This window comes from Crocuta crocuta, unplaced genomic scaffold (assembly GCF_008692635.1).
Source record: "Crocuta crocuta isolate KB4526 unplaced genomic scaffold, BGI_CrCroc_1.0 scaffold39, whole genome shotgun sequence".
NCBI classification, from domain to species: Eukaryota; Metazoa; Chordata; class Mammalia; order Carnivora; family Hyaenidae; genus Crocuta; species Crocuta crocuta.
This window is the reverse complement of record NW_027533334.1, coordinates 1,972,344-2,044,432: the sequence shown is the minus strand read 5'-3', so window position 1 is coordinate 2,044,432 and position 72,089 is coordinate 1,972,344. Positions and strand designations below refer to the sequence as shown.

Genomic DNA, 72,089 nt, shown 5'->3' with positions numbered 1-72,089 from the left:
CCATGACACTTATTTTGTTCATGAATCACAATTTGTATATAGGTCTGTGAAAGGTACCTCACCCCTGCTGTACTTTGCATTAGCTGGGACAACTGTGTTGAAGGCTGGGACTAGAGTCTCCTGAAGGCTCCTCACTCACATGTCTAGTCATTGATGTTGTCTGTTGGCTGCAACCTTAGCTGCAGCTGTTGTCCAGAACATTTACTCATGACCTCTCCTTGTTGTCTGGGCCTCCTCTTAATGTGACCACTGAGCCCCAGTGGTGAACTTCCCGAAAGAGATAGGCAGATGAAGGCAGTTACCTTTTATGACTTAGCCTTAGAAATCATACAGCATCATTTCTACATTCTATTCATTGAAACAGCTACAAAGAACCACCCCAAGAGGAAGAGAGACAGATTCCGAGTTTTAGTAGAAAAATGGTAAGATTCTGGAAGAGCTTGTGAGAAAGATCAAATGAAACTAGCCATATTCCTGTGGTCCTTTTCAGAATGTACATCTGCTACAATGATATACCTAAGAATGTTCGTGCAACTTGCTTATGTTTCTTTGTCCTTTTATTTTCTTCCAAAAGCTACTTATGACTCTGCACTACTACCTTTTGCATTATGGAGGTAATTTTCTCCAATAACTATGAAATCTATATTTACTGTTGTAAGATACAAGGAGAGACGCAAAGATGATAAAGACTGAATAGCTAGCTCACTTCAGAGAGTTTACTTCTGTCTGACCTCTTACATTAAAGAGCTTTTGAACAAGGAATCCCTTCTAATAATGATATTATTAGATCATATTTTGTCTCATAAAAAATAGCAGTTTTTGTGAATTTACTAACTGTATCTTTTCACTGGAATGTAAATACTCAAATCCAAGTGACTTATCCTGAAATTTCTTCTCAATTATTTTTTCTTGATTGTAACTGTTATCTATGGCATAGGAATTCATGCTTTTATTAAATCACTCTTCAAATTGAAATTCTTCTAAATAATAATCCACTTAATCTTTTTAGTTTCCTCATATATAAATATTTCTATTTTGCTCTTAAAAAATCATCCTTTCTATAAATACACCTCCCTTAGGAGACAACAGTTATCTGCATTTCTCCATATTATCTTGTTCATATTTAAGTTAACCATAAAATGTGTACAGTAAACAAAGCAGCTTTCCCTATTCACTCCATACTGAGAACTACAGAGGACTGAGTGATCAATTACCTTGACTCAAAAATAGTGACTGGTCCTCTATGGCAAGTGCCATAATCTATCTAAAGGGAATATAATATCCTAATAATAGCAGAAACAGCAAGTTGTTAAGTAGATATTGTGACAAAGCAGATTTTTAAAGATTTGGTTATTTTGATGGCATAGAATGAGGAGTTTTCAAGAACCATATACAGCTCTTTCTCTATGGCCCTTTATCCAGATTTTTGTCCCACCAGTTGTGCTGCTTTACTTATCCTGTTTACTTCCTGCTTACTTATCTATTTCCAAGTCTTCCTTGGAGGGTCACCGCAGAAGTCAAGGAGGATTGCTGAACACAGCTTCATCCTTAGCAGTCTATAATTGTATGTGCAATTTAGGACAGTAATTAGGGTTACTGCTAGCTCATTCAGCACCGTCAGTCTACCTATTCTGCAAGACACAGCCTTGCAGGGGTAAGGCATGGAGAGGTGCAGGCAGGCCATCTCTAAGCTCTCGCTGCCTTGTCTGTCCAGTCACCAGAAGTAGCCCTGCCTGTTCTGGCCACTCCTGCCTTTGTGCAGCACCGTGTGCTCTTAGAAGCTGTGGATTGTGCTAGATGGAGCCTTAGGCAGTAATGACAATAGCTTCTGTTCTGAAGAATATGAATATGCCTTTCTTTTTTAAACCCTGAATCCGCACAACTTGCAAACCATCAGCTGAAGGGAAACCCTAGTGTCTGAACTATAGTTTATTACAGGAGGGGAAAAAAACCCCTAACAGCAAGAGAGAGGATGAAACCAGAGTGCAGCCTTTGAGTGGCAGACCTTGATGAATTCTCATTCGTCAATCTGCCCTTTGGTGCACAATTTTAGATCAGCAAACCACGGCTCCATTAGTGTAAAACACGTGTTCAGGTTACTTGGCTAGTAAGTCAAAAACTGGGATTACAGTTCAATTTGGTGTGACATTAAAGCCGTTCTCTTAACCCCTAAATGGACTCCTTATTCCATTGTGATTCTTTACCATATACCTTCTTATACTTTGGTTATATTTTTCAGTCTTACTAAGTTTCAAAAATTGGTGGGTCAAATTATCAATTGATGTGTAGCTAGTTTTCTTAAGAGTTTGAACTCAGTAGAGTATGAAATGATTTGATGTAAAACTTTTTATTGAAGTATAGGTGACACACAATGTTACATTAGTTTCAGGTTTACAACGTAGGGGTTCAACCACTCTCTACACGATGCTATTCTCATCACAAGTGTGGCTACCATCTGCCACTATACAATGCTATCACAATACCACTGACCATGTTCCCTACGTTGTATGTTTTAGTTGTGAAAGATTTCATTCTTTTTAATCATCATTTTCAGCTGTACTCTGTGGAATTGTCTTGTCCTATGTCTCTAGTGAAAATTTGGGCAGATTTCATACATTTCTGGTCATTCATGGTTATTAAAATTGAGTCCAGTGCATTTTATACATTCTCCATCCATTTCAGAGTGTTCATGTGCCCCATGCTGATCACATAAGTCATTATCACATAGGATTCTCAAGGAATGGGGATTCTGTTTCATTCCTTCCAACCTATCACTTCTCTTTTGAGTCTAGCTCCTACACAGTTGGGGATGGCAAGGAAGGAGAGGGAGTGATGTGGGGTTCTCTTGTATCACTGGCCCTAAATTGTTTGTGTGGAAGTTTTCTTTGCCTTACTCTGGCACCTTCAGATCCTGCGTAGGGATGATGTGACATATAATTTTTTGAGGTCATGGTTAGCTTTTATCCAGCTCCTTTCTTCACTGAAATCTCCTTCAGAAAAAGGTAGGCATTTTCTCCTGATGGCCCCTTCCAGCATTTCCATCTGGTCTACCCATGTCATGGAGAATCAGTATCTCCTATTGGACTTTTCACCATACACCTCTCTACCTGGAGCAAAGACCTTCATCTGCTTTTCTACACTGCATTCCAGCTCCCCTGCCACTTGCTGCAGGACTGCATCAGTAAATCTACTTTTGGAGCCATCTAGATATGGGGCATATATTACTTTTTCAGGGATCTCTAGTGGAGATTGCTCAGCACCCCTCTAATGGAGTGAACAACCAAATATGCAAACACCCAGATAAGGACCAAGGCACAGTATCAACCTGTAGAATTCTCTACCTCAGATGGCTTCCATGAAGACATAGTGGACCATTGACAAAGAGAGGGGGTTGGGGGAGAAGGTTTCTCAGCTAACCTCTGCACTCCCCTGCCTCTGCACCCCCAGATTGTATGCCCAGGCAGTGGAGGCTAGGTATGGGGAATTGTGATATTTAGTGGGTTGATTCTTCCGCATCTTCTGTGAGCTGTGGAGAAAGGTTTTAGCTCCAGTTCAGTAGCTTAATGACTATTTTAAAAACACGTGTGATTTAACGTCTCTTCTATTCAGCTCTGGGGCTTAAACCACAATTCCATCAGAATAGAGAAAAGAAATCACATTTAACATTGTATGAAAACATAGAAACAGTACTTTAAAGTGGTTGCTATGCAAAGTGGGGACAATTGCTTTCCTCAATAAGTATTTTATATCTTAAAGAAATTTTTTTTAAAAAATGAGGAGTACTAACTAAAAATGCTTACATTTGCACATACCCTTTTAAGTATCTTTATGTTCATTTGTGAATCACAACAATGCATGATAGAGATAAAGTGTCATTATCACCATTTTTTATATGAGAACTTTGGGGCTTAGCATGTTAGATAATTTTTCTAAAGTCTCACTCTTAAGGGGTAGTGCTGAATTTCTAACTCTCATTGTACTGCTTTACCTCTACGCTACTGTTTTAAGGGGGTTTCCTAGAAGTAGAGTCTGAGAATGAGATTCATGTGCAAGTGGTTTATTAAATTTTGCTCTTGGGAGAAATCTGTACGGCAGTGAGGGTAGCAAAATAGACAGGAAATAAATTTTAAAAAGGAAGTGGCTCCAGGAGAAGTCACTCAGCTTGATCCCAAAGGGAGCACAAGAGCATAAGTTGCATCATAGAGTTTGCCCTTCCTTGATGCAAGGATCTGGGCTTTTGTGTCGCCTACTGCTTCGTTGTTGGGTGTGGGTTGCCCTATAGCAAGAGGGGGTTGGGGATGAGGGAATTCCCAGGCACCTCAGGGTGAAGGGGCTCCAGTTCCCCAAGGGTAGTCCTCCTGAGAGGTGTACAGCAAGTCCACAGCAGTAACACCCACAGGAGTTGAAGGAACAGCGTCTGAGCCAGTAAAATGGATGGATCCGGGGCACTAGCAGGGTTGGCTACAATAGTAAGTAGTCCACTGCCTTTAACCATGTTAGTGGTTAATGGAGACATAGCTTACTTCTAAATGTAAGACCAAAGTAAATGTCTTAGAACACAATTGTAAAGGTCAAAAGAAATAGAAGTGGTGTTATATTACTCTTTGTATGGATAGAGACATTTACTCTGGCTGTACCTGTTATTTTTCAGTGTAGATACACTGTTCGTTAAAATCTGTTATTTCCTCGAAGAACTTTTTGAAACACAAGTCAACTAGATTATAATGAGTATACTTGTTGGAGGAAAACACTCAATTTTATGCCTTTCTTTTATAACTTAGGCAAAGGGGACTGCAAGCAGAAGGCAAGTTATCATGACACTTTAATGAAAAAGTAGTTTGGGTTCAATAGGTGCCAAGGCAAAAGAATCATTTATTTTGCATCTTTTACATATATTGTGTTGCATACAACTTAAATATTATTGCCAGGTATTCTTACCTAAAGACTAAGAAAAATGATACTATGATCAACTTTCTTTAAGACCATTACCTCTGTTTACTTGAGGCATCTAAACAAGTCTTCTTACTTTCATTTGAATTCATGTAAATTATCATAATTTTGGTCACTCTAAACGATTTCATTTAAAGAACCATTGTAGTAAAATGATATCACAATCAGGCAGTCCCCACTTTTCAAAAGTTCCCATTATGCCACTTTGCTTTTAGGAAAGACTTACATTAGTACCTGTTTTCACTAACAGAAAGAAACTCAAAGACCTAAAAGGTAGAAGTGGTGCTCAGAATTTCTTTGTAGCAAGCGGTTATAGAGGCTGCGCGCTCCCTGAGCAGCGAGAGTGGCCTCGCCAAGCTACGCCCTCAGGAACCCCACTCAGAATCTCAGCAAAAGCAGCCATAGCTTTGAACTCTCTCTGTGAGCATCTGTGCTTTGTCTTGACTTATTGTGTGCAACTGTTAGCAAGATGTGTCCTAAGGTATCCCAAAAGCTTAAGAGAGTTTATTTTGGGGGTGCGGGAACCCTCAAAATTTTTCATGTAAATTAATGGTAATTACTTCATTGCTTTCTGTCATTTCAGGTTACAAAAGTTTTTTTTAGGAACAGTCTACTTTTGGATACAAGGGGAAACCTGTAATGGTAATTTTTACGTCTATTGATAGCAGGTCACATGCCTGGTGAGTCTACGCGCTATACTTGTCTAATTTAATTGAACGTCACAAGCTCTAGAGAATGGATACTATTATCATTCCCCTTCTAGAGAAGAAAAAACTGAAGCCAGCGTAATCCTGGAACTTACCTAAAGTCATGGTTGTGACAATATTTGAACCAAGGCAGTTTGGTTCCAGACCCGTGCTCTGCGTAGGAAAAACATTTGAATGTAGGTTTCTAGCATCTATAAGTTTTGGTATTTCCTTCTGCTGCAATATTTATTATGTTTTATAAATTATACAAATTAAAAATTTAGAGAAAACAATACGGTTGACAAAAACTTAGAGGATCTATAAGAGAATAACTGGACAAGGTTCTCGGTGGTATTTTAAAATGAGTCATTTCCTTACGTCAATATATTAAATCCTGGTGGTTATATAATTCAAAATACATTCATTCTTTGTACTTTATTTTTACAATTGGCTATAACTCCAGTTTATAAAAAATTGTCAGATCATTAATTAATTGTTTAAATATAAAAATGCCCCTTTTCCTTCCTGTTTTTGCCCAATGTTTTCTGGGTCCTATATCTACTCTTTTATAAAAAATATGTATGTGCATACACATAGAATTAAGTATATGTGTTCAATCAAAGTAAATAATGAAGGCTTAGCCAACTCACATCTGAATTGAAATGTGGTAGAGAATGGTTAATGTTCTTTGCATCTAGACCTCATTCTTCTATTTATCAGATCTCCTTTGGTGTTAAATTTTATAGGCTATATTTTCTCTATCTAGTTTTCCTTCCCTCACTCCTCCCCCTTCCTTCCTTCTTCCCTACCTCCTTCCCTCCTTTCTTTCTTCCTTTTCTCCATCCCATTCCTTTTTCCTTTTTTCTTTGTTGCTTAATTCATTTGTGCTTCTATAAACACATATAAGACCGAAACCATGAGCTGTGTATAGGTGCTTAAGAAATATACAGCTTAACAAGAGGAGCTTAGGTGTTTGAGTTTCAAAGGGCTCCTGGCTACAATTTATTTGTGTGAAACTTGGGCAAAACACTTTTTTTTCTCTTTTGAAAATAGAAAGGTTTTGATGGTCTCCAAAGTCCCTTAAAGTTTCAAAAACAAAAGGAATTTTAAAATAATTTCTATTTTCATAATCTAAGTCAGAACAACAAGAAATGTGAAGGGGGAAAAAGAAATGTCAACAGTATAAGTATTTACATAGAAGGCCCGATTAATAAATGGTTAATAAAATAATTTTCCTATCATGCAAACGATTAAACCAAGGGCAGTAGGTTCTATCAGTAAATCTGAATGAAGAACTGTGGTGAATGTGTAAAGAAAGATTCTTTAAGAATGGACAATAGAGATGGGCGTCTGGATGGTTTAATCGGTTAAGGTTCGGACTTCGGCTCAGGTCATGATCTCGTGCTTTGTGTGCTCACACCTCGTGTGGGACTCTGCTGACAGCTCTAAGTCTGGAGACTGCTTCAGATGCTTTGTCTCCCTCTCTCTCTGCCCCTTCCCTGCTCATGCTCTGTCTCTCTGTCTCTCTTTCTCTGTCAAGAATAAATAAACATTAAAAAAAAAGAATGGTCAATAGAGATTTGCCTGAAATATTTCCGATGAGTCTATTCCTGGATTATTAGAAACCTCATCCTGATTTCTCATACGTGTGGTTTCACATACAATTCAGCCCTATTCCTAGTTTGTTCTTTCATATATTAATTCTGATATAAAAGTGACAGACACAGATTATTCATAATAATATCTCTTTTCCCAAATATCCTTGAATTACACAAAACTATTATTTGAAGTATTTTTTGAATAAAAATTAATTTAGAAAGACACTTCAAAGTTTACATTGGTCATAGAATTTATTGCTGCCTTATTTCCGTAAAGTCTATCAACTAAAATATGGACGTTTTTTCTTTTTACTACCAAACATGACTGACAAATGAAAGATTTTCTCATAAGTAGAGGTGGTAGTCTATGTACTCATTTGTAATTGGAACTGGTATTCTACATATATATGTGTATATATACATAGTATATAATATATGTATATATATAACGTATATATGTGTAATATATATAAATATCAAAAGTTAAGAAGATGTTTTAATTATTTAATGATAAATTATCTTTTAAGAGATTTTTTTTTTACTATTCAAGAAAGCATTCTATTGCATGAAGTATTATTATGAATTTTGAAACAACTTATTTCTCCACAAGGCATTTTAGGGTTTGCACACAATTTGAATTTTAGAGTCCTCACGTGGAATTTCATACTCTCAAGTCAGGGGATTTTTAAGGGATCAATTGCATTTCTTTTTCTTCTTCTTCCTTCCTTCCTTCCTTTCTTTCTTTCTTTCTTTCTTTCTTTCTTTCTTTCTTTTCTTCTTCTTCTTCTTTTGCCACAGCAAACAATGCCGAAGGCCTGGTTTATTAATAACGAAACAGACTAGGAATCAGGACATGGATAGTTGTAATTATAAGTTTCCCTGACTTTTAAAAAAATATGTTATATGGCACAGCATGTATTTAGTTTAGAAATGAAAAGGAATTTAGTTTCTTTTCATGACGAGTATAGAATGAACCTTTAAAAAAAAACTTTAGAGAGAGGGGTAGGGGCAGAGAGAGGGTGAGGGGGAGAGTGAATCTTAAGCAGACTCCACACTCAGCACGGATCCCAACTCAGGGCTCAGTCTTACAACTGAGAGATCATGACCTGAGTCAAAATCAAGAGTCAGCCACTTAACCAAGGGAGCCACCCAGACACTCCTAGAATGAACATTTTAAAGAGAAAAAGCCCCTTCAGGTTAGCAAACCCAGCCAGGATGTGGAGGAGTCTATAGACAGGAGTCACTTTTCTTCCAGGGGTAAGACTGACTGCATTTTGGGCCAGCAAGTTCTAGAATCCCCCACTAGTTTCAGAACTCAGAGGAAGGGTGTAAATACTGGTGAGCACTTGATTTTTAAGAAAGAATTGTCCACATTGTTCAATTCCTTTTGCATTTCCAAGTCTGTGTCTCCACAGGCACTGAGCCCTAAGCTATGCTTCTGAAACCCAGACCCTTTCCAGGCTTTGGGAATTTGCCAAGGTTGCTCCTCAGACAAGAAGAGATACTCATGTGTTAAGTCCCCCACATAGATGACATGAGTCTGCTTCCTCATAAAACAAAAGTGAATAATAATAAACCTAGAAAGGTGACACTCAGTAATGTGAAAGAGTATTATCCTTCAAGATCCCCTCAAAAGAGATGGCTCTGAGGCTGGGCTTGTATTCTAGTCTGCTATTTTAAGATGTTTCTATATTAGGAACCAGAGACAACCCTTTGAAAGATGGGAAGGTTCTCATAGGAGTCTAACCCAATCTTAATTGTAGGGGTAAAGCCCTGGAATAAACTGTGACTTTTATTTGCCTCTGGGTTTCCTCACTTTAAAAATCTTGTTTGCTAATGGATACTACTCTGGCCACTAAATTACTATTCTGAGAGTTGAGTGTAAATTTAAAACAGCATTTTCTGGGCCCTTTAGAAAAAAGGACTGATAATTTTAAAATCCTTCAGAAATGAAACAAGCTTGTTATATTTTCATCCCTTTAAAAGAGATATAAGGAGATATTCATTAACATCAATTTTCCATTTTTGATCCCTCTGTAGGAGGTGCTAGTAAAACTCATATATGTTTTCAAGGCCTCCATTTGAGGGTCCTGCTGAATGACTTATCCAGATGGAAATGATAGAACCTTTCTCTCTCCTCATGTGATAAGTAAGCTTATTAAGAATTTTTGCTAAATAGAGTCTGGCTTATAAAGTGAAGGGTTTTTAAATTTGTTTTAAAAGTTATGTATTCATATATAATACTACAGAGGTTCCTTAGCATTCTGGTATGGCAAGGAATGCATCTATTGGCCACTCAGGAAAGATACCCCCTTCAGAAAGCCCTATTTTAAAATGTTCGGTTATGCTTTTCTTTGCTACTTTTAATCATGTAAGTACCTCTATATCAAAATTGCCACTGTTTTCAGACCAGATGGCATGGAGCACATTTGTTACACAACTATGATTAAATATACAGTTACGGAAATTTTTTAGGATAGATGACTTTCCCCGATTTATTAAATTTAATAATACATTGACCATTAGGAGCATTATATAATTTGCATCTGAAATAATATATTACTATTAATAAATCTATAAAACACACACATCATCATCTATTCAGATGGTATAATGTAGCAATTTATTGTATACTATGTGAATTTTGTCAACGGGGAATCCCCCTGATGAAAAAATAGCATAATATTAATTACTAGCACCATCTGTGCAAAACAATAGGAAAACCGATATTTTAATACAATGACTTCATGCATGTCAGTTATCTTCCACATTAAATGCTGCAGTTTTGTTGACGCAGTTTACCTGCCTAATAATTTAAATAATGGATGTTCTTACAGAGGTTAAAACTATGAATAAATGAATTAAATTAAATATAATCAAACGTTTAAATAGGTATAACATGAGTCTGATTCATCCTCCAGAATATATCCTGCATGCATGTATGTATATACAAATTACTGTACCATCTGCTACGTTTTTACAGGTTGAGCACAAATTTTCTTTCTACACATAAAAGGCATATTGTAGATGCCTTGTAGTGAAAAGATTATTCGGTTGAAAAGGTTGAGACAATTGGTCTACCTAATGCCTGGCAGTGGTCAGACTCCGAGAGTACCTTCAAAGATGGGGGCGGGGGTCATCATAGGAAAGATCATATTCTATTTAAATTTTGAGCTCCCAGGCTAACATTGTGCTAATTATGACAATGGATGCTGTTCTCAGCACCAAAGGACTCCCTTTCATCTGTCCTTTTAAACTGCTGTAACCTGCCACCTGGTTGGTTTTTATATTTCCACTTTAACTTCTGGCTTTAATAAATATTTATTGAAAAATATTAATGAATTACATGTTGGAGAAGGAGATGAGCAGAATCTTGCTTAGCTTTTGCTACTAACCATTCCTTTGGTTGGCTTATTTAGGTAGCTTAATACCTCATATTACCAAAGTTTTCTTACTAACAGAGACTTCAGAGCCTCAGAGCACAAAAGGTGGGGCTGGGAAGTCCTTATTGCGAGGAAATGTGGACAAGCAATAGATTTTTCATTTGGGGGTATCTTCTGTAATAGCCGATTAATCTAAACCTTTCATTAAATAACACTGAACAGCAGTCATCAAACTTTCTTAGTTTACCATGTTCTCTTAACAGCTAGAGCAAAGTCTCCATGTCCACAAGTTCCAACTCCTTGGAGATAAAAGTTCTGGAAATTCTCTCATGAAATTCCATTTACCCCTAATTCAGAATTTCCATTTATTTAAAAAAAAATTAATGTTTTATTTATTTCTGAGAGAGAGAGAGAGAGACAGTGAGACAGAGAGACACAGCATGAGCAGGGGAGGGTCAGAGAGAGAGGGAGACACAGAATCTGAAACAGGCTCCAGGTTCTGAGCTAGCTGTCAGCACAGAGCCCAATGCAGGGCTCGAACCCACGATCTGCGATCTGCGCGATCATGACCTTGGCCGAACTCAGACGCTTAACTGACTGAGCCACCCAGGTGCCCCCAGAATTTACATTTATTTTTTAAGTTGTATCATTTGTATTTCCTTACCCATAGTTTAGGATGAGCTTTAGGGCTAGCTTCATTATTCAGGGTAATATTTTTAGATCATCAACACTAGCACCACACTTCTGGGTTTGATTTCTGAATTACAGAGCTGTGTGACCTTGAACATAATTTTCGAATCACTTAACTTCTATTTCTAGGGTATAAAGTCATCCTTATAAAATGGAAATGGCACTGCTTACCTCTTGCTAATTATGCACCAGTATAGAATGAGGTAATTTCACGATCATCAGTAATTATTATTTATGGCTCATCCAGTGAGGTAAAGGAAATAGAAGAGTTAAAAAGAATTTTAGCCTTTCAGACAGAATATGAATAGGCAATCACAAAATAAACAAATGCAAATAAAAGTGAAGAGATTCTCAAAGCTGTAGTAGTAAGGAAAAGTAAAATTAAATAGCAGAGCACAAGAGAATTTTGTTCCAAAACTTTAATTTGTGGTGCTATCCAAAGTGTGGGGGCAGTAGACACATTTAGGCACAATAGGAGGGAGGGTATACTAGCACATCTTTTGGGGGGGAAGGAAATTTAGTAGCAGTTCAAAAATCCAAAGGCACATGTTTTTTGACCCAGAAATTTTACTTTTAGAAATCTATCCTAGAGTGATTTTTAGCCAAATGGTGAACAGATGTAGCTATCCCCTTTCACCTCTCCACCCTCCTCAAAAAACCATGCTGATACAAAATAACAAATACATACTAATCAACTTAAAAAATAAGGAGACTCACACACATGAAATAGAAAATAATCAGTTTCTAGAACTAGAGAGCTAAAATCCAACATGAAGTTGGTAATAACTCATATGGATTTTTACCTAAAAACACCAATATTTTCATGCTTTAAGATGCACGGGGCAGCCTGTGACTAAGTGAGACAAAGAACTGGAGCTGAGCTTTGGATAGAAAGTTTCTAGGGAAAAAAAAGGAGCTCCATGAAAAAGGGATCAGGAACATTCTATTTATTGTCTTTCCAAAGTATCCGAGGAGCTTTCTGTCTGTCCAGTTGTGCACGTACATACATACATATTTTAAAAGTCTATTGTAAGGGCATGGAGGTGAGTGAAGTCTATTAATCATCTGCACTTTAAGTAATGGAGGCAACCTAAAAATATTTTCAGGTTTAAGTTCTACTTTATTGATTAATTTACCTTTTTTAAATGAAATTGATAGCCATATAGCCAACAATATCTCTTTCATTTTTGGGGGAAATGAGAGTAAAGTTCATAGACAAATTTCTCACTGTGCTTTAACAACTCTATAGAATCCTATGGAGAGGCTAAAGCCATTGGCNTAAAAAGTAGATCTAACAGAAATTTGCATTAGCACCTCAAGAACAGAAGGAAATGAAATAATTTCAAAAAGATTATTATTTTTTAAATTATTTTAAATAATTAAAGAGAGAAAAGAAGGAATAGAAATCTTGATAAAAACAAGGATACCATAATAAATCATTAGACTTGCAAAAGAATAGTCAAACATCTGAGAGTAAAAAAAATATGTATAGAAAACTTAGTCAATGACTTAAATGATAGCCGGACACAGGTGGAAGGAGAATAAGGAAAAGGGAAGAAGTGGAAATCTACAACACATATCTAGAATCCTTGATTGTGAGAGAAGATAGAAGAAGTATCTCCAGGTAACATAGAACAGAAAAGGTCCAGAATTGAAAAAGACGTGACTATTCAGACTGTATACCAAGTGGCACAGTCAGTTCTGAATAAGAGAAATGAAGTAGAAGTCTTCTTAACTGGATCAGTTCTCTTGACTGACTCAGCAAAGTAATGTGCTTCTATTCATTTTAAATGATTCTTACAGTGTGACACATATTCGACTAGGAAGTGACCACATGTTGTATCATTGTACTCTGACTCCCACCAATGCAATTCTGTTCTTAGAGAGTTGTGTTTCATCTATAACTGTAAAGGGAGTTGCATATGTTGCATTAATTATCCAAACCAATAAAATATCAACATAAAACAAAGAATTGTGGCAAGAAGAACTAAATTGAATGCTTTGGGGAGACTCCATAAAGACATGCTACTTAAAAAAGTAGATGTAAAATTAGGATTAGGCACAAGAACTGTAAAGCGGGGGTTAAAAGTAATAAATATCTGGAATGTGGTAAACACAAACACTTCCAACAATGTCTTTAAGTTCTTACCTGAACTATGAAGACACTGAAATTGGAAAAGGTAGATAACCCATCATGTATCATTCATGAATGATAACATGAAAATCTGACCAGCAGACCCATGTCAACAGAAAGGCCTTATGCCACATCAAAGACTTACCAAATAATACAAATTAATATATTTGAGTTTAAGATGTTTAAGATGAGCATTAATCACTTGTTAAAATGATTCTCAACTATAGCACATTTTTCATTTCCTCATGGAGCTAATGGTTCTGATGAGAGATCATTCTTTTAAGAAACTCTATACTAATGATCAACTATAGAACATCAAAGTCATAAAAAATTACCTACTAAGGAAAAAATACACCAATGACAACGTTCAAATCAGCAAATTTTTTCTAGGAGGCCACCACAACCCAAGATTGCAAAGATTTCCCCTATGCTTTCACCCAGAAGCTTCAGGTTTTTGATCTCATATTTAAATTATTGTTGTAACACTATCTGTTGGAAAATATTCTCTTCCCATTGAATGGGCTTGGTACTCATCAAAGAAAACCAAAACAAAACAAAAAAGCAAAACAAAACCAAAAAAACAAAAACCAACCAAACAACAATTGACCATAGATGTATGAATGGATTTTGAGACTCTCAGTTCTATTTCTTTTCCAATTCTAGTTTATTTTTAAAATTTTAATTCCAATACAGTTAAAATACAATGTTATATTAGTTTCATGTATACAATATAGTGATTCAACAATTGCATATGTCACCCGGTGCTCATCACAAGTACACTCCTTAGTCCCCATCACATTTGTTCTCTATAGTTGAGTTTGTTTCTTGGTTTCTCTCTCTTTTTCTTTGCTTCTTTGTTTCTTTTTGAGTTATTATTTATTTATTTTAAATTGCTTAAATTGAGGTACAATTGACATTTGTTATTATTATTAGTTAGTTTTAAGTTTTTATTTTAATTCCAGTTAATTAACATATAGTGTATTTATATCTCCCCCATGTTCATTTGTTTGACTTCTTAAATTTCACGTATGAGTGAAATCATATGGTATTTGTCTTTCTATGACTGAATTATTTTGCTTAGCGTAATAGTCTCTAGCTCCATTCATGTCATGGCAAATGGCAAGATTTCATTCTTTTTTATGGCTGAGTAATATTCCATGATAGATAGATAGATAGATAGATAGATAGATAGATAGATAGATAGATAGACAGACAGACAGACAGACAGACAGATACCACGTCTTTATCCATTCATCAGTCTATGGACATTTGGGCCCTTTCTACAATTTGGATATTGTTGATAGTGCTGCTATAAGCATGTGGGCATACATAGGGATATATGCATCCTTTTGAATTAGTGCATTTGTATTTTTGGGATAAATACCCAGTAGTTGATTGCTGCATTGTAATATAGTTCTATTTTTAATTTTTTGAGGAAGTTCTTTCTTATTTTTCACAGTAGCTGTACCAGTTTTCATTCTCACCAACTGTGCACAACAGTTCCTTTTTCTTCATATCCTCACTAACACTTGTTGTTTTGTGTGTTTTTTGTTTAGCTATTCTGACAGATGTGAGATGATATCTCATTGTAGTTTTGATTTGCATATCCACGATGATGAGTGATGTTGAGCATCTTTAGATGTGTCTGTTGGCCATCTGTATGTCTTCTTTGGAAAAATGTCTGTTCATGTCTTCTGCCTATTTTTAATTGGATTTTGTTTTGTTTTGTTTTTTGAGTGTTGAGTTGTATTAGTCCTGTATATATTTTGGATACTAACCCTTTATTGGATAAGTCATTTGCAAATATCTTCTCCCACTTAGTAGGCTGCATTTTAGTTTTGTCAATTGTTTCCTTCACTGTGCAGAAACTTTTTATTTGTAGTTGATTTATTTTTGCTTTTATTTCCCTTGCCTCAGGAGGCATAACTAGAAAAATGTTGCTGTGGCCAATGTCAGCAACATTTCTGCCTGTGCTCCATTTTAGGATTTTAATAATTTCAGGTCTCACATTTAGGTCTTTAATTCATTTTGAGCCTTTATTTTTGTGTCTGGTGTAAGAAAGTGGTCGTTTCATTCTTTTGCATGAATTGCATGCAGTTTTTCCAACACCATTTGTTGAAGAGACTGTCTTTTTCCCATTGTATATTTTTTCCAGCTTTGTTGATGATTAATTCATCATATAATAGTGAGTTTATTTATGGGTTTTCTATTCTGTTCCATTGATTTATGTGTCTGTTTTTGTGCCAGTACCATACTAGTTTGATTACCATAGCTTTGTAGTAAGTTTTAAAATATCACCTTTTTAGCTAAATTTATTCTGAGATATTTTATTCATTTAGATGCTATTGTAGTGAAATTTCATTCTTTGTTTGTTTTGATTGTTGCTGGTATATAAAAAAAAAAACCTACTGATTTTCATGTGTTGCTCTTATACCCTGTAACTTTGCTGAATTCATTTATTAGCACTTTCTTGTGGGTTCTTTGAGATTTTCCATATACTGTATAGGATCAGTGACATCTCTATATATAATTCTCTTCCTCCTCCTCCCCTTCCTTCTCTTTCTCTTATTTTTATTATTTGAATACACTTTCTTCTTTTTCTAGTCTAATCACTCTAGCTGGGACTTCCAATATAACATTGAAGAGTCATGATGAAAGTAGGCATCTTTGTCTTCTTCTTGATCTTGGTATGAAAACTTTCAGTCTCTCATCATTAAGTAAGATGTTGGCTGCAGGTTTTTCATAAATGCCCTTTGTCAGGTTGATGCATTGACTTTTAAAAATAGGAAAGTATTTGAGTATATTCAAAAAAGAAGAGAAATAAAGAAGATGATTGAGAGAATTTCTATTAAAAGTTAGGAATTCTCAGATGTGGTTTTCAAAAATTCAATAGAAAGCAACACTACATAGTTATACTCATAAAGGACACATCTTAAAATACTTAAAAAGCAAGTTTAAAAGATGGAAAAATATGTATTAGAATAACTCAGGGGCCCCTGGGTGGCTCAGTTGGTTACGCATATGACTTCAGCTCAGGTCATGATCTCATGGTTCATGGGTTCGAGCCCTCCATTGGGCTCTGTGCTGACAGCTCAGAGCCTGGAGGCTGCTTTGGATTCTGTGTCTCCCTCTCTCTCTGTTCCTCTCCCACTCACACTCTGTCTCTGTCTCTCTCTCAAAAATAAATAAACCTTAAAAATTAAAAAAAAAAGAATGACCCAAAGAAAGTTGGTTTACATTTTTAATAACAGGCACAGTAGAATTAACAGAACTCTTGTCTTCATGCTTTGGAAGAATGACAGCATACAGAATCAATGGGGGAAGGAGGAAGGCAGTAGAAACACCAGGAGACAAGGAAGCTCAGAAAGAAACTGGGAAGCAAGAATGTTGTAACACATTTGTGTAGGAGTAGCCTGGCCAGTGTGTCACCACAGCTCCCACAACTGTCATCACCTCTGTTGCTGCTACTGTGAGGATTCCGACCCTCAAAATTCCTGATGCCTTGGTTTCCTCACTTCCTGCTCAGAGTCCCGGGAGCTTACTTCTAGCTGACTGAGCTTGTGCCTCATGCTGCCCCTGGCTGTTAGATGAGACTTGTGCGAAGGCTTGGATTCCAGGAGAGAGGCAGGTGCTAGGAAGTAGTCTCTGGCCAAATGATCAATTGAGGAGAAGAGGAAATTCACAGAAAGGAAACTGGGGAGATTTTATGAAGAATAATATGTGAGACTGTTTTAAATGTCTGGAAAGATACAAACAATTAGAAGTAATTACCAGTGTGGAAGTAAAGAGATAGACTAAACAGTGTTTTGAAAACTCTACGTACTTACATATGGTTTTACAATTTTTTAACGATGAAATTGCACTCAGGCACGGCTTGTGTGTTTTTAAAAATAGGTTTTAAAATTATACTTAAAAAAGAGCTTTTGCCTTTAAGAGTGAGCATTATATGCCCACAGCACTTTTAAACTTTCATGGGAATAATTGATGAAAAACTCACTTCAGCAAAATTCAAGGGAGGAGAAATCTCCCTGGGACTGCAGAGATTTCACCGTTGGCTAATCTACTTTTTTTTTTTTTTCCTTGAAATGCGTTGGCTTCATCTACCTTTAGAAGTTCCTTCTGTTGAAAACTCTGGATGATTTTTTTCTCTCTCTGAAGCCAGCCAGATACTTTGTAGTCAAATAAATTGTCAGAAAAATTGCTGTATCTAGAGATTTTCCTGTAGTAAAAATGTGACCACTGCCTTCTCAGAGTAGCTCATCATTTGAGATTATATTTAAAAACCCATCAAAAATAAAAGCTGCCTTATGTAAATTTTGAATTAACTATGCTCTTAGGGAAATTTAGTTTTACGTATGTGTAGTAGTGCTTGGATGTGTGCATGCGTGCGTGCGTGCGTGTGTGTGTATTAGTGATAAGGACAGAAAGAGACAAAGAGACAGACACAGAAGGAGAAAAAGACTCACTCTATCTCTGTAAGGCCATTCTAGATCTTTTTACTCCCAAGAGAAACGACCTGAAGCATAAAACTGAAATTTGCACCTTCACTTATCTAACACTGAAACTGAAGTTAGTTGTCTACAACATAATCCAAGAGGGTCACATTTTGGAGGTCTCTTCTGTGATACCTATGTACTCGTTCCCTGGTTATTTGATTCATCCCTTTATTGCTTTAACAAATCTCTATCAAGTGATTCTTCTGTGGCAGTTTTCCTGCTAGACAATAAGGTCCAACAGTAAATCAAACACAGTATAGAGGAGAGACACGCAACTAACCAGGCAATTAATATAATGCAGTGTGAGGTGTCCTGGGATGTCTGGATGCTTTGTGAGCTCAGAAAGAAGACACAAATTCTAGACTGTAGAGAAGACTGGGTGGGGGAGAGTTTGGGCGTATATCAGGAAAGCAACCTTGAACTGAATCTAAAGCATGGAAACTATACTAGAAAGATAAAAGAGACTTTAAATAACCAAATAATTGACAAAGTGTGATCCCCTAAAGGTTCTGAGGCAACCAGATAGAAGATTGTAGGGAGATCGTTGTTTTTAATGGGTAGGGAAGATTTCTATTTGNTTAGCTCATCCTCTGACACACATGTCATTCACACACACACACACACACACACACACACACACACACAGCATTCCTGAGGTGGAATCTTGGACCCACCACTAGTCATTGGTCACATCTCCAGCATAAGACCTAATCAGAACTAAAGTAAAACTTACTTGACAATTCCCAGGAAAGAGCTGTTTATTCTTTCCTGTTAGGCCCTGAAACCTGCGAGAATGTTGGGGCTGGAGCTCCAGGCAACCTCTTGCTACCATGTGACACTTGATGCTGAAGCCAATATGACAGAAGGCAGAGTAAAGAGATGGAGAAAAACCAACTCCTAATTATATTTTCTGGGCCCTGAATCCAGGCTTGCTCTTCTACGTGAGCCAATAAATTCCCTTTTAGCCTAAGTGACTTGGTTGTATTTTCTTTCACTTGCAACCAAGAGTTCTAATTGATGTAGTCCCCAAAGAGGAAGACATCGAGGTGGGGGGCAGGGTGAAAGGGAACAAGCTAGTATTTATCAAGCAACTAGTTTGTCCCCACCATGTAAAGCTGGATGCTGCCATTTTCTTGTTTTTAAGTAAAGTCCACAGTATTCTAGGAAACCGAAGGAGAGTATCTTAGCACAAAGGTCTGCCTAACTATAAATTCTATTCATTGTACAGTACACTGTGCTATCAGTTTGAGTTTTACCCTAGGCTGGCATTTCTTTCATTGTGATTCAGGGAACACCAGTGTTCTGTGAAATGTTAATAAATGCCATGTGAAAAAAATCCTTAATATATAAGAAAGGCACTAAACATACTTATGTTTTGATATTATTTTATGTGTCTTTTGTAAATGGTTCAAAGTGTCTGATGAGAGATTATCCACAGCATGAACTAAGGATGGTTAAAAATTATGCTCTGCTACATAGGCAACATTTTCACCTTATATAGTGTATTGACCTATAGTTTTTATTTGAGAATTTGAGTTTATGGTTCTAATTTTTTGGGGAAACCTTATTCCATGTGTCAGCATCACAGGTTCATACTGCACTTGGATATGTGGCTAACAAAGGGAAGATGTTAATAAACAACCAAACTTCAATAGTTCTTAAGTAAAACAGCAATGGAAATTAGATTGATTTAAAGTAAATTTGACAATTGTAAATTTCTAAACACAATTTTGAGGTGAACTTTTCAAGAATAAATAGGTGAATATTTTGGGGACTGCCAAATATGAGTTAAAAATATTAAATTTGGGTTGCTCTCTTAGCTATAATTTACTTTTGAAAATGAGAATTTTATAATCTGGGATAAAAAATATTGGAATATATTTGATGCTCTGCTTAAAACTAAGAACTAACTCAGAAACATCATTCCTACTATTTAAGTAGCTATGTGAAATAAAAAGAAACAAAGCACTGTTCTCATACAAAGAATGGGTATTTTTTGACATATTATATTATAAAATGCAGAATAAGTTATTATTTGCTTTAGATATTTTCATTCTTTCTATGCTTAACTTTAAAATGATTTAATTTCTTCAAAGATACTTTTGTTCAGTAATAGAATTTTTAGAACATATACATAAATTTAGATTCTTTTGCAGCAATTATTTCACCTGATACCATTTTTGTTGCCTTCTATGGTGTAAGGGAGACTTTTATTTTCTGGTTACGTATTGGTTTTGTATGTGAAAGAAATTGCATGATGGTTCATTTTAAATTAGGTCTAAAATTTAGAGAGAGGTCTTAGAGAAAGCTCTCTAGATGTTCAGTGATCCATCTGTTGTCACAGGGACTTATGAAAGTCTTTGAATGTTGACAACATGGGGATTATCCTCACAGGCTATGTAAAAAATAAATGGAACAAAGTTTCGCCTGCTGGAAGATCAATGTACAATGGGTTTGCTGCTTTACCAAGTCCTAGACAGGGCTGGTTTCACAGCTTGTAACTTCTGTAATCACTCAGGGCCCTGTCTTAAGATGATGATGATGATGATGATGATGATGATGATGATTTTTCTTCGTCTTCTTTTAACATATACAAGTTGGCAAGCCCTATCTGTGGGACCAAGTTTGGTTCATCAGTTCGCATTTCTAATTTTTTTTAAAGATTCTTAATAGTTTATGATCATGGGACACTGCATTTTCATTTTGCACTTGGCGCCATAAATTATGTAGCTAGTCCTGCTTCTAGGATCTGGGTATACATATTAAATGAAATGGGGGGAAACCTCTTCCGCTCGTGAGACCTACCTTTAGAAGAAGAGCCAAAAAATAAACAACATAACAAAAGTAGGAAATAAACTAAGGGATACATCCTAAGGAGAAAAATGAAGAATGGAATGGGGATAGAAAATATATATGTGTGTAGGAGGGTTGGAGGGGTAAAGTTTGAAATTTTAAACAGGTTACTCAGAAAGTCCCAAATGAGAATGTGACTTTCAAATAATGACCTGTGGATAATGAAGGAGTAAACCATACTGAGATATGGTAGAAAAGTCTTCCAGACAGAAGAGCCAGCTTGTACAATGGCCTTGAAGGGAAAGTGGGCCTACAATAGTGAGCTAGAGTAGTGTAGCTGGAGAAGATAAATGAAGGCAGAGTAGTTTAAGGTGAGGTCAAAGAAGGTAGTGGAGGACTCTGGATTTATTAAGTGAGATGGGAAGCTGTAGGATGATTTAGGCAGAATAATGATATTATCTGCCAGGATCCCAATTGCTGCTATGTTGAGGACAGGGTAGAGTTCCTGGGTTACTCAGTTAAGTGTCCAACTTTGTCTCAGGTCACAATCTCATGATTCGTGGGTTTGAGGCCCTCATTGGACTCTGTGCTGACAGCTCAGAGCCTGGAGCCTGCTTCAGATTCTGTGTCTCCCTCTCTCTCTACACCTCCCCTATTTACACTCTGTTTCAAAATGCATAAATATTAAAAAAATTAAAAATAAAAAAGAACAGTCTGGGAGGAGCCAGATCAACAAGACAAGAGGAATAACTAATAACACACCAATGAAGACCATGTATGTTGTTCACTCAGGAGACTGTACACTCTGTGGCTCCCAGGTGCTTTTGAACCATGGGTCTTACTGTAGTAATAGCTCAAGTGGGGTTGATTGTTTCTAGATTCCATCTTGAATTCTATCTTCTAGATTCATTCATCTTAGGTCTCGTGACTTTTTTCTTTCTTCACATCCTTCTCAGTGTCTTACTCACACCCCACAATCGGGAATCCTTTCTAGTCTATGGGCAGAGAGGAGGTGAGCCCTACCAAGAGTATGCATCACAACAGCATACTACCCAAAAGAAAACAAAAACAAACAAACAAAAACCCAATCAAACAAACAAACAAACAAAAACTGGCTACTTACCCCAATACTCACCAGTTAAAGCTAAGGATAGCACTGGGAGAAAAGTAGCCAATCAATAAGAAGGAAAAAAAAAAAAGATCTCATTTTGCAGTACTCTGGGTACTTGGGAGTTATCTGGATATACAGATTCTAAGGAAGAAGAGTGAGAAGAGCAGCATGACTAGTCAATGGGAACTTTTTGTAAAGATGAGGAGAGTGCCTGTGGTTGGCAATGGAAGAATGTGAAAATGTGCCTTATCCTTAGAAGACCACAGGAAAGGCATACACATATACAATCCCACAAAAGGGTTAGAGATTGGCAGACAGATCTCCATCTCTGCCTCATTCCATTTCCGCTCATCGGTTTCCCTTCTCTTTGCCAACTTGTGCTGCCCTGTTTTTATCCCAGGCTCACACTTTGAATTTTATCAAGCCCCAGTGCCAGCACTATTTGATGACCTCATGTATGATACTACAATTTAAAATCCTTTGTAGAGAAACCTGATTGATCTAATTTGGGTCAAAAACCTAACTCTGACCTAGGAAGTTTTGGCCATTAGGATCAAGGTCAGCACAGCCTTCTGGGAATGGTAGGTAAGATATGTTATTTAAGAAAAAGGATTTGCCTGAGGGGATATTTTACTGTCTAATCATTTTATGCTTGGCATTTTATAAACTCTACCATAAAGGATTTTATTTTTTTAATGATTATTTTGTTTTTGAGAAAGAGAGTGCGAACAAAACCATGGGGGTGGGGTAGGGTGGGCACAGAGGACCTGAAGCAGGCTCTATGATGACAGCAGATAGCCCAATGCAGGCTTGAACCCATGAACCATGAGATTATGGCCTGAGCTAAAGTCAGATGCTTAACCAACTAAGCCACCCAGGTTCCCCTACCATAGAGGGTTTTAAAACCTACTCAATAATTTGTTGTCAATACAGGCAATATATATACACATATATAAAGTTTTTTTGTACTATTGCATTGTGGCAAAGATTAACTCACTTCATCCCTCTGTGTTGACCTCGGGATAAATGCCATTTATAAATCAAATCATCTGCTTCGATGTCACATTCTGTAACATGAACAATTGTTCTTTTCTTCAATCATAAAAACTTGCACGCAGAATTTGATAAGTTAAGGATACTACGTTGTAGTGTAATTATATAGACATATGTTTGCTGGAGACCAAAATTTTCTTTATGTTTTGGGTTTCATTGTTTGTTTACTAAATCCTACGAGAGACAAAATCAGGTTACATTTTAATATTTGTTATATAAGATAATTTCTTTTAATGTTTTCTTAGTTCCAAACTAAAAAATAGATTATCAAATGATTTCTGAATAGGAGCTTATATACTTCTCTCAAGCATTTCTCATAGGCACTAAGGCACTACAAATCTTTTTTTTTCCCCAAAGGATGACAAATAGCTCAATTTTCTTTTGAGCAATTTTTATCCCCTTTTCTGAGTGCTAAATTTAATATTCTTAAATTATAGACTACAGTGATTTAATCTTGAACTATATCAAAGGACACTTACATTGTTTTATTTTATTTTTAAGAATATTTGTTGTACTTAGTTTATACATGCTAGAACATATACAAAACCATACATATTGTATTTCCAACATTGAAAAACACAGGGAGAAGTCTGGTATACTAATAGACAGATATTTTGAATATATATTCTGGTTAAAGTTTTAATTCTCATAAATTTTATATTTTAAGTCTCTAAATATTTTCTTTTTAAGGTTGACTTTAGAATAATAGGGTAGAGGTTCTTAATGGATATTCGTCTGTGCTGTACTTTGTTTCAAAACATTACTGTGCACTCTCAAAATTTCTTTATAATTATGTTCTTACTAATGGTATTATGTATCTATTGCTCTTTGACAAGTTGGCCCAAAACTGAGATGCTTAAAATAACAAATATCTATTATCTCATTGTGTCTTTTGGTCAGAAATTCAGGTGCAGCTTAACTAGTTCCCTTTGACTCAGGGTCTCTCATAGGCTGCAGTCAGTGTGTCAGCTGGGGCTGCAGTCTTACCTCAAGGCTTGGTGGGAAGAAGATCAAAACTTCCAAGTTCAGCAATGTTGTTTGAGTCCCAGCAATGCAAGATTTAGTGCCTCTTGGACTATTGGACTGAGGGTTGCAATTCCTTCCTTACTGGATGTTGGCCAGAGGTCTTCCTTAATTCGTTGCCATATGGGCCTCTCAATAGGAACACTCACAACATAGCAGCTTGCTTACATCAGAGCAAGAGATGAGGGAGTAAGAGCAAGAGAGAGAGAGTGTGTGCATGTAGGTAGAGTCTAGAAGATTTTGTAGCCTAATTTCAATAGTGATAAACTGTAACTATTGCATTATATTCATATTAATTATGTCCAGCACATGTTCAAAGGGAGGAAATTATAGAAACATGAATAGCAGGAGGCAAAGATCATGTGGAACCATTTTAGAAGCTGCCTATCACTCTAATCATTGTAGCAATTAGTAAATAGCTACTATTAGGAAAATTTTTAAGAGTTTTGTAGAAGTTCTAACTGAAGGATAAATGAGTGACAACCTACATAATGTAATACAGATTTTCTGGGGGAAGTCTGAAGCCCAGAGTTTTAAAACTAGCTTTATCACCTGTGACCTTGGACAATTTACACTATAAATCTTTCCCAAACTATAATAAGACCTGATGAGGTGCTCTCAAAAACACAGCTGAGTACAGTAGAAAGGTGGAGAAGCCAAGAGCTGCACAGTGTGTGACAGAGGGACTCCAAAAGACAGTCTCCAAATAAAATGGTGAGAACATTACCCTGATACTAAAACCAGGCAAAAAACACACCAAGAAAAATACAGTTGATGTCTCTGATGAATGTTGGTGCAAGAATTTTCAGCAAAATACTAGCAGACAGAATTCAACAACACATTAAAAGACTGATACACCATGACCAAGTAGGATTTATCCCTGGTAAGCGAAAATGATTCAACAATCAATCAGTAGGATATATTACATTAACAGAAGGATTAAATACACTGGATTAATCCAAAACAAAAGGATTAAAATCACTGATTATCTGAATAGATAAAAAGCATTTAACAAAATTCAACACACTTTCATGATAAAAACACTAAAAAACCAAAAACAGACAAAAGAAAAAACCCTGCAGGAATAGCAGGCACCTGGGTGGCTCAGTGGGTTAAGCATCTGACTCAAGTCATGATCTCAGTCTTGAGATGGAGCCCTGTGTCGGGCTCTGCATTGAGCATGGAGACTAGGATTCTCTATCTCTGTCTCTGTATCTCTCTGTCTTTCTCCTCTCGGCCCCTCTCCACTGCTCTTGCTCTCTTGTTCCTTCAAATAAAAAATGAAAATTCAAAAATTTAAACATTTTAAAACACAAGAAGAAAATTACCTCAGCACATTCAAGACATTATATGAAAAGCTTATAGCTAACATTTTACCCAATGGTAAAAAAAATTGAAATATTTCTTAAGACCAAGAGCAAAGTAAGGATGCCAACCCTTGTCTCTCTGCCCAACACAGTACTAGAAATTCTATCTAGAGTAAGTAGGAAAGAAAAATAAATGGAAGGCATCAAAATCAGAAAAGAAGAAGTAAAGTCATCTGTAGATGACATAGATTAAAGATTCTACTTCAAAAAGTTAGAACTAGTAAACAAATTCCACAAATTTACAGGATAATAATGAACATGTAGAACTCAGTCATGTTTATATCTACTAACCACAAACCATCTAAAAATTAAATTAAGGAAAAGGTCCCATTTGTAATAGCGTCAAGAAGAATAAAATGTTTGGGAATAAACTTAAACAATGATGCAAAAGACTTGTATACTGAAAACTATGAAACATTGCTGAAGTTAAGGAAGACCCAAGTAAGTGGAAAGGCATCTGTGTACATGGTTTGAAAGACTTAATATTGTTAAAATGTCCACTTTCCCAAAGCAGCCTACTGTTTCAGTTCAATCTCATCAAAATCCCAATGGTATTTCCTTTCAGAAATAGAAAAAAAAAATCCTAAGGTTCATATAGAACTAGAAAGGATTCTGAATAGTCAAAACAATCTTGAGGGAGAATAACAAAGTCAGAGGCCTCACACTTCCTGACTTCAAAACACAGTGCAAAGCTTTAGTAGTCAAAAGAGTGTAGTACTGACAGAGACAGACATAGAGCACAATAGAACAGAATATAGGACACAATAATAAATCCACACCTATATAGTCAAATGATCTTCAACAAAAGTGCCAAGACCACACAATGGGGAAAAGATAGGTTTTTCAACAAATGGTGCTGATGAAAACTGTTTATCCACATGTAAGAGAATGAAGTTGGGCCTTTATCTCGCATCATACACATAAGTAAACTCAACATGAATTAAAAACTCAAATGTAAGATCTGAAGCTATAAGACTCTTAAAAGAACACAGAGGAAAATCTTTATAACATTAGTCTCAGTGAGGATTTCTTGGATGACACCAAAAGCACAGGCAACAATAACAAAAGTAGACAAATGGGATTGCATCAAACGAATTCTGTGAAGCAAAGGAAACAGTCAATAGAATTAGAAGACACTTAAAGATGGGAGAAAATGTTTGCAAACTATTTGTGTCAGAGAAGGTTAACTTCTAAACTGTATAAGGAACTTCTACAACTTAATAGCAAAGGGCCAAATAACCCAATGAAAAAAATGGGTTCAATAACACTCTTTATCAGGAAAATGCAAATCACAATTTCTATGAGCTATCACCTCACACCTGTTAGGATGACCAATATAAAACAAAAACAAAAACAAAGCCCAGAAAATAACAAGTATCAGTGAAGATATGGAGAAATTGGATCCCTATGCACTGTTAGAAGAAATATAAAATGGTGAAGCAACTATCCAAAACACTCTGGCAGTTCTTTAAAAAATTAAAAAATAGAACTAGCATATAATCCAGAAATCCTACTTCTGTATATTTATCCAAAAGAATTGAAGATAAGCTGTCAAAGAGATATTTGTATTTCCATATTTATTGCAGCATAATTCATAATAACCAAGGTATGGAAACAACCTAAATGTCTATCTCTGGGTGCCTGGATAAAGAACACTTGGTGTATACATACAATGGTATATTATTCAGCCTTAAACAAAGAAGGAAATGCTGCCATATGCAACATGGATAAATCTTGAGGACATTATGCTAAATTAAATATGCCAGTCAGTCACCGAAGGATGAATAGTGCATTATTCCATTTATATGAGGTATCTAGTCAAACCCAAGAAGTCAAAAGAAGATAGTTGCCAGAGGCTGGAAGGAAGGATAAATGGGAGGTTACTGTTCAATGGGTATATAGTTTCAGTCATACAAGATGGAAAGCTCTAGAGATCTGCTGTATGACAATGTACATGTAGTTAGCAAGACTCTACAATACACTTACAATTTTGTTAAGAGGGTAGATTTCATGTTAAGTGTCCCTCAACACAATTTTAAAAATAAGAGTAAAGTAGTTTGTAAGCAATTGATAAATTAATAAAGGTTTGCTTGATAGGACCGATGTGAAGGTAAATTATTTCTTAAACAAAAAAAAAAATCATGAAAGTAATTACAAGAAATCAGACAGTCTGGGGACAATAAAAACATATGGGAAATTCATGATACAAATGTTAAGCAAATCAAACTTAAATAGTGCAAATTTGGAAAAACTATGAGATGTAGAAAAATCCAGTTCACCTATATGTCACAATCATTCTCCTTTGATTTGCTTGAGAACCCTGCTATTGGACCTCTAGTAAAGGAACTAAGTATTTGCTCACTAATTGACGATGTGCTAAAATCTATTTGTAGCCATAATAATAGAATTACAGTATTTGTTGATTTTTCAACTTTGATTTAAGTTATGGACAAAACACAGAAAACAATATCACGGAGCAGAAGTTAAAATTTTCAACTTTGATAATGTAAACCTTAATCTTCAGCTCATAACACGTTGGGAGGTTGAAGGGGAAAGATGAAGTGGAGAGAAACTTCTCTCTAATGTGGTGTACAGTGGAAAGGTGCTGTCTAAAACTGTGGAAATACTGGAAGGCTGAAGTTAGTGATGGCAAATGCAAAAGGGTACGGGGTGTTAGCCTTGCCATGTTAGAGTGAATCAGATTACAGTACAGGGGATAATCTGTGACATGCAAAGTCCTCCAATCCCCCCACCCCGCCCCTCTTCCCTCATCTCCTCATTCTCTTCTTCCTCTCTGTAAACTGGGCTTGTAGACAAAACACATCTTGTTCATGCTCTGGAGGTTGGTGGCCTCTGGTCAGTGTTGAATCTCTTCCCTTCCCCAAAGAAGGGCAGAGGTGTCTGGCACTTTCTTTTCTATTTCTGCATAAACCCTATCTTTGTTTTCTTTTAACATTTCCTCCTTTGAGTTCCAAAACATGGCTCTTGCCAGTTAAAAGGATTAGTTATCTTGATTATGATGAAATTTGAAGCTAAGAATTGGTCTTTTTTTATTCTCTCCATGTTCTTTTATATTTTTCTTTATGAAATGAATACCTCAGAAGCAATGAATAATACTGAGTCACAGAGAGGATGGAGAAAGGCAGCAAAAGATTTTGAGAGAAAATCACAATGGATAATATTTACAATATTATACAACTAAATTTATAATTTAAAGATAAATAATAGAGAAAATAAAATAGTAAAAACAAAAAAAATGAGAAAAAAGTTGAAAAGGGAGTAGGTTTTGGGGTGCCTGGGCAACTCAATTTGGTACGTAACTGACTTTGGCTCAGCTCATGATCTCACAGTTCATGAGTTGGAGCCGTGCCTCTGGCTTGTGCTAACAGCTTAGAACCTGGAACCTACTGCGGATTCTGTGTCTCCCTCTCTCTCTGCCCTTCCCCCACTCCTGCTCTGTCTCTTTCTCTCTCTCTCTTTCTCTTAAAACTGAATAAACGTTAAAANTGTGTGGCCATCAATTGATAATGTATTAAATTATTAAAAAAATTTAATGTTTATTCATTTTTGAAACACAGAGAGAGACAGAGCATGAGCAGGGGTGGGGACACAGGGAGAGGGAGACACAGAATCCAAAACAGGCTCCAGGCCCTAAGCTGTTAGGCACAGAGCCCGATGTGGGGCTTGAACTCATGGATGGTGAGATCATGACCTAAGCCGAAGTTGGACACCCAACTGACTGAACCACCCAGGTGCCCCAGTAATGTATTAAATTATTAATTATTAATATTTAAAGTAAAGGAAGTAATCATTAGAATTTTTTAATGAAATGATGCAGGTAGAAGATTTTGTTTCATGAAGGTGAGACTGAGAAGGGGAGGTGTGAATTAAGTAAATGTTACTCTTCATTACAAACTTTTATTCTTTTATATTTTTTGGCTATATATGTGTATTACTTGATAGAATTACAATATTCTGGAGAACCGATAAAAGCAACTGGCAGTTTGAATAAATAGTTCTAGGGAAACACAATCAGATACATCTTGAAGAGAATATTGCTCCTTTACAGAAAATAAAGCTGATAAAGGGTGTTTTGGTTTTGCAAAAAGCAGCAAAGCCAAGAAAAGACTGTAGAGACATGAAAAGTGAGAAAAGTTAAGTTGTTCTGCATAATTCAAGATGCTATGCTCATTATGAGCTATCTTGTTTTTATTCCTGTGGGTGTAGATGGTGAGTGTAGAGAGATGCAGAGAGATCTGATGGGAAGGAAAAAATCTGAAAGATTTGGTTTAGATGCAGTGGTAGCATGATAGAATCAAGGGGTGGGGCTGGGGGGGGAGCCAGTAAAGAATTCTCTATCATGATTTGAAAATTTAAAACACTGAGGACTGATACTAGTTTTTTGTCTTTTTCATTATACTCATTCCCTGTGTCTCTAGAAAGTCTTACATAGGACTAAGTCCTCTGTTTGTGATGCCTAAGGGGGAACAAAGGTGACGTGTGTGTTCAATCTTACTTTAGGGATGTGAGTGGAATAGTGGCCATCAATGTACTGTGCTTCTCTCTGCGGTCTGTGTAATTCCAGGAAGTAATTAGCAGCATATTGACCATGTTCATGGTGGAGTGGGGAGATATGGAAGCCAAACAACTGAGGATAATCAACGAATGAAAGGGAAAAAATAATGCTTTCTCTGATACACTAAATGAAAAAACAAATGATTGAAGGTAATGGATTTGTGGCTATAAACTCAGGTTATACTTGCAGAATTAAAGAAACTAAAGTATTTTCAAGACTGTCACTTCACCACTAATTGCTATGGTTAGTTCTACAAAGCAGGTATCAAAGTAGACTTCCTTATATGGTCCTATACTCATAGAATGCATACTTCTTCAACTTAGGCTTTTGTTTTCTTTTGTCTTTCTTTGAGTCTTTCATCAATCTGTGGTTTCTCTAAGGTTTTCCACAAATACTTTCTATGCGGCCCTCCCTTTGGACTTGTCAGAATCTCAAGATCTGTCTTTTCTCCTGGACTTGGCCAGCTGTCCTCACAGAGGGGTTTCCTCCTGGCTTTGGTCTGCTTCTGTGCCTGGGCACTTTTGGCTCAGAAAAAGTTCCTTATGAATGTAGTTGTCTCTCTCAGACTCCATCCAAACATGAAATACAAGAGTCATTTTGTTACAGGGGTACGTTTTCCTTAACGTCAGGGATTTCTTTGATTTCTCCTTTTATTCCACTACTTACTACTTTTTTTTATTCATTTAGTTGCTTCATTCTATCTTCAGGATACATCTCCCATCTGACATGGATGCAGTCTTCTGTCCTATGAGCTGTATATAGTCTATGTAAAATTAAGCCTATTACCAAGATAGCATTTGCTTTGAGGCACAATCTGTTGTCAACAGAGTATACAGAACTCCAGTTTAATGAGAAGGATAATTTTAGAGAAAAATGACTTGAGGGATGTTGATTCAAGGGACCTTAATTTAAGTCATGGCTCCTCTCCTGACATAACATGACATTGAACAAAATATCTTGGTTACATTGCCTAGAATCAAATTGACCTGAGATCTAATTTTATGTGTTTGATATGTTTTTATTTTATTGGGGAAAGAGTTTTCCTTTTTATACATTTTATAGAGTAGATTGTATATAATATCTGTTTTAAGAATCTGTTTAATTTTGTGTCGTGTGTATATTAGAGGATTTGTTCAATATATATCTGAAATATATTTATGGAGTTTGTTTAATACTTATGTATCATGATTATTATTGTTAATGTCTCTGCAACTGATTGTCTTAGTTTCTACACTTGATTTTGAACTGTAGAAAGTAATTCTGTATGTATGGTCAGGGAAGTGATATAAGACTGGAGCTATGCACATGTTATATATGTTATGCTACTCTTTGAATTTGATGCAGCCTAACAGTATATGTGACCCTTAATTAATTCTATACCATATTTGTCTTACCAACTTTTCTCTCTTTGATATTTGGCTAAGGAAAGTTTTGTGGTAGTTCTTGGCTATTCTCCATAAATTGCATTTAAAGTCCAAGGGGGGATTTCAGTAAATTTACTGAATATTAAGCAGGTATATTTATCTCTGATTCCTCCATAAACCCATTACAGTGAGGTTTCAACCTTCAAAGATCAAGGGAAGAGACAATGAAAGCAAATGAAAGGTGATAACAAAATTCTAAATGATATAAATCATTTGGATGAGTGATAACTGATTTAGCAAATCACAGAAAACTGAAAACTAAGTGCCTTGCCAAGAAGCAAGCTAATTTTCAGAGCAAAACTCTGGAAAAACTGAGAAAATTGGAAGCAAGAGATCCTCTGAAAATGGATGGTGTGTGGTAGATCAGAAAAAAATTTAAATAGGCTATAAATACTTAATTACACCTCTCTTATCACTGCCCCCATGTCACAGAGCCTAACAGTGGCCCTTCACTCACCTGAGCAAAAGATCACGTGTACTTTATGGAAAGGCTGAAAGAGCGTGACTCTGATCTTGAAGATATCAGGCATAGCTGAGAGCAGAAAAGTTTTAGGACAAAAAATGGATTAAGTAGAAATGTACATAATTATTAGTGGTGTTCCAACTCTTCTCAATCTCTTAGCTTCACTTTCCTGGTAGCCAGTCTAAGTCACTGAAGAAGGGATCTGGCTGATTTTTGAATGAAGATAAGACCAGTTCATAAAGAAGATCTATAGATAATAACATTAGGAGTTCCCAAATTGTTTTGGCTGGGCGTAGACCCCATCACCTTCAGCAAATCTTATCCTTTGACAAGCCTCACCATTCACATAGAGGTTCTAATTCATTTTGTAGAGATTCATTCCTAAATATGCATCACTTGAAACAGATAGTAATGAAGATCTTTAATAACATCCATTGTGACATTCACTATACTCTTAATGAGTTCCTCCAATGTGCTAAGCACAGTATTATGGGTGCTGCAGATACAGAAAAGAATAAAATGAACAAAAATCCCAGTCTTCATAGAGTTGGAATGAGAAAGATAGGCAAAAATAGTTTAGTCACTAAATAATATAGTGTAGGTAACATTTTATGAACAAATTTGACAAAGCAGTTGACAGGGACAATGCAGGAAACAGAACATGCATGTAAAATCCTTAGACAAATAAGACAAGCTAAGACAAGTTTCATAAAAATAGATTTCTGTACTTAAAAAAAAGAAACTCCACAGGAAAATGAAATACAGAAAATTCAAAATTAAAAGCAGAAATATTTTAAAATCAATAGAAAATTTATAAATTTGAAAGATACAGTTGAGGGAATTTCTGAAAAAGTATAAGACAGAAATGAGGAGGTGAAAAAGAAAGAAGATATTAGAGAATCTGTCCACGAAGGTAAGCATCAAAAGCATAAGAGTTTCAGAAGAAGGAATAGAAAAAATTTTAAAAAGAGGAAATTATCAAGGAAATAATACAAGAAAAATTCCCAGTACTGGAAGATATGATTTTATAGATTAAAATAGTCCATTACATTGTTTATAATTTTTTAATATAAAAATCCTTCCTTCAAGAACAATTTTCCTTCTTTCAATGTACATTGAAATGTATGTCTTTAGACATTCTGATTTCTTTTCTGAAAATGTTATTTCATTTGCCTTCTTGAACAATTCAAAACAATAGTTTTTAGGGGTGCCTGGGTGGCTCAGTTGTTTAAGCGTCCAACTTCAGTTCAGGTCATGATCTCATAGTTCATGGGTTCCAGCCCCGCATCAGGCTTGGTGCTGACAGCTAGCTCAGAGTCTGGAGCCTGCTTCAGATTCTGTATCTCCTTCTCTCTCTGACCCTCTCCTGCTCATGCTGTCTCTCTCTCTCTCTCAGAAATAAAGCATTAAAAAATAGATTTAAAAACAAAACAATAGTTTTTACTACTAGCACTGTGAAGTAAAGACATTATTCCATAGTGTTCTGTATTCTGTTGTTGATTTTTAATATACTTGCTGTTCCCTAATTTTCATTTTCCAATAGTTGTTTTTCTGTAATTTAAGTTCTTTAAAAAATTTTTTTAATGTGTATTTTTGAGAGAGAAAGAGTGAGAGAGACAGAGTACGAGCACTCTGGCTTGAGCTAAGCCAGGGACAGATGCTTAACCAACTGAGCCACCCAGGTGCCCCTATAATTTAAGTTCTACAGTGTCAGGAAAATACATACTGTATCAAACTTTGAATGTGTGAAGTTTATCTCATTTAATTCTGTATTTATTTTCTCTATATACTTAATAAGTATTTCACATTACGTTGAAAAAAGTACATTCTGCAATTATTGGATGCAGTAGTTAGATATGCCAATTAGGCCAAGTTTGTTAATATTGTTTAAAACTTTTGTGACCTCTCTCCTTTTGTTTTGTCTGCCTCTTCTGTCAGTTATTGAGAGTTTTTGAGAGATACATGTTAAAAATCTCTGAGATTTTGGATTGTCTATGCTTCTAATTCTATTGACTTTTAATTTATATAGTTTAAAGCTGTTTTCAAGCATACACAAATGTAGAATTGTAATATATTCCTGCTGAATTAAGTGTTTCATAATTTATAATTATAAAACATCCCTTTTTATTTCCCTTAATAAATCTTGCTTTGAAGTCTTCTCTGACTGATATTAACATATTCACACAAGCTTTTCCTAAATGATTTTATGGCATACCTTTTCCATAAGTTACCTTTCAACCTGTCTATATTTATATTTAAAAGTTATTTCTTGTAAGAGACACCTGGGTGGCTCAGTCTGTTGAGCATCTGACTTTGGCCCACGTCATGATCTCATGGTTCGTGGGTTCAAGCCCTACATCAGGCTTGCTGCTATCAGCACAGAGCCTGCTTCTGATCTTCTATCCCCCTCTCATACACACACAGTCTCTCTCTCTCTCAAAGATAAATAAAAACATTTCTTAAACAATTATTTCGTGGGGACGCCTGAGTAACTCAGTCATTTCAGCTTTTGACTCTTGGTTTTGGCTCAGGTCGTGATGCCACAGTTCGTGGGTTCCAGCCCTGCTTTGGGCTCTGTGCTGACAGAGTAGAGCCTGCTTGGGATTCTCTGTCTCTTTCTCTCTCTCTCTCCACCCTTCACACTCTCCCTCTCTCTCTCTCAAAGTAAATAAATAAACTTAAAAATCATTTTTTAAGTGGCATATAGATGCATTTAAAACAATTCTAGTGTGGCAGATCTTTTTATTGGAATATCTAGTCAATATACATTCAGTGTAATTACTGAAATTTGATCTACCAAGTTGCTATTTTTTTTTAACTTATAGCATCTGTTATTTTGTTCTTCTGTTCCTTCTTTTTTGCTTTCCTAAATTAATCACTTATTTTTTATTCTACTTTACTTTTTATATTACATTCTTTCTTGTATCTTTTATTTGCTCGTGTGTGTCTGTGTGTGTGTGTGTGTCCAACTCAGCAGTTGATTGACACTTGGGCTGTTTTCATAATTTAGCAATTGTAGATGCTGCTGCTGCTGCTATAAACATTGGGGGGAATATATCAATTTGAAGTACTATTTTTGTATTTTGGGGTAAATGCCTAGTAGTGCGATTCTTGGACCATAGAGTAGTTTTATTTTTAACTTTTTTGAGGAAACTCTGTACTGTTTTCCAGAGTGACTGTATCAGTTTGAATTCCCACCAACAGTGTAAGAGGGTTTCCCTTTCTCCACATCCTCACCAACACCCGTTGTTTCTTGTCTTGTTGATTTTAGCCATTCAGCAGATGTGAGGTGATATCTCATTGTAATTTTGATTTGTATTTCCCTGATGATCAGTGATGCTGAGCATATTTTCATGTTTTATATATTTTTCCTGCTGTGATACATATTTATTTCAGCAAGAAATTGTCTCTTATGAGCTACCAGTGTGTTCACTAATGCAATCCCTTTTTCATATTTTTTCTTCTTAACAGCTTTACTGAGGTTTGATTGATATACACAAATATATAATTAAACTGTACAATTTGATGCATTTTAACACATGGCTATTCTGAGAAGGAATTATCAAAATCAATACAATGAGTATAACTATTACCCGCCCCCCCCCGCAAAGTTTCCTTTTGTATCTCTGTAATTTCTCCTTCCTAAGACAATGACTGATCTGCTCTCTGTAATTATAAATCAGTTTGAACTTTCTAGAATTTATGTAAATGGAACCATACTATAAGTACTCTTTTTTCAATGTTTATTTTATTTTTTTAAATAGTTTATTGTCAAGTTGGTTTCCATATAACACCCAGTGCTCATCCCCACAAGTGCCCTCCTCTATGCCCATCACCCCTCTCCCCCTCACCCACACTCCCATCAGCTCTCAGTTTGTTCTCGGCATTCAAGTGTCTCTCATGGTTTGCCTCCTTCCCTCTCCCCCACTATTTTTCCCCTTCTTCTCCCCCATGGCCCTCCGTTAAGTTCCTCCTAATCCTCCTATACATGCAAACATATGGTATCTGTCCTTCTCTGCCTGACTTATTTCACTCAGCATAACACCATCAATTTCCATTCATGTTGCTATATATGGCCAGATGTCATTCTTTCTCATTGCCATGTAGTATTCCATTGTATAGATAAACCACATCTATAAGTACTCTTACCTTTCACTTAATGTAATTATTTTGAGTTTCATTTATGTTCTTGTGTGTCAATACGTCCTTTCTTTTTATTATAAAGTACTGTTCCATCATATGTAAATAACAATTTACTCAGTTCTTTAAAAATTGTTTAAATTCAAATTATTGTTCATGGCATGTGTGCGTAAACATACAAACATACTCACACACCCCACCTAGGACTATACATGGTAATAGTTTTAAAGTTTCAGAGAACATTTCCCTTAAAAAAAAGATTATAACTCATTATTTTGAGATAATATTACTGGTACCACACATCTATGGCATTTTAATTAGATTGATCATTTCCAGGTTGATATTTTTGATGTACTATGTCATGCCTTGAGAAATAATCACATGGAAGGCAATATTAGCTACTTTTGCCTAGGAATTAATCTAAAAAATTAATGTGGGTATAATACTGTTCTCTAAAATATTGAGCCATTTAATTTTAACAGACACATTTCATTCTTTCTTTACCTACAGGGAATCTCTTCTGAAAACTCTGGAACTGGAAAATACTTTGAAAACAAAATGAGTGAAACTTTAAAAATGTTTCTCACCACAACTGAGTAAGATTATATTTAAAAGATAAAAAACAGGATATGGGGCACCTGGGTGGCTCAGTCGGTTAAGTGTACAATTTTGGCTCAGGTCATGATCTCGTGGTTCATGAGTTTGAGCCCCATGTGGGGCTTTGTGCTGACAGTTCAGGGCCTAAAGCCTGCTTCGGATTCTGTGTCTCCCTCTCTCTCTGTCCCTCCCCTGCTTGCATTCTCTTTTTCTCTCTTAAAATAAATAAACATTGAACAAAAAAAAAAAAAGGAAAGAAAAAAGAAAAGATTGAAAAAAGGATAGATACATTAAAAATTTAACAAGTGTTAACAAACGGACTATGCATTTATATGCCAGGATGACTTGAGGTACATAAAAATTGTAAAAGCGGTGATATGTTTGATAAACTCAGTATTAGCTTTATTATCTACTATTTAGGAAAGTGTGGAATTAAATTATCTGGTTTATTGTGACTGAAACCACCCATTTAAAAAATCTCAGCAGCATCATAAGAAGAAGCATTCATTAATTTTTTTCTCTCTTTTAACCACACTGCATTGGTAAAAGTTTTAATGTACTCAGACAATCATATTCTGTGATATAACAATCATTGGATCCTATGACAATGGCATATCTGTTCTACATGTCTGTTATATTCAATAAGAAAATATAGTATTGAAAGCATTAGTGCATATAAAAATTAGTGTTTATTTGTTGCAAGTGAGAAAAATTGAGCATAACTATTTTAAGCAACATGGGATTTACTGGAAACAGATGAGGTATCTTAGCATTTGAAAGAAAGCAAGTGTGAACTAGGGATGCACTTAGGGTACCTTTAGTGGGACTAATTGCATTTTACGGAAATATGAGATACTCATGGCTAGATGTAGGATAACTCATTGGAACAAGTGCCTAACAGAAAGAGCCACATTAGAAGTCCTTTTATATTAAGAGTGAGAACCAGCATTATTAAATCAGAAGGGTCTTACTGGGAATGGATAACTTGAGGGGGTGTTAATAATGAAGTATTTTGAAAGATGTGGACTCTTTATAAAGACTCTTGTCGTCTAATAGATGCCATTAAAGGTAACAGTCCCCAGAACCTGGATGAGAGAGTCTTGTAGAGAGAGCTGCCTTGAGATGAACTGTGACTTCAGCCAGGGATCAAACCAACCCATGTGACACCACAGAGAAGGAGTCAGGGAATAAGCCTGACCTCACTGTCCTCCCTCACTCCAGACTTCTACAGGAGCTTTGCTTTAGCTACATCCTATGGATAGCCAAAATCAAGGGAGGCCGTTAATAAAGTCAGTACAGGTAAACATACTGAAAAGAGAGTAGAGTGGAAAAAGATGAAGTCTCTGAGTTGGGGGAGATATCTAGTACAATTTTGAAGCTTGGAGAACTATCCTTGCTTATCTCTTACACATCACTGTCTGGTAGTCTAGGAAAATCTGTCTTTTTAAAATATGAGTTAGAGGAAAGAAATATTGTCTGCCTATATACAAAGAAAATATAAAAAAGTAAGAAAAGAGAAAAAGTATATGCTTCTTACGTATGGTGAAAACTCATCAGTAAAATCTTTCCAAAAAAAGATTTTTTTTTTCAAATAAAAAAGCAAGATAAAACACCCAGTCTGAGCTAAAAACAAAACAAAAATATGAAGTAATCATTGCTATTCAGGAACATGAAACACAAAATTACATGTGAGAAAAGATGACCAGTTAACAAAGAGGATTTAAAAAATGGAACTGATAGTTACAGGAAAAAAAGGCAACAAGCAAAATTATTTAGGAAATGAACACTGTATTCCAAGGAGCCCAAAGGAGAATAGACACTATGGAAACTTCAGTAGATATCATTGAGAATAGTGCAAAAACAGGTGAAGAAAATGAAGAAAAAGTAAGAAGAAGGAAAATATTTAGAGAGAAAATAATATATGCAAAAGATATGCAAGGGAGTCAAAAGAGATACAACACATCTATAACTGAAGTGACCAAATGGTAACACTAATAGCATACGCCTAGAGATAGAAGATAGATAGATAAGTAGATAAAGAGATGATAGATAGATAGATATAAGCAGTTAGAAAGATAGAGGCAAGCATGTCTTTCTTCAAGGTTCTGGTAACTTTTCTTTGTCCTTGTCCTTTCAGATCTTGGGGTCCATAGTGGCCTATTGTTACTGGCCCCCTGAATACTTCAACATCCCTTGTAGTTTCCTTAAATATTATAAATTTCTTTTTAAAATACTTTGTATTAAATTCTGCTTGAGGGGGTGCCTTGGTGGCTTAGTTGGTTAAGCGTCCGACTTTCGCTTAGATCATGATCTCGCGGTTCGTGGGTTCGAGCCCCGTGGCGGGCTCTGTGCTGACTGCCAGCTCAGAGCCTGGAGCCTGTTTCAGAGTCTGTGACTCCCTCTCTCTCTGACCCTCCCCTGCTCACGCTGTCTCTCTCTCTCTCTCTCTCTCTCTCTCTCCTAGAAATAAATAAAACATTAAAAAAATTTAAAATAAATAAATAAATTCTGCTTGAAATCTTCCTGATACATCTCCCAAAATTGTATGTCTAGCTATAACCTCTCTCAGGAACCCAAGATTTGCACACAAAACACTTACTTGTTATTTCCTCTTGGAAGTCATTTTAGAAACACCTCAAAATCAGCACATGAAAAACTGGAAATTCCCCAAATATTATCTCTTCCAGAGCCTTCCCCATGTTAGTTAATGGCAACTTCATCTGTGGAATTGGTTAAGCCAAAATCTTCCTCTTGGTCCCCATTTCTAATTCCCATCAGACATACTATTGGATTATATTTAAAATACATCCAGAATATGATAATTTCACACCTCCTTCATTACTAATTCCATGAGCTAAGAGGTACAAGACACAGAGAAAACTGCAAAACTATATTTAAAAGTCATTAAAGATGAGAATAATAAATGGACCAATAGGCATGTTTTTAAATTAGAAGACTCAATATTATAAAATATAATCTATATACTATATAGATTCAATATAATTACAATAAAATTCCCATATTTTAAGAGGCAGAAAATTATAAGTAGATTCTAAACTTTATATAGAAGGCAAAGGGCCAATTTTAACCTACATACTCTTAGAAAGGAAGAATAGAAGAGTAGGTAAAGCTTACATTGATCAAAAGTTATTCTAAGTCTATAGAAATTATGAAAGGTTTGTGTTAATACAGGAGGAGAAAAATATACCAAATAGAAAAAATATATTGAACACACTAACAGACCAATGAGTGTATGGACTATTGATAATTGATGAAGGTAGCATTTAAGAGAAGTAGGTAAAGGAAAGTCTTCACATTAAATGATCCAGGGGGAAGAAAGAAAAAAATTCTTTTAGTTATACACAAAAAATAATTTCAGATGGATTAAAGATCAAGTCTTGAGATTGAGAAAGGACTAAGACATTAATAGACAATACCCATAAAGGAAAATACTGATAAACTGTCTACATTAAAATGAAAATCTGCCATTCCTCAAAAGTCATCAGCTTTATACCTAGAAAGGCCAGCATTTAAAATACACAAAGAATTTTTGGGTCACTTGGGTAGCTCAGATGATTCAGCATCTGACTCTTGATCTCAGCTCAGGTCTTGAACTCAATGACAATTTTGCCAGTGGAAATATTTGAATGCTTGGAAAGCAATTTGCCAATAACCATTAATCATATCTTATGATCCAGGAATTTATTATATGCATACCCCTGAGAAATCTTGCATGATGCCCTAGGGGACATGCAAAATAATGTGTTTATAGCAGGCATGTTTATAATTCCTGCAAAAAAAAAAAAAACAATCAAAATCTCATTAAGACTAGATAAATAAATAGTGTTTATTCAAATGGAATAGTAAACAGCACTAAAAATGAGTGCACCACAGCAGTGTGCAGACTCATGAGTGAATCTCTCAAATCTAAGACTTTATTAAAAGAACAAGACTCAAGAAAATTCAAATATAATGTTAAAATAGTCCAGATTAAAATATATTATTTGAGATTTCAAATCTACATGATAAAACTTTAAGGAAGAACAAAGATATTACTAAAGTCAGAATATGTTTATCTCTGGATGGAGAAAAAGAAAGACATTTAACAAAGAGGACATAGTATTTGCAAGGTAATGGCATTGTTCTATTTCCTAAGATTGATGAGTGTTTTTATGTTCCTTTTATTATTATTTAAATATACATATATACTATCTACTCCATTGTACAAATAATATGTTTCATGATAAAAGGTAACATAACAAAAGAACAGCACATATTGTTAGAAATATCTAACTTTTTTCTATAGAACAATTGGATTCTATTTGTTAAAAAGTAAAATATGTTTACAAAGATTCCATAAGTTTTATTTGAGAGAGATAATTTGAGAAAGTATAAAAGAAAATATTTAAAAGAAATGTAAAATTAGAAGGGATTAATTATTATAAGTTGTAATAGTTAAAGGACTGCAGTTCTATCCCTAGAATATGAAATTTAAAAACACTGGAATAGAATAGACTGGTCAGAAGTAGATCTTTTGGTTCATAAATAATTAATAGCTGGTAACAGAGGCAAGGCAACCTGGCGGGAAACTTGAATTATGTTCTAAGAACTGACTGAAGATGTGGCTAAGAAAATGTTCATTTCACATCATACACCAGGAAAAATTCTAGGTACATATTTAAAATTAAGTTGTGTTTTATTTTTTTTTTAAATTTTAATGTTTTTATTAGAGAGAGACAGAGCATGAGGATGGGAAGGGCAGAGAGAAGGGGAAACACAGAATCTGAAGCAGGTTCCAGGCTTTAAGCTGTCAGCACAGAGTCCAACATGGGGCTCGAACTCACAAACCGTGAGATCATGACCTGAGCCAAAGTTGGAGACTCAACTGACTGAGTCACCCAGATGCCCCTAAATTGTATTTTAAATGCTAGGAACTAGAAGATGAAACTTTATGAGAAGCATTGACATTTTGTACATAGGGTTATAAATATTATGAAAAGATTTTCATGCATGAAAACATATTAATATACAAAAAATTTAGGCTTTCTTATATAAAATAATCAAAAACAAATTTAAGAATATTCTGGAGAAATACTGGAGAAATATTTGATCATTATTTATATAAAGAAATTCTTGAAATTGATCATAAATTACTTTCAGTGTATATGTACTTAATATTAAGAGATTTTAATGTGGAAATCCAAGGAAACAACTTTATATGCACAGTGTAGTCAGCACAACAATTTTAAGAATACACTCAAAGGACATGGCAGATATGTCACACACACAAAGAAACTAGAAACCAAGCAAATAAAAAGATGTTCAGTCTTCTTAATTTTTTCCATGTAAAGAAATTTACATTAGTAAAAATAAGTAGTAATGATAAAAATCAGCATGGCAAAAGTATCATGAAATGGCACTAAAACATTACTGGTGTCATTACATTTTGGAAAGTTATTTGGTAATATTGTATCAAGTTTGATAAAAATATTTTTAACTAGTGAAATCTGGCCATGTGTAGCAACATGGATGGACCTTGAGGGTGTTATGCTGAGCAAAATTAGTCAGGCAGAGGAGGACAAATGTCATATGTTTGCACGTATAGGAGGATTAGGAGGAACTTAACGGAGGACCGTGGGGGAGAAGAAGGGGGGAAATGATGGGGGAGAGGGAGAGAGGCAAACCATGACAGACTCTTGAATGATGAGAACAAACTGAGGACTGATGGGTGTAGGGGGGGAGTGGGGAGATGGGCATGGAGGAGGGCACTTGTGGGGATGAGCACTGGGTGTTAGATGGAAACCAACTTGACAATAAACTATTTGTAAAAAAAATTAAAAAATTAAAAAAATATTTTTAACTAGTGACCAAATAATAAACTATCTGGATATCTACCCTAAAGAAATAGTAATCCAAAGTCTAGGAAAGAATCTTCAAGGATGAAGATATTAAAAGCTGTAGTATTTCTGATGGCATGATATTGGAATTTATCTAGATATCCAATAATGGGAAGGTGAAGTATATTCTCTTGATGCGATATTATTCCAGAAGTTACTTGATAGTTAAAAGACTATGTAGGAAACATAAAAAGTGCTTATGTTGTGATTTTAAGTGATTAAAGACCAGATGTAAAATTGTATACATAGTGATAAACAGTATAAGATGCATCAGATTACTGGAAGGAAATATAACAACATGCTGACAATAATTTATGAAGATGGTGGTATTCAGGGCATCTTTTCCATTTTTCAAAGATTTCTCTACTAAGGTTATATGGTCTTCATATTTAAAATATGTAAATATAAAGGTGTTGCTGATATCCAGAATTATATAAATCTATGCATATGGTATGGATGCACCTGTGTGAGTAGCACTCTACATAGAATATTTCTTGCAAATGTAAGAACTGTATCTGAATATGTTAATAATTATTTTTTCTGAATAACCTTGAACTGACAGAAATATAGAGAATGCCTGATGATAACCTAGTTGAACGTATTCCCTTAAATCTTAGCATGTCAAGTCATTGTGGCTTAATGATCATCAATAAGGCATTTTCTATGAGGCTTTGAGAAAGAGGGTTGCAGAATAAATATCCCGGAAAGACAATAATGTAGCAGCTTAGATAAACTGCTACAGGAATGAAGAAAGCATTCTACAAGGAAGTACTATGAATTGATGGAAATCTTTTGAGTATTGGTGTTCTCCTTAGCAAAAATAAACTCTGGTCTATGTTGCTGAAATGTTAACCCATACATGATTTAAGTTTATGTCTTCAAAGGAGAATAAGAAGGAGAGAGCAACCACAGTAAAAGGCGTCCAAGCCTTCTGGTTAATCTGCCATGTTTGCCAGGCCAACTCCATGTCTGTAATTCAACAGTCCCCTTTGTTGTATCAGTGATGACATGGCATCCACACACCACAGAGGTAAGGTTCACTCCAGATGCATCACTCATTATCTCTGCACCAACTTACGTGGGAAAACATTTCAAGGCTTTGGAAAGAACATAGGAATTCAATTTGAAGAAGTATTTTTAAATTATGTTATTTCAAAATTGAAAGGTCCTTGTCGGCTGCATTAGATATTTGCTTTACAATTTTTTTTCTAATATGTTAATTCAATACAAAGTAGATCCATCTTGCACTGCATCTGAAATTTTCTAAGAAAAACCCTAGAATACATGTAAAACTAGTATTATGGGAAACGTCTCTGGGCTTTTTTCTTTTTTGTGATATTTATAGACATTTTCAAAATGTATACAATATCTCATTTATTGTTTTTTACATTTATTCAGTACTCTTAGCTCTTCATAACCAAATTCAGTTCATCTGTACTTTGAAAATGAGCATTCATCCATCATAAAGTAGTTTATATAACACATATCATATGCATAGGGGATGTAGTAACAAATTAAAGAGACAAAGACCCTGCTTTCATGGCACTTAACATTTTAGTGGCAGTAGGAAAAAATGGAAGCTATACACTAAAAGCTATATAAATACAGTTTAAGTAGCAAATGCTGTGAAGAAAAGAATGTCAGGGATGGAGAAAGACCAGCTGGTCAGGGAAGAGCTCTCTGATTGGTGCCATTTGAGTAGAGCTCTGAATGATGTAATGTGAAGGAAGAATATTCTACGCAGAAGGAATAGCAGTTCAAGAGTACTGAGAGAAGTAGACCACACTGTCTATAGTAGAGCCAATGGGAGGGAGAGTAAGCACAGGTAAGTACAGAGAGTATGTGAGGTAAGTTACATAGATATTATTATGTTTTATTTTAATTTTTTTAATTTTTTAAATGTTTTTTATTTATTTCTAGGAGAGAGAGTGTGAGCAGGGGAGGGTCAGAGAGAGAGGGAGTCACAGACTGAAACAGGCTCCAGGCTCTGAGCTGGCAGTCAGCACACAGCCCGACGCGGGGCTCGAACCCACGAACCGCGAGATCATGACCTAAGCGAAAGTTGGACGCTTAACCGACTAAGCCACCCAGGCGCCCCGATATTATTATGCTTTAAATAAGACTCCTTGGGGCGCCTGGGTGGCTCAGTGGGCTAAGCGTCCGACTTCAGCTCAGGTCATGATCTCATGATTCGTGGGTTCGAGCCGTGTGTCGGGCTCTGTGTTGACAGCCAGCTCAGAGCCTGGAGCCTGTTTTCCAATTCTGTACCTTCCTCTCTCTCTGACCCTCCCCTGCTCACACTGTCTCTATCTCTCTCTCAAAAATAAATAAAACGTTAAAAAATTAAAAAAAAACAACTCCTTAAATGTTTCATATGAGCTCTCATTAGATACAAAAATATTCTCAAAGAAACAAAACTTCATGCTTTTACGTATTTCTTGAGGTGGGGTGCAGTTGACATATAAATAATGGGTGTTTTATTCTCACCATGCTCAAACGATCATTCCCAACATGTAGCATGGTGCACTTATGACATACAGTCTGGTGCACACAGTAGGTATACACCTGACTAAGATTTTGCTGCACGGGAAGGGAGGAATGCCCACATGCCATCTGACAGTTTTGAAGTGAGACATCTCCACAGCAGTTGGAGACACAAAGACACTGGTGTTAGAGAAAAAAGACATATATTTCTAAATAAGTCAGGGATTCTTTAACTTTTATTTTCATCAGAGCTGCAGCCGGTCATTCACTGGAGATTTGAACCCTGCCAAACAGTCCCACCCCATGCTCATTTGGAAAGGCTTGCAAACATACTCCTCTCCACATCCGGGGCTCGGAAGGAAGTATAACCCTGGGAGCTGCCAGTATGTATACACTCGATTCAGTACTTTTATCTGAACATGAGACCAGTCAGGGAAAGAGAAACAGATTTTAACATTTGTTTCTCTAATATAGGGGTGGGGATTACAGTTCTACATTCGCTTCACTGAATTTCATTTAAACCATGTTAAATAGAAGACAGAGAAAACAAAATGTCATGCTATGTATGTTTGGGGACTTTACAAAATATGTATAATTTTTGGAACTGTGTCATAAGTCTACTTATAAAGGACACTTGGAGTATCATCTGAGTGTACTTCATTTCATCATTCTTTACTGATGATTGTGTTATTTGTTAAGATGTTAAAGGAGCATTATGTAGTTTTGTTAAGTTACATAAAACTCCTTGAGATACAGCGTAATAAATGTATCCTAAAATATACTGTGCAAACTGTCCATATTTCTCTATCATTAAAAAGTAAGATGTAATTCATGTTCAGTCCAAGTGATTAAGCAAACTTGACATTGAAAACCACCTTTGCCTTTTTATACCCTGATATTAGTACCCTTCAGAGCCAGAACAACTGTCAAGCTTGGGACTTACTTAAAAACTATGCCACAGCCATGGCAGTGTTGTAGAAAATTTACTTCTGGATAGAAAATGTATTAAACATTAAAATGAGGACAAATTGGGATATTGCATAAATTACATTTTTAACAAATACAGCTTTGTCTGCAATAAAAATTAATGTTTAAAAGACTATACAATCTTTAATTTTGTACTTATTTGCTCCACTTTCTGCTTGTATGCTATTAACCATTTAATAAACCTATTTATAACCTAAATAATTTATCTTACTTCATTTTGCATAGATATAAAATATCTCTGAACACAAGAGAAACCCAAAAAGCCAACTATGGTGAATTAGAAATTACTTCAAGGAAGTGTGAACTCTGAAAAGATGGGAATTATTATACTTCATATTGTTTCCCTAATAAGCTTAAATCATCCTAAAACTTTATCCATTTTATCCTCATAGATTCCTTGAGAAGGTCTGGGAAAAGGCATTATTATCTCTAGTTGAGTAAGAAGGAAATTCAATGTGACATTTACTGGTATTTTATTTTAAATTTACTACTATTATTAGTAGTGGTTGAAATGAATTTGATGTATTTCAGAATGAAAAGCATTACAATCCATGAAGAATATTTCTACACTAGAGATAAAAATAAAACAAGGAGTTAAAATGTAAAAACTCAATGGAAAAGCTACTTGAAAGAGGTGAGCTTATTAATTTTTTTCTTCCCATGTGCTTGGTCTATCTTTTTCTGTCTTTTATTTGAATTCAACCTGCTTTCTTGTCTTTAAGAAAAGACCTTCAGGCTCCCTTCTTATAAAAGGTTTCAGAGAAGTTTTAAGGAGGGATTTGAGAGAGGAGATGATTTTCAATAATGGGCATGAAATAGGAGAGTGTTTTTAGAGTTAAGTATAGTATGGAAAATTTCAATCTCAAAAGTGGGAATATGAAACTATATGCTATATGTTTAAATCATTTCTAACAAGGATAATAATTTAAAATTTTTAATGTGATTTTACTTTTTTTTTTTCCTTGCTTGGTACATGACCTTCACTCTTTTGGCCTAAGGCATCCATCTCTCTCAGTTTGTATGTAAAGAAAATAGGGATAGAGAGGTATATCCAGCTTTTGAAAGTTGAAATAGAATTAAGCAGTAAGACAGGTTATTATCTTGAAAGACAATTTTACAGATTTGTTTATTTCCCACTTTGTCTAACAACCAAGCCTGTATGACCTATGCTCATAGAATTCTCCCAGAGTAGAGGAAGTATCTCTGGCCACCATTAAAGCTTAATGTATGTATGGGAAAAGAAGGGTAAGAAAAGAAAAGCCCACCCTTTTCAATTTTGGAGATTTTCAATTTGGAGTAGAAAAAGGAAATAGGAATGCAATGGAAAATAATTAAGGTTTTCCTTCTCTGGGCTATGTGAAAGTAAGAGTCATGTTTAGGGTAGAAAGGAACCCTTTCTTCCTCCTCTCCTACCCAACCCTGTACTCATCTACCTGTACCCCCCACCCCCCTCCGCCATACACACCTCTACTTCTTATTAGACAGTCTGAAAGGAGGTTCCTTTGAAGACTAGCTTAGACCAGTCAAAAGTCAATTTGGCTGGTCAGTGTGTCCAACCAAAGGAAGACCCTGAGATTTTGCTTTCCCGAGCCACCCTTGTTTCCAGATTTAGCTGTGAGTTTGGCTGTGGAACTTGCCAAAAGTTCCTCATTGGAAAGTGCCTCATTGTCTTGAGAATAATGCACTGAACTATGGGAAAGAAAAGATGGCTTAATTTAAAAGAGTAGTATTAGAAATGAAGATATAATGTCAAAACATATTAAGGGGCTTGAATCAACAGGATTTGATGGTAAGAGAAAAAGGAGTCCTATATCATTTTTAAGATCTTTGGAAGGAGTGGTGGCATGAAAGGTGGAATGAGGGATGCAGAAGGAAGACCACTTTGGAGGTTGACAAATTCACTTTGGAGATTTTAGTTGGAGATGCTTAAGTAACATAAAAATGGCCTATGGGTTTATGGTTCAGGAAATATCTGATCTAGACAGATAGATTTGGGAACCATCATAGCAGAAATGACAATCAAAGTCTATGGTGTGAGCAGGACAAGCAAGTAGAATATGGAGAGCAAAAGAAGTATATCTTGAATAATTCTGGGAAACACCAATATTCAAGGGGAAAAAAGGAGAGACAGATGCCTTTGAAGGAGACAAAGAAGGAAAGGACCAAAGAAGGCAGACAAAAACCAAGAAGAAAAGGGATCACAAATGCCAGGGAAGAGAGACTGAAGAAAGAGATGGTGGTCAACAGGTCAAATTCTGCTGTTAAGTAAGTGTTAAATGTTAAGTAAGATAAGAACGGAGAGTTGGATTTAGCAACTCAGAGATTGTAGGTGACCTTGGTGGCAACAGTTTCAGCCGAGTGTTGGGAGGCAGAAAACAGACTGTGGTGAGTTAAGGAGTTAATTTAAAATGAGAAAAGTGGAACAGTGAAAGTAAATCATTCTCTTATAGGATTTGACAGAAAAGAGAAGAAATTTAGGGAGAGGTTTCAGCAAACATACAGTTTGTAGGGAAAAGGCTATGAGAGAGGGAGAAATTAAAAATACCAGCAATAGAACATAACTGATAGAGTAAAGCTCCTAAGAAGATAGGAAAGGACAGGTTCTAGCATTTCTAGAAAGATTCCCTCTAGGAAAGAGGAGATACACCTCCTCTACTGTGTTGGTTGAGGAACAATTTAGGAATAGGTGCATGTTATTTTTTGGTCATGGTATCGAATAACTAGAGAAACATGACCTCATTGGAAAGGCTTGAGCTGGTGCTCAAATAAACATGAGTCGAGGCACCTGGGTGGCTTAGTCGGTTAAGCGTCCAACTTTCGCTTAGGTCATGATCTCGCTGTTCGTGGGTTCGAGCCTCGCGTCGGGCTCTGTGCTGACTGCCAGCTCATAGCCTGGAGCCTATTTCAGAGTCTGTATCTCCCTCTCTCTCTGACCCTCCCCTGCTCACGCTGTCTCTCTCTCTCTCCTAGAAATAAATAAAAATATAAAAAAAAAAAGAAACATGAGTCAACGACATTATTTGATGAAGAAGAGGCAGTTTCTACTCATCTCAAAACTGAGATGTTAAATAGCCAAGACTCTATGCTAACATGGATCTTGGGCAGGGAACTAAAGAGAACTAAATGTTCCCTTCACAGTAGTTCCCCAAGCACCATTTTACATTCCCACCAAGAACAGATATGTGACTAGTTTTCCATATCATTGCCAGCATTTAGTGATGGAAGTCCCCTTTCTTGTCCTCTCTTCCCCAGAAGTTCCCTTCACTTCTTCCACTTCTAGATGGTGGGCCCATTACCATAGCCTCTGGACAGCCTTATGCTGCAAGAGACTTTCCTCACACGCAACCCTGTCTAAGTCCTGTCCAGCTCAAGTTTGTGTGTGCTACTATCACCACATGATCATATATTTTTCCTTGATCAGCCCCCAAATACCTCAGTCCCCCTGCACTGAGCCCCCCAGATATTTCCTTCCCTCTTGTGCTTTGAAATGTGCAGACCATTCTAAGAGTATGGTCATCTCTTGGAACCCATGGCATGGTATTTCTAGTCAGAATATACCTAAATGCCTAAGACTGACTCTTCGTGGGATAATGAGATTGTGTGAGCTCTGCTGCTTCTCTTTCCAGAATCTCACTGTTATACACTTATACATGTGATACTAGTAAAGTGTGTGTTTAAGCTCACTTTAAAAAATAGAACAAGTTAGTCTTTTAATAAAAGTTGAATATCCTCAACATTAGAAATTTTGATATTTTATAACATCAAGTAATAATAGGTTGAAGCTTTTAAAATACTGACTGTACTGAGGACATACTCCACTTGTCAAAGCTACTTGAAATAATGAAAATGGATTTTGCTAGAACACTGTAGAATCTTGATGAAATGTTTATATTTTATCCTTTACTTGTACTTCCCTTTGTACTTGGTAGATAGTTTTTTCAATATGGAATAGTAGTGCTCTGTGTTTCTGCTCACGCCATGGAGAACGGAATGACAGGAAGAAATTTGTGACCATCATTTGATTGTTTTCCTGATTTTCACTATTGTTTTTAATTTTGAATTAAGGTAATGAAATATGTTGCTTGTTCATTTGCATAAAGCAATACATAAGTTAGTATTCAGGTGCCAAATAGTTTATTCACATAGTGATGCACTTTCTTGTTACATGCATAGCTGCTGTTCCATTAGTACTGATCAAAACACCACGTTTACTGTTTATATCCAGCTGACAAAGAATTAACAAACATAGCATAGATTTTCAGTGAAAAACAGAATAAGGGTTTCTCAACCTTAGCTCCCCCATATATACATACTGTACTTATCAAGAGTGGATCATAACCTTCTGATAATAATCTGCACATTAATGCCTCTTCCAATTGTGAAGTAGTAAGGAAATAAGGGAAAATTTTTGCGGATGGCTCTCATACATTGACAACAAAGTGAGAGGATAATTGTGTCTCGTGTGAGCTCAGTGTGGAGCATGCTATACATGTCGGCCAGTCATTCTCCCTATTCACTACAGTGCTAACTAAATGGATTTATGAACCAAATGCCATGATGACAGCATGTAAATTATTTTTGTCTTAAATAACATGGGCCTCCCCTTGCCAGTGATGTACTAACAATAACATTAGATGAGTACCCAACCTACCCAAATCAGACCAATGTTAAATCTCCATTAAGATATCATTTTCTAGGTAGACTAGCCAGCTAATCACAGAAGATTGATTACAATGAACCCTGCCTATCACAGAGGTTGCAGAGACTAATCTCCATTGACTTTCCTACAAGCAAAATTTTTGCCATCAGCGTCATTTGTGGACATGTGAGATAGCTTTATCTATTGACATGGTGTCCCACTCAACATTGCTTCTGATCAAGGAATGTATTTTTATAACAAAAAATAGTGAGGCAATGGGTTAATATCCATAGGATTGACTGCCTTACCATGTATTCAAGCACCAAGAAGCAGCTGGTTAATAAGATTGGGAAGTATTTTATTGAGGAGCTAACTTCATGAAAAGATAAAAAAAAATTGATAAACCTTTAGCGAAACTAAGAAAAAATACTCAAATAAATAAAATTATACATGAAAGAGAAAACATTTTAACTGATACTACAGAAATAAAGGATCCTAAGGGACTACTGCAGATAATTATATGCCAACAAATTAGAAAACATAGAAGAAATGGATAAACTCCTAGACACATATAACCTGCCAAGACTGAATCATAAAGACATAGACTATCTGAACAAACCAATAACATGTAAGGAGATTGAATCAGCAATCAAAATTTCCCAAGAAATAAAGCCCAAGACCAGATAATTTCGCTGGTGGGTTATACTAAACATTTAAAGAATAATAATACAATTCTTTTCAAACTATCCTGCCCCCTCAAAAATAAGATGAAGAGGAGGGATTATTTATAAACTCATTTTACAAAGTCAGCATTACCCTGATTTTAAAGCCAGATAAGGTCATTACAAGGAAAAAAAAACCACAATAAACTGATACCTTTGTGAATATAAAAGTAAATATTGTCATCAGTACGTTAGCAAACCAAATTCAACAAAATATTAAAAGCATTATGCACCATGATCATGTGGGATTTATCCCTGGATGCAAGGATGGTTCAACATATGTTGAAAACTTCCCTTCTAAGATCACAAGCAAGACAATGGTGCCCACTTTCACCATTCCTATTCGACATAGTACTGGAAGTATTAGAACAATCAAGTAGGAAAAAGAAATAAAAGGTATCCAATTCAGAAAGTAAGAAGTGAACTGATTCCATGTGCAGATAAGATGATTTTATATAGAGAAAATACTAAATTCCCACCCAAATACTGTTAGATCTAATTTTAAAAAATTCAATAAATTCATAGGATACAAAATCAACATAGAAAAATTAATAGAAGTCTAATAATTATGGATTATCTGAGAAAAAATAAAGAAAACAATCTCATTTACAGTAGCATCAAAAACAATACATTTGAAGGTGCCTGGGTAGCTCAGTTGGTTAATCTGACTTCGGCTCAGGTCAGGTCATGATCTCACAGTTCCTGAGTTTGAGCCCTGTGTTGCTCCAGAGCCTGGAGCCTGCTTCAGATTCCATGTCTCCCTCTTTCTCTGCCCCTCCCCTGCTTGTGCTTTCTCTCTCTCTCTCTCTCTCTTTCTCTAAAAATAAATATACATTGAAAAAAAAACAATACATTTGACTCAAGAGGTGAAACAGCTCTACACTGAAAATTGTTCTGACATTGGCGAAAAAAAAACTGAAGAAGACACAAATAAGTAGAAATGTATCCTGTGTCACAAGTTGGAAAAACTAATATGTTAATATGTATATACTACCTAAGGTCATCTTATAGATGTTAAACAATCCCTATTAAGATTCCAATGTCATTATTTAGAAAAATAGAAAAAAATTTCTAAGGTTCAAACAGAACCCTAAAAAACTCTGAATAACCAAAGCAATCCTGTGAAGGAAGAACAAAGCTAGAGGTATCACAATTCCAATTTCAAGCTATTTTACAAAGCTATAGTAATCTAACTAGTATGGTACTGCATAAAAGCAGAAACACAGACCAATGGAACAGAATCAAGAGCCCAGAAATAAAACCCTTAACATATAAGGCCAACTAATACTTGACATGGAAGCCAGCAATACTTAATGGGGAAAGGTTAGTCTCTTTAAAAAATGGTTTTGAGGAAACTGAACAATCATATGCAAAAGAATGCAGTCGGACCCTTACATTGCATCATACACAAAATTCAACTCAAAATAGATCAAAGGCTTAAATGTAAGACCTGGACTATAAAACTATTGAAAGAAAATATAAAGTATGTCTTTATGAAAGACCACAAAGATTTAACTGAGCAAAAGACTTAACGAGGTGACAATGTTGCTTTTCCAAAAGAATCCCAAAGTGGCTGATTTTTGAGAAAGAGGAGATAAACATTCAAAGGGAGAGATAGATGAATACCCCGTATATGATTTTCCCAAGGGAAAGAGTCATACAGCTGTGTTTTTGAAATGCATATGTGAGTGTGGTGGGTTGGGAGTGGGGTGACAGCTCTCAAAGGTGGCTCATGAGACAGGATAGCTGGCTGGCCATGGATGGACTGATACTTAACAACCACAAGGAGAACCATTTGGAAAGAGGTAGACTTAAAAGAGCATTGTAAGAAGCTTTCCATATAATTCACTGCAGACCTTTACCTCTCTAAATTAGCCAGAATTCAGTCACAAAAATCACACTAGTTTTTTAAATCAGATAACTTACTATAAGAAATTGGTTAATCAATTAAGGTTAAGTTGTTGGAGGTTAAATATTAGTTAGGTATTAGAGGACCGGCAGCTTCAAATGGGAACTCGAAGCAACACAGATCTAGCAGGCTTAGAAACAGCCGCTAGCCCTAAGTTTGTCCATTCTTAACAAAGGGAGATGGATGAGATTTTTAGAACCTAGAAGCCTACAAGAGGTGTCTCAGGGATCCAACCAGAGCTGAGACCCAGACTTCTGAGGGATGGACACTATTCAGCTTGTGCTCACATTTTAGAATCCATGAGGTTGATTCTAAGAATGGCAGAAGAATCCTAAAAGTGGAACATATTGTTTCTAGAATCAGAGGGAAGAGCCATTGGTGAATGACAGACACAGGAATAGCAAGCAAATAGAAAGGAGCAAGTTCTTTCTTCCCTCTCCTGTCTTTTAGCTTCTCCCTGGTACCCAACAATTGGCCAAGCATAACAGGGAGCCATATGGCAAAGGAGAAATGTAATTTGCAGAGTATCAGCCCAGCATCACAAAGCCAACTAGAGAAGATGAGGTAGAACTGAGAGAAAACTGCTTAGCCACTAACCCACCCCCATCAAAGGACCTGTGGTAATGACATATTGTTTTGCAAAAGCTTTCTAGATTCAGATTTGTAATTCCAAGATGTGTGAATGATCAGAAAGTTCTCAGGATAACCTAGCTATTAGAGTTTTAAGCACAGATGAACACCTCTGTATGCTGTAGCTTTAACTGACTAAGGAATAAAAAATTCCTGAGTACAGTATATTTTAGACGATATGATAATTCGCCATCATTCTCTCTCAGTGGTATTGTATAATCCTTACCTGGAGGAGGACCATTCAGTCAGATGCAGTGCTGGTTTCTCTTCCTAAGAGCAGCTTTCTCCTTTTGACAAAGTTTGTGCTTCCCTATCAGACAACTGGATAAAGTGCAAGGGCACATACGTATGGTGATTAGGGTTGACCCTTTCCCCCATAAGTCCTCCCAGAGTGTGCATCTGAATCCTTATGAAAGCTACATATTGACCCAGAGATTTTGTTCTATATCAGGGGTTGCCAAGGTGAAGGACAAAAACCCCTCTGGTGGTTCATGTGAATATATTCGTTAGTGCCAAGATCCAGCTTTAACCTCACTTGCGGGATGCTGACCGGAGCCTCAGCATTCACAGACAGTCCAGTCCGCTGTCTCCCAAACCTGGATGTGCCTCATTTGACTGTCCCCTCCTATCTGCCCCCTCTTCCCTGTATGTTTTAGGGTCCCTGGCTTACCTCGCTGCAGCCCTTCCATGATCTTTTCTTATCCCTCAATTGTTACTTCAGCTGTCTGGCCTTGACTTCCTTTCTTTAATACTCTGTGTTTCAACTTGGGTTCCAACTGCTTCTTTGTGCTCAGCCCTTTCTTTCCCAAACAACTGCACAGCCTGAACCTTAGTGCACAGGGTCCCATTTCATCAACCCACCCCCCACCCCCTACCATGTATGTTCACACAGCTTCTACCTCCTCCGCATTTCCAGAATCCCTTTGTCAGTATTTGTGGTGGATGGTCTCTGTGAGTCTACAGATACCGCAGCTTCATTATCTCCCTGTTGATCTCAGATTCCCTGGCCTCCAATTTCCTCTCTTCTTTCTTCTCTTTTATGCAATGTTCCCTTCCCAACTTGTCTCTTCCAGATGTTGAATGGATAATTAGAAGGGCCAGCTGCACCTCCCTCTCTCTTTTTTTTTTTTGACCTTTCTATATACTTTATTTATCTATCTATCTATCTATTTATTTATTTATTTTACAAATAGTTTATTGTCAAGTTGGTTTCCATGTAACACCCAGTGCTCATGCACCTCCCTCTCTTAACGTCTTCTTCCTTTCTGGTATTCTAGGCCCTGGAATCTTGACGGCCAGCCCCAGACCACCTCTCTAGGTTCCACTTTGACAACTGAAATCTTCCTCCCTCAGCTCTAAGAGCCACTCTTCCATCTGGAGTTGTGGCCCTTCCTACTTTCACATCTACATTTTTATTTTTTAACTTATTTTAACTTAAATTTATTTAAGAATACAAATCATCCTACTTAAAGAATATCATTAAATAAACTAGAAGTGTAGGTATACACACAGGGTTTAAGTTTGGAAAATATTCTCCTGAAGGTTTTCAGAAGATTAGAAGGATGAGTCCTTGGGTTCTTGCTGCCCTGGACTTCTCTAATAAGAAACATGCTGTTTTCAAGATTCTAAATAAGATTGCACTTGAGAAAGTAATCCCTCAGGGGAAAAGATGATCTAGAGGGCTTTGATAAAGTTGTTGATGCTATTTGGTAGTAGTTGCAATTTGTCTGAACTCACTTTCAGGGCAAAAGGGAGACTGAGGCGCTGGCCAGGGCTACAGCCTTGTAGGTATGTAGGGGATATAGGTGATACAGCGATGAGGCAAAAGAGTCAGGAGCCAAGAGTTACTGCACATCCTACACAGCTGTAGTGGAGACAGGGATCCAAAACAGTTGGCAGAGAGAAACACATACACTGGGCAGAAGTGCCAGAACTCCAGAGAACACAGATCACAACACGAAGGCTAAGGATGGTGAGAATTGGTACTACCTGGTGCTCCGCAGCACTAAAGGGTCATCACAGTTACTTTCCTTGGGCTGCTGCAGTCCCAGCCTTCCCTCTATTGGGAAGAAGCTGTTAGGAGTTTGGAGGCCACACGGTTACAACCACCAACAATAGCAATTTTGGTAACAGCCAAAAGAAACAAAGCATGTAGGGAAAACCCATTGAATATAAGAAGGCTTTGTCACTCATTCATGGTTTACTGAATAAAACAGCTCTTCATTTGTTAAAGTTTCCAAGGTGCTTTCCAGAAGTGGAGAAACTGGTGAGGCAAATGGTATAATAGTAGTTTCTAGTGTTGTGATCCACGCACTATTGGTTATGAAGTGATTCTTCTCTAACCTTCTGAGAAACAGCTGAAATGTCCAGTCACTAACAGTATCAGAAAGCAAGTACCAAGGAATTCAGCAAAGCTCTCAAGTGAAAACTATTGTAAAATGTTGCTTCTGTTCTCTTTTTCCTCCTCCTCCCCCCATCTTCACCCAAAGTGAGAACTTTGGCATCTTTTGACTTCTTTCCTCTCTCTGCCTTCACCTTCACATCAATATTTTATTTCAGAAAATTTAATGCTCACGTCTGTACGTTTTTATCAAAAATTATATCAAAAAATTTATCAAAAATTCCCTTTCAGTATAGAGTATAATCCATGTTGACCATTCCCAGACATTTAATTAACTATGTTATTTATAGCTATTTGTTGATCACCGCTCTTTCTTCCCATCTTTTATTATGCAGTTTTGGTTCTGGTGTTTTGCTTGTTTGTTTGTTTGTTTTGGTTAGTTTGTTAATATTTCATCATTATTTTCGCTGGAAAGCTCACCTAAAAATGTATTCGAAACTCTGAACTTTCTTTTACTCTCACTGCTAAGTAATATCATGGGTGGGTTCAGTCATTCTTTCAAGTACTAGTAGACATTATTCCACTGTCTTTTAGCTTCAAATTTTGCAGATGAAAAGTGTGATGCTTTTCATTTATGGATTACTTGTTTGTGAGATTTTTCTCTTTTTTTGGATTTCAAAGTGCTTCCAGGACATATATGCATCTTTTTTCATGTAGTATGCCCATAACAATCAGTAAGCCCCTCTTGCATTTTCTCTTTTTTTTAAAAAAATATATTTATTAACTTTTGAGAGAGACAGAGACAGAGCATGAGTGGGGGAGATGCAAAGAGAGGGGGAGACACAGAAGCTGAAGCAGGCTCCAGGCTCTGAGCTGTCAGCACAGAGCCTGACATAGGACTTGAACCCATGAACTGCGAGATCATGACCTGAGCCGAAGTCAGAGGCTTGACAGACTGAGCCGCCCAGGTGCCCCTTTGCCTTTTTTCTTCTGACACTAATCTTTTGATGTTCCAGGTCATTAATTTGGTTATCAACAGTGATCATCCTTTACTCCAATTTAATTTTAATAATAGCCATCCTAACAAGTATGAGGTAATCCCACAGTAATTTTGATTTGCATTGCACTGATGATTGATGGTTTTGGGCACTTCCTCAAGTACCTATTGGCCATTTGTATGTCTACTTTGCATAAATTTCTATTCAGGTCTTTTGCTCACATTTTAAATGGCGGAATAGCAAATATGAGGGGTGTTTTTGTTTGTTGGTTTGGGTTTTTTTTTTTTTTTTTGCTATTGAGTTAGAGGAGTTTCTTTATATATTTTGGATATTAGCTTCTTATTAGATAGGTGGTTTGCAAATATTTTCTCCCAAACCACCGATTGTCTTTTCATTTGATTGATGGTTCCTTTGCCTGTGGGGAAACATTTTGGTTTAATACAGTCCCACTTGTTTATTTTTGCTTTTCTTGCTTTTGGTGTCAGATTCATAAAATCATTGCCAACACCAATACCAAGGAACTTTTCTACCATGCTTTCTTCTAGAAGTTTTATAGTTTCAGATCTTACATTTAAGTTTCTAATCCATTTGAGTTTTTCCAACACGTGAAGGCGATCTTTTCCTTATTTTGTATTCTTGGTGCCTTCATTGAAGATTAGTCGACAGCATATGCAGAGGTTTATTTCCAGTCTCGCAATTCGGTTCCATTGGTCTATGTATCTGTTCTTATGCCAGGACCACACTTTTTTGATTGCTAAAGCTTTGTGATATATTTTGTAGTAAGGAGGTATAAGGTCTCCAGCTTTGTTCTTGTTCAAGATTTCTTCAGCTAAGTTCAGGATTTTGATATCAGAATATCTTTATGTACTTTATAAATTCCTAAATGAAAGTCAAGCTATCTCTATTGTCCAAGTGTCCATGTCCATTTGAGGCAGTAAATTAAAGTACTTAATAGACAGAACTAGAGTTTGGCCATGTGGCTTTAAATCTTGACTTCAGCACTAAGTAACTATGTGAACTTGAGAAGTTATCAGCCTTCACTTGAATTAGTGTCTTTATCTTTCAACAGGAGATAAGAATGATACCTTTCTCTTAATGCTGCTGTAAAGATGACCTATGAATGGCCTAAAATGCTTGGCATATAGTAAGGGCTATATGAATTTTACTGTAATGTGTCCTTATACTCACTTTTAGGCTTTCATACATCAATATACCTCTTGTCCAAGGGAAAGAATCCCAGGGTTATTTAAATACACACACCTGAACAGAGACTACCTTGACTGAGTTAAGATTCTATGTCCCAAAATGACAAATTCGGGTAAGCTCTCTGCTGAAAGAATTTGGAACTACTTAGATTTATTTCTGTTTGTGTTATATGTTACAATATTTAAAAAATTATATAAACATATTAAAATAGTCAATTTTCCCTCTGCCCCCCTCCCCCCCTAAAAAATAGAAAGGAAGAGTTACTTCCCATCAATAACTTTGGCTTTTAGAAAACCTGTACCTTTGGGGGTTTTTTTGGTTTTTTGTTTTACATTTATTTATTGTTGAGAGAGTGCAAGCAGGGAAGAGGCAGAGAAAGAGGGAGGCACAGAATCTGAAGCAGGGTCAAGGCTCTGAGCTGTCAGCACAGAGCCTGACGCGGGGCTCCAACGCACAAACTGAGATCATGACCTGAGCCAAAGTCGGATGCTTAAGCGCCTGATCCACCCAGGCACCGCAGGGAAAACCTATACTTTTAAATGAAATACTGTAGTGGTAGGCTTATCACTTATAAGAGAAATATTGAAACCTACTGCGGACAAATTTTAAAAGGCTTTTACTTATTTGCCTAAATGCTCAGCATACATCCATTTCTTCTGTGAGAAACCAAGGTTAGGTTGCAGTAGACACTACTACTGGAAAAAATATTCTCTATGGAATTACATTCTCATTGGCAAAATTCAACAAAGGCTAAATGGCCTTTTATTGGGAAAGCCTTCTGGAACTCTGCACGCTTAAGAAATTTTTGTTATGTATTTGTTGAGTACTTAATTGGGAATACAATTATTGTTTTGTACTTTCTGATTCACATCAAATTGCAAAGATAGGAAGATATCTTCTGGTTTAGTGAATTTAAGCATAATTTTTAAAGAAATGGCCATAACTGGTATATGAATGTTTACAATAGTACACATTTCTCAAACTTGTCTCTATTTGTAACGGCAAACTTATCAAACGGAACCTGACTTGGTACCCGTATATGTTTAACAAGCAAAAGGAATGAATTTGGATTGAAGGTGGAGTGGAGGATATAATTTGTAGTAGTTCCTTTTTGCTTGGGCTCATCTTTGCTCAGTTTCCCAACTCTCTGACCACTGGTTTTTGAACAAAACTAGGCAGACAACTGTGTGCTTTGCTGAACAAAGGTCTTAATGACAGAGAGCCCTGGATTAAAACAGTGGATTACAGGGCCCTCCCGGGAGGGCCGCATCACTCTATGAAAACAGACCACTCTCTAAAACTTAGTTTTCCTACATGTGAACTGAAAAGGGCGTCCACAGAATTGGGAAACAGGACATAAATACAGTTTTAAACTGTGTTAGGTTTCCAAATAATATGTTTGGTTGTTTTCTTCAACTTCCAGACATTTAAAGCATTTAAAGTTATTAATATATTTGTCTTATGTGCAGCAACTTTTTAGATACCACAAAAATGGCATCTAACTATAGAATCTGGAGATTTATGTTATATTATTATCAACAGCATTTTATAATTTTTATGGAACCATTTGATCCGCTGAATCTTTGAGTATCTCTGTAGTATATTTCCTTCAACCATCTCTATACCCAGAATGTCCTCTCATTATTAAACATTAACTTTATTTTCCTTCAGGTTTTTAAAAATATTGTTTTATCTGTTACATTGAACTCTGTACTTGAAATTTATCAAATATAGTATGAAGTAAGAATCAACAACGTGTATTTTCTAAATGTTCCCAATAGCATTTAAAAAAATAATCCATCCATTTGCCATTGACTTGTGAAGGTTCCTTTATCATTTTTAAGCTCCCATAAATCTTTATCCCATTTCTTTTAGTTTTTATGTCTCAGTTTTCCCTAATTTCTTTTTTTATTGTAAAGCAACAAGGTACTTGTGGAAATTTTGGGGAAAATACACAGAAAAACACAAAGAAGAAAATGAAAATTCCCCATAAACATTAAAATTTTGGCGAAATGTCTGCTAGTCATATGTATATTTTTACAAAGGATACTGTTATGTTTACAAAGGAACAGCCCCAAATCAGGCTCAAGTAAACAAAGATGCTTTCTGAAAAGGATGAATGTTCCATAGCATGAAACATAGATGTAAATTTAGGTACAAGAGTCTAGAGGGAGAAGCAGGGGCAGTACATAAGAGCAGAGAAAAGAGCCTGTAAATCTGTAAATATGAGGGAACAGGAGAAAGCAAATTAAAAACGCCCGTGGCCATGTACTCTAAAAATGCTGGGAGAACAGAAATGTCTAGTAAAACATTTTTAAATTGTCCACTGAGCTGTTTTCCCTGTAAGATCTTCAGTAAAATCTATACTTTTCACTAACGTTGTTGTTTGACAAGATTCTTTAGGCAGTGGTCTTCATATTTTTGGTTTATGTGCTTTAGAATACTATTTGAAAGATCGTGAGAGCATTTTTAGGTTCACATCAGACTTTTTTTATCATGTGTACGTAGCTTAAAAACATTTAATTTCTGACAAGTAGCAAGTATTGACATTTTAAAATAGAACTATGATTTATTATACCTCATAAAGCCTAAGTATAATAGCAGCTTGATACCTACTATCATCCACTAAAAAAAAGTCATGAGGATCTTCTTTAGCAATGACGGTGGTAGTAGGAAAAGAATCCAAAATATTTCTCAACTTATTTTCAGACAGACCTGTGTTATGAGAGAATACACATTAAAGGAAGTGAAGACCTGGAAGTGAATTTTCTTAAAGATATCAATGCCCTTGGGGCACCTAGGTGGCTCGGTTGGTTAAGCATCCAACTCTTGATTTTGGTTCAGGTTATGATCTCATGGTTTCTGAGTTAGAGACCTGCACTGGGATTCTCTCTCACCCTCCATCTCTGCCCCCTCCCCCTGCTCCTCTCTCTCTCTCTCTGTTTCCCTCTTGTAGCAAGAAACTTAAAAAACTGTGTCCTCTTGTAGCAAGAAACAAGACAACAAAGAAGACAACCGACAGAAGAGAGAATAAATCCTTCTTTTCTTTCTCCTCTCCTCCCTTTCCTTTTTTTCTCCCTGCTAAAATGAGCACACACTGTACATACAATTTTGAATCTTAGAATTTCAACATAGCGTTATTTTAGGTTAAGTTTCTTCGGGTATGTTCTAATCATATTATTCTATCATTACTGTATACTATTATTTATTTATTTTTCAATCTTGAAACATTAATCTAGATGTCTGCCAGGGATTTGGGTGGAGTCTGTTCAGATTTTGGAGTATATAATTATCAAGTCTTCTACAGATCTGAATTCTGTTATGCGCCACTTCAAGTTATTAAGTTTGTGGTTTCTTACCATCTCACTTAGGGTTCATAGTGGAGCTTCCCCAGTCCAGAAAACCAACCACAAAGTTGGAGTTCTTGCCCATTGCAGTGGCACTCTTTCTAGAATAAATATTTTTCAAATTTTCACCTTTTGATATTTTCTGGTGCCTTCAACTGGTAGTTTTTTAGTATTTTTGCCCATGTTTATAATTGTTTATTTCTGTAAGAATCCCCTGACTTTTTCTTGCCACTATTATGGAAATTTTGCCCATGTCAGTGTTATTTGATTATTTAAAAAGGGTTTGCTAATTTAATAAAGTGAAATTTACTGCTTTTTAAATATTGTAATTCAGATTACTGGTACAAGTGAGCATTTTCTGTGTGTTTTTTGGCTATTTATATTTCATCACTTGTAAATTACCAGCTCATTTCTTTTAACTATTTTAAAATTCTGTAGTCTTATTTTTTCCTTATTGATCTAGGTTCTTACTCAGGGCAGCTGGGTGGCTCAATTAGTTAGCCATTTGACTTTTGATATCGGCCTATGTCATGATCTCACGGTTCGTGAGTCCCAGCCCTGTTTCAGGCCATTCTTGGGATTCTCTCCCTCTGTTTGCCCCTCCTCTGCTCTGTCTCGCTCTGTCTCTTACTAAATTAATAAACTTAATAAAAGGAAGAGCTCTTATTCAAGTATTATCACTATGCCAAATTGTTTGAAAATATACTTTTCTGTTAGTAATTTACCTTTAAGTTTCTTTATGATATGATTAACATATAAATTGATTTTTAAAGGAGTAACACCTTTACAAATTTGAATCTTCTTATCTAGGGACTCAGTTTATCTTTTCATTTATTTGAATTGGTGTTTGTCTATCCTGCTAATAGAGTGAATTTTAGCATGGGTCTCATTCTTTACATTTGTAATGTTTCCATTATTGATATTGCTAGATATCTTCATAATGTATCCTTTCATTACTTCTAGCTGTTGTGATTTCATAGAAAAATTATCAGTGCCCCATCAATTTTTTTATTATTTTAGCGAAGTTATTTTTATTACCTCACTTAATTCCCAAACAATACTATTTCCAAAGTAGTATTATTATTCCCATCTTATATTAAATATTATAGTCATGTATGCATTATAAAACACAAAGATTATAATATAATAAATATCCACATAGATGCCATCCACCTAAGAAATGGCCCTCAGTTAGTTACTCATTTGAATTTACTATATATCATTCCCATGCAGTTTATGTGTATCTATGACATGGCATAGGGCTATAAAGATATATATAATATTACTTTTTCAACTTTAAAAAAAATTAATGTTTGTTTATTTTTTAGAGAGAGAAAGAGGCAGAGGGCAAGCAGGGGAGAGGCAGAGAGAGAGGGAGATAATGAATCCTGAGGAGGCTCCTAGCTGTCAGCACAGAGCCAGATGCGGAGCTCAAACCCACAAACTGTGAGAGCCAAGCCAAAGTCAGATGCTTAACCTACTGAGCGCCTTGTTTTTCAACCTTTAAATGCATACATAAATGGTACCATGCTATGTATATCCATCTATCCATCTGTCCGTTTAATTGTGTGTTCTCAAACTTTTCCAAGGTAAAACATGTATCTCTGTTTCATTCATTTATACTGCTTTATAATATGCCTTTGTATAAACATACTGCATTTTATTTACAGTCTCATATTTATGAGCTTGTCGTTTATTACAAATCTCTTATTGCAAATATTTATGTACATTTTTGTATTTGTCTCTTTGTGCATAAGTGCTAAGGTTTTTCTATGTCCTAGTAGAATTTCTAAGATTTAAAATATACACACCTTCAACTTTCCTAGATATTGAAAATTACTGTCTAATAGTGACTAACTTATACTCCTGCTAATAGTGTGTGAGTTTCCATTTCCCTACATGTTTTCCAATGCTGGGTATTATCAGAATTTAATTTTTGCCAAGCTTATGAGAGTGAATGGATATCACATCTTTAAAATTTGTATCTTCCTGATTCTTGGTGATGTTGTGCATATTTTTCAATTTTTATTGTGCATTTTTTCATCTGTTAATTGCCTTCCATATGCATTTCCACCTAGCATACTAGAGTCTTTGTCTTTCCCTTATTGATTCCTAATAGCTTGTTAAATTGTCAGAATAATTCTTTTACAATTTTAGGGACTGAAAAGATTTTTTTTGAAGTTCAACCCTTTTAAATTAAAAAAATTGAAATTTATTATTTTTTCTTTGAAATTTGTGCCTTTGCTTTCTAATTTAAGAAATTTTTAACCACAAAGTTATACAGATATCAACTATTATTATTTTAATGAATTCAAGTTTTGATTTTTGTAGATAATTAGTTCTTCATCTTTCTGGAATTTATGTTAGACAAGTGAGGAAATATTTTTATGTGCAGATAATTAACTTTCTTATCACCGTTTATTAAAGAATTTACTGATTCTTTATCACATGTCATATGTGAAATACCCATATATATATATGGCTCTGCTTGTCTTTATCTTATATTTAATTAATATTTTTCTATTTTGTGCAAAGAGCATACTAAATTAATTATATGGTATATGTAAGTTTTTAAATTGTCAATGAAGTACAGTTTGCTTTTTCCTTTTCCAAAACTGTCCCTGCTTGTCATGGCTTTTTGTTCTTTCTTATAAATTTGTAGACTCAGCTGATCGATGTCCATAAAAGGTACCCAGTTATGATTTTTAGTGTAATTTTATGTGCCAATTCATTTATGAATAGCTAATGCATTTTTAGATTGCGTTTTTCCATTTTTGGCAATACTACTTAGTACCTTTCAATACATTTTTATATTTTTCCATACATATTTATCTTCTTACTTAAAGCCACTCTTAGGTACCTCTATTGCATTCATTCATTTTACAAACGTATATTCAGTATTATGTTGCAAACATTTGGGAACATTAAAAAAGGAATGATCCTTGTCCTAAGTACACAGGCAATAATAATAACAAAGTGGGTAAATAAATGATAGGAATTCTGTTCCAATGAGTTTGAGTAAGTTTCTAACCACCTGTCCCTCCCAAAGCCAATGACTACAAACTCTGTTCAACAACTGAACTGAACTACTTAAAGGCTTTGAAGAGAGAAGAAAAGCATATATATTATGATGGAGACTCAAAACAAGAAAAACGGACAGGGTGCGTTTCTTGTTGTCATATCCTTTAGCTTGAGACCAAACTGATACAGGAGGCCAGTGGCTCCATATAAGGCAGGTAAAACACTGAAATCATATAGTCATTCTAGCTTCATGAACCAGGACACAGAGTTTAGGGCAACCACAATTGGTGGACAATATTGTAAAGGGAAAAGCAAAAGAGAAAACTCAAAGTTTGACCAGTGCTGCCCAAATCTCTGGCTGATCTCTGTCTTATATAAGAACAGAACAGATTGCAAGCAGCCTACCATGGGGAGAAAAGTAACTGCATCGAGACTGATATTTCTGATAAAGTCTATGTTTGTACTTTTACTAAGTAAATTGCCTACTAAAACAGAAATATAAATATTGTTCAGAAGACTATAACAGAATCTGTGGCCTCCAAAAAATATCATTTACAGTGTCCACACTATAGCTTAAAGTCACTCAACATATGAAGAATCCATTTTTTCAGAAGAAAATACAGCCAATGGGGTTCTGCCCTGAAATGGTTCAGATGTTTAAATTAGTAAACAACATCTTTGTAAAGCAACTATTACAACTACTTTTAGTAAGGTAAAGGAAAATATGCTTGTAGTACAAAAAATAAAATATTTCAATAGAGAAAATCTTTCAAATCTATAAAGAAATCAAAGAAGACCCTTTAGATGAAATATTCAGCTACTGAAAAATATTTACTAGATGGTTATTACTAGATAATGGAGATAATAGAGGAATGAATCTTTGAACTTGAAGGTATATTAATAGAAGTCATCTAATCTAATAAACAAAGAAAAATATTGAAAAGAATTGAAAAAGGTATCTGTGGGACAATATGAAAAGTTTGAATATATGTGCAATTGGAGTCCAATAATGCAGGGAGAAATAGAATAGAGCAGGTAAAATATTTGAATAAACAATGACTCAGATCTCCCCAAATTTTATGAAAGCAATACATTGATAGACTCAGGAAGCTCAGTGAACTTAAAGCAGTACCAAAATTAACAGAATCATTCTGAAAATTAACAATAAAGAGAAAATCCTGAAAGTAGCAAGAGAACGCATTACACAGAGGGGAACAACAATGTGAATTATTTTTGACTTCTCATTGAAAAATATGAAGATCAGAAGGCATTGGGAACAATATCATAATTTTTTTAATATGAAAACATGATCAATCTAGAATTCTATATCCAGTGGGTACAATTTTGTTTAGAATGAAGAAGAAAAAAAGAATGTTTGCAAATAACACTACAAAAATTTGTCACTAGCCCTTTGCTAAAGGAATTTGCTCAGTACGAAGGAAAACGATACCCAATGAATGCTTGTATTCTCAGGATAGAATGAAGAGAATAAAAAATGTTAAGTATCTGGACACATACAAAAACCATTATTTTCAGTTTAGTTTTTTTTTTAAGTATATAGTACTGATTAAAGCAAAAATTATAGCACTTTCTCTTGGGGGTTATAATATATGTTAATGTAATATGTGTGATAATTATACATAAGGGATTTGGAGATTAATGAACCTGTATGTTTCTAGTATGTATGCCTATATATATTTTATATGAGCAAGCACAATATCAATTCCAAATAGACTGTGAATAGATAAGTATGCATACTTTAATCCTAGAGTAGACTTAAAAATATGTGAAGAGGCATAACTAAAAAGCCAATGGATGAATTAAAATAAAAAATCTTAAAGATATACTAAGTGATAAGTCAGTCACAGGAGTACAAAGAGAAACAGTGGAGACAGAGAGAAGACAAATAATAAAATGGTAGACCCAATCCAACCACATCAATAAGTGTATTACATGTTAATGACATAAACTTTCCATAAAAAGTAGAAATTTTCAGAATAGAGAAGAAGTATGTTCCAACAAGATGTTTTCTATGAGAGACATCTTTTGAATATAAAGACACAGACAGATTGAAAGTAAATGGGTGGAAAAAAGGTATACCATGAAAATAGTAAACACAAAAAGTCTAGAGTGGATAAATTTATTAACAAATAAATGATGTACTATGTTAAAAGATAAGCAGTACTGTGTAAATTTTTTAGAAGTTGAACAAAGGGGATCAGGAGTTTGTAGAGATTATAATTTCAAATGGATTGATTAAGGTAGAGGTGACATTTAATTCAGTACAGAAGCTTTTGTGTAGTCAAGAATAAGAAACAATCAAGCTCCTTCTCACACTCTAGTTGGAATGCTGTTGATGGTGAGGAAATGAGTGACCTCCAGGTAGTTCCTCAGTCACTGTATAATTCATTCTATTCTTTTTATCATTTGCTCTGGTCCTTGTATTATGCTGTCTCCCTTCCCTGGCTGTTCCAAAAGGCACAGAGAAGAAAGTGAACCCATTATCCCAAGTCACAGCAAAGAGGGACCTAGAATTACTCCCCCAGCAAGACTGTAATCAATAATGAAGAATAATTCACTGAAATGATTACCAATTTGGATGGGGTACATGGAATGTATGCTTTTGCATTAAAAATACAGTCAAATGTTACTGGAAATTTTCTTCCAGTTTGAATTCAATTTGAAAGAGAATTTTTGAATGTATACTATATGGCATGTACCTTGCTAGATGCTGTGGATAAGAATATGAATAAGAAAAGAATTGTCCTCAAGGGCAGCCATTCAAATAAGTAACTTTAATATTTTTTACAAGATGTTATTGTGAAGGTTTGTTTAAAGTGAATAAGGACAAAAATAGAATACCTAGAAAGGTAAAAGTAAACTACCAATTAGATAGGCCATGACAGATACATAGGTACATGATAAGAAGACAAAGAAGGAAAATTGGATTGAGGGCAATTGTTGGGAAATATGAAAGGAGGTTTTTGAACATGAATTGCATGTTTGGTGGAAGAAAGCAACCCAAATAGCTAGTAACACAAGGTTTGTAGTGAAAGACAGAACTGGACAGTTAGAGTGAAGACAAAAATGAAGAATGTTGAAATGCTAAGAAATTTGGTATTATAGAGAAACATAATGCTTTAAAGTAGGAGAGTGCAATGATCAGATCTATGATTTAAATTATATCTCTGGAAACTATCTTAAGGATGAATGGGTCAAAGTGCAGATGCTGAAGAAAGAGAAACTAATAAAGAGGCTTTTGGCTTGGTCTAAATAAAAGGCAAATCCTGAATTAATGGATGGGGTAGAATGTGTATTTGAGAAATGTTTCTTAGCTTTAATTAACAAGAAAATTACGAAATAAGGGTGATACAAAATACTTTATTTATTAATCAGATATACAAATCTGAATTTCCCATTTTGAGCATTCAGTGGTACAGTGTTGCTTTTGGGTAAAGTAAGAAAGATGAAAAAAAAGACCAGATTCAATCTGAAAAAGAGAGAGATAGTAGGAATGATGAGCTCCCATTTTAGATATATTAAATTTAATATGATCATAGGATAAAGAGACACAAAGAGTAGGTAACTATTCTGGCACTTTAGAGAGAACCCAGACCAGGAATTTTAATTTTAGAGTCCTTTCTAAAGAATATTATTTGAAATTACCAACTTCGATGTGACTTTCTAGGAGAAACATAAAAAATGGAAGGAGAACGGACCAAAGTGGTAATACCAACATTCGAGGCAAATGAATAAACATCAGCAAAACAAAGAATAATTAAATCAGTAAGAGGAAAACCATGAAAAAAGTTAAAGGTACATGAGAATATATTTTTAAATAAAGGATGAAAATAATTGAAACTCTAGAAATAGCAACAAGTACAAATGGGAATTTAATAGGGGAATAATAAATTGACAGGGTTACAAGCAAAACTCTATTCCAAAATACATTGTTGCGACTACCACTTAGCCATTTGAAAAAAAATTGAATTCAGGGGTGTCTGAGTGGCTCAGTCGGTTGAGCGTCTGACTCTTGATCTTGACTCAAGTCATGATCTCATAATTCATGAGATCCAGTTGCATGTTGGGCTCTAAGCTGATAGTGCAGCCTGCTTAGGATTCTCTTTCTCTGCCCCTCCCCCACTCATGCTCACTCTCTCTCACCCTCTCTTTTTTTCTCTCTTTCTTTAAATAAATAAATACTTAAAAAATTGTGATTCCATTGGACATTTTATAGAAAAATTAAGCCCAGATGGATCAAAGATTTAAATTTCTAAAATTTGAGGAAATAAAATTATTTACATGAATAAATGGTAGATGTTTTTATAACAAGGAAGAGAGAAGAGAGAAGAGAGAAGACCTTCATATAAAAACACAAAGAAAAACCAAAATTATAAAAATAGGCAAAATCAAAAGGAAAAAGGCAACTGAGAAAAATGTAGTACATGTGGGGATAAAAAGCTTTCCTCTCATTGCATATAAAGAATTTCATATATCAGTTTTAAAAAATAATGGGAAATATGATAGAAGAAAACTGAACACATCTTGTCTAGAACCATTGCAAAATAAGGAGAGTAGTGAGAGTTAACTACTTGCCAAATGCTAGATTGGTAACCAGGTCTAACTTTAGCACAATTTTTAGCTCCTTCTAGAGAATGCTATGGGGGAATAAGGAAAAAGACACCAGACGAGAGGCCATGACGGAGTAGAATTGATGACTTTCTTTAGCTGTATTGTCTTTTTGATATCTGTATCTGCAGAATTGAGGGAAAGAAAAGGACAACCAGCCTGGCTGCTCCCTCTGTATGAGAATTTAGAGAAGAACTCATGGAAACTGGAAAAACTGATGCTCAGAGATACATCAGATAAACATAAGTGTGAAATATAAAACTCTTCTGGCTACACTATGAAATATCTTTAAAAATCTACCACTTATTTCTATAGACATTATAGCATCCTTCTGTCTAGTCTTTAAAGAAAACTTAATTCTGGTTTCAGCAGAGAAACTGCACACTAGAACAGTTATGACCCAGGGTAATTTGGGACATAGTGCCCTTGTTTGTACTCAGGATGCAAAGCTGAGCTACATTTTGAATTATATTTCTCTAGACTTTCTTTTACCAGTTGCAAACCTGAATAGAACTTGGCTTGGCCTCGGCTGCAGTGTCCTTACGGTATCTGTTTCAGGCTGTATAGACTTGGCTGTGTGATAATAAAAAGACCTTGGAATTTCTATTTATTTTTCATTCAGGTCACAGTCTGATGCAGATGTAGGCAGGTCTCCTGATCAGCTCCCCTCCAAGTGGTGACTCAGGGACCAAAGATGCTTCTGTCTTTTAGTGTATCTGAAAAAACATATAAGGTTAACATTGAAGGCAAATACAGAATTAGAGAATTGTGCAGTATTGCTTTAAAGGCTGAGTATAAAAATGTCTTACATTATTTCTGCATACATTCTATTGAACTAAATAAGTCACATAGCTCCCAATATATTTCCATGGGAGAAGAACATATGCATGAGCCCAGGAAGAGAAAACAGTGTGTTCAACACATAACAAAGTCTTATCCATAGTCCAAATTCTGGTCAACCAAATGCCTTATGCTTCATCCTATGTATCAAAGAAATTCACATCTGTTCCCTGTCTCCCCAGAGAAAATAATCCAATGCTCCTTTATTCACTGCATCCATCTCAGAATCCAGGTTCTCCATTTTCTATCAGATCTACATGTGGCTCCTCATGGTTAGGTGACACAGGAAGAACAACATAACCTATCTGTACCCCCACCTCACATCCACATCCACGACATCTACAATGAATACCAAGAATTGGGAAGAGGAAGAATAACAGATACACAATAGTCAATGTTCTTTAGTGATTTGCAAAGAAACTGGGAAAGTCTCACATTAGATGTAGGGGTGAAGTAGAGAGGAGGAGGTTGTTAGACTAAGCCCTGATTCTACTCTTTGAGGTGAATTACATTATCACTTCTCCGTGGCCCCTGGCAATAACCTCTTGGAACCACTTCCTCATCATTATTTTTCTTAGCTGCATCTATAAAGAGTTTGGGAGGCCATGCCTTCCTTGGAAGAGGCTTTCCAACGCTGCTTTCTGTATGTGGGAGTACAAGAATTGATGTTAGCGTTTGAATAGAAAAATAAAGACTTTTTTCAAGAGTGTCCTTGTGGTTTCCTGGACAATACAATTCCCTCAAAAAGTCTGTAGACTTCTGATTTATTTGCTTCAGCCAGTTTGAGATAGCCAATTACCATACCCAAAATTATTTCCTAAAAATAATGCCCAAATTTATTGTACATGACTGCTTCCTCAGCCTCATGCCTCTTTCCTTCTCAACTTAATTGTGACTGCCATTGGGTTCTTTGAACAACTGTAGTCCAGCCACACCCTACTCTGACCTTTGTCCTTATTCAGCTGGAAAGTTTTTCTTATTGTATGTTGTCACTCAAAGTCTTTGTAGTTCAATTTTTACAAGCAGCTGGGTTTTCCAACCTTGAAAAATGTTGAATGTCTAATAACAGACAACACACTGTAGGGCTATGAGACACTTCAGCATCTAACTAGAAATGATTAGGAGACGTGTCGTCTTCTTGCTAAAGTAGACTAGGCAATGATTTTTAGCAAAGATTTCACCATTTTTCCAGCCATTAAGTATCAGTTTCCTCATCACATGCCATTAACTTCAGGCTTCAGGCTTTCAGATTTTGTAGAATCACACCCCACTTCAAGATAACAATTTCTATATTAGGGTAAGTAACGAAAGCTCCTTGAAACCCATCCCCAAACCCTCAATGGCTTAATAAAACTTAGTGTTAATCATTAGTGCTTAATAAAGTAACAAAATTATTTTTTCCACATTGAAAATCCTTTCCTTTATTCCCCATTCATCTCAGTTGGTCAGAAATGATCAAAACAGAGCTCAGAATATGGTAAGTGCTCAGAAAATTAGCTGTAACTATTTGTATTGTTATTGCTAATATTACAAGTCACGGAGAGTTACAAAACGAAACAGATAGAAGCCATTTGGTTAGCAGTAAACAAACCAGTAATGAGGACAGTATTAGGTCAGAGATTCAGTTATTAGTTTCCTAGGGATGCCATAACAAAGTACCACAAACAGGATCGCTTAAACAATAGAAATTTAGTGTTTCACAGTTCTAGGGGGTAGACATCCAAGGTCATAATGTTGGTAGGATTGGTTCCATCTAAGGACTGTGAAGATGAATATGTTCCATACCTCTCTGTCAGCTTCTGGTATTTTGCTGGACATCTCTGGCATTTTTTGACTTGAAAGAGCATCACTCCTGTCTCTGTCTTCATCTTCCCATGGTGTTCTCTGTGTGTGCTTCAAATTTCCCTTTTCAGAAGGACACCAGGCATATTGGATTATTGCCAATCCTAATGACC

The 72,089-nt window shown here is 35.7% G+C and overlaps 2 long non-coding RNA genes across 4 annotated transcripts; both read left to right on the top strand.

Annotated features, from left to right (window-relative positions):
• The first annotated feature begins 28,895 nt into the window (after positions 1-28,895).
• On the top strand, positions 28,896-36,477 carry LOC144218378 (uncharacterized). Its single transcript, XR_013331141.1, has 3 exons — positions 28,896-29,036; positions 29,806-30,009; positions 36,398-36,477. It is a non-coding gene; the product is annotated as an uncharacterized LOC144218378 (long non-coding RNA).
• Positions 36,478-43,256: 6,779 nt separating this feature from the next.
• Positions 43,257-69,539, top strand: LOC144218347 (uncharacterized). Of its 3 annotated transcripts, XR_013331126.1 has the most exons (5): positions 43,257-43,411; positions 45,115-45,248; positions 46,384-46,486; positions 68,354-68,481; positions 69,318-69,539. It is a non-coding gene; the product is annotated as an uncharacterized LOC144218347 (long non-coding RNA). The 3 variants fall into 3 exon arrangements; XR_013331127.1 differs by lacking the exons at positions 68,354-68,481; positions 69,318-69,539 and adding an exon at positions 62,973-63,802; XR_013331128.1 differs by lacking the exons at positions 68,354-68,481; positions 69,318-69,539 and adding an exon at positions 47,965-48,111.
• Positions 69,540-72,089: the final 2,550 nt, after the last annotated feature.